At 34.6% G+C, this 55070-nt stretch overlaps 2 protein-coding genes across 12 annotated transcripts in view; both read right to left on the reverse strand.

Moving 5' to 3' along the window:
• septin8b (septin 8b) overlaps positions 1-4386 on the reverse strand; it is a 22950-nt gene extending 18564 nt beyond the window's left edge. For 3 of the 6 annotated variants that reach the window (XR_012389603.1, XR_012389602.1, XM_005169631.4), the window contains exon 1: positions 4336-4386. Coding sequence is in view for 2 of the 6 variants with exons in the window: in XM_005169631.4 (XP_005169688.1) it covers positions 4336-4365 (30 nt within the window). In the remaining 4 variants the exon portion in view is untranslated. 6 annotated transcript variants of the gene reach the window in all.
• A 9857-nt stretch (positions 4387-14243) lies between these two features.
• On the reverse strand, positions 14244-51538 carry sfxn1 (sideroflexin 1). 6 transcript variants are annotated; one of them, XR_012389474.1, is made up of 13 exons: positions 51452-51518; positions 44169-44237; positions 37242-37411; positions 33723-33893; positions 32647-32745; positions 31164-31239; positions 30964-31049; positions 29976-30103; positions 28658-28707; positions 27394-27443; positions 27254-27301; positions 20420-20634; positions 15455-16932 (listed from the first exon to the last, which is right to left on the reverse strand). XR_012389474.1 is itself a non-coding variant. In XM_005169627.6 (12 exons), exons 3-12 carry the CDS (start codon positions 37403-37405, stop codon positions 20538-20540), a joined length of 969 nt encoding a protein of 322 aa, XP_005169684.1. In that variant the 5' UTR covers positions 37406-37411; positions 44169-44237; positions 51452-51518; the 3' UTR covers positions 18874-20537.
• Positions 51539-55070: the final 3532 nt, after the last annotated feature.

The following is a 55070-nucleotide window of genomic DNA, read 5'->3' on the forward strand; positions in this document are numbered from 1 at the left end:
AAATAATGGTCCATTAGTTAATGCTACCAATTATTTTAGCTTGTTTTAGGAAAAAACTCCATTTTGAAATATTGAAATATTTTTACTTAAATGCTTGTTAAATTAAGGGTTATCAGATATTTGGACTAGAAACAAGGCAAAATAAAACTCTTAAGTAAGCATTTTTATGAGTGTAATTGAGTATATTAAATTAACCAACGTTTTTACAAATTTTAGTGGATTGAACATAAAACATAAGTTTTCCCAAAAAAAACTAAATAATTGTGTTGTTTTCTACTCATTTTAAATAGGTAGTTTGAACAAGCAGCAAAAGCCATTGTTGAGTGTGTTGTCCCAAAACGAATAGATTACGTTAATTAAATTGTTTTACAAATTTAAGTGGATTGAACATAAAACAATAAAGTTGTCCCTTAAAAAACATAGGAGTTGTTATTTTAACTCATTTTAAATAAGTAGTTACAACACAAAGCAGCAGTCATTTTTGGAGTGAAATTAACTGATCAAATGTAACATAAATAATTAATAATAAAGATTTATAGTATTACAAAATAATATCATTTCGTATAAATCCTGTCCTTTTTATTCATTAAAGAGTCATGCAAGAATAATTTACTTCCACAAAATATCAAGCAACATTAATAATGACACGAAATGAAGCTGTAAATGAACATACAATAATGATTTTCACATTTTTCCACAGTATTTCCTGGTTTTTTTCCTCTGCCAAATGGGGTAAACAAGATAATCTTATTTTTAAAGTAAAAACAATATTATTTTGCCTACCCCAATGGCAAATTATTTGGTAACACTTTAGAAAAAATGGTCCATGTCTTTACTAACATTAGGTATAAATAATCATATAAGCATTAATCAATCAGAGGTCAACAGTAACTAATGCATTATTAAAAAGCAAAGTTGTGCTTGTTAACATTAGTTGATGCACAGTAAGTTAACATGAACATTATTTAACTTAAATAACAGACAAATTTGAACAAATAACATAATAAATGTATTAGGCTACTAATTGTATGTTCATGTTAGTAAATACATTAACTGAACATTATTTTAAAGTGTTACCAATTATTTAGCTTATTTTAAAGAAAAACTCAATTAAATTCTGTCTTTTTTAACTTTCCAATAATTAAAAGATCATGCTAAAATAATATGCTTCTATGAAATATCACGCAGAATTAATAATGACTTTAATAATGGTCCATTAGTAAATGCTACCAATTATTTTAGCTTGTTTTAAGGAAAAACTCAATTTTAAAATATTGAAATATTGAAATATTTTCAATTAAATGCTTGTTAAATTAAGGGTTTTAGATATTTGGACTAGAAACAAGGCAAAAACTCTTAAGTAAGCATTTTTATTAGTGTAATTGAGCATATTAGTATGCAGCTCTGAGCGTGTATGACAGAGAAAAGCAGCATGCTGAGGTATTCACAGCTCTCGGCTCTCTACAAACACAAGGAAGTGTTTCACAGCCTTTATTTTCAACACACACGCCGGATACAAAGAGCTCTTTATACATAGACTCAAGCTTTCCACTGCCATCACCCCGACAAACATCCTCTCAGTGCTGCATTTATAAATATAGACACCTCAAAAGCGTAATATTAGTATAACGTACTCCTAAACTAACACGACACAACAGACGACTGAAGAGCCAAAGCTGATCTGCTTACTAGAGCTAATCAGCTTGAAATGACTTCGACAGTGGATTTACACACACTAATAGTAATTTATAAAAGTAAAGCATAAGGTTTTGAAACAACCCACGTGTAAAAAACGATACTATAGTACTTTATAGTAAATATTATAAGCCGCTTTTCCACTATCGTGCTGAATCGTTCTTTAAACAGAACTGTTCCATTCCGTGCCAAACCGGGCCAGACAGCACGGATACGGTTTCATTTTCCACTGTCGTGCTGCGACAAAGCTCTTTAAAACATTACACAAAACGCATCAGTAGTTGCCTTGGTAACGCAAAGTAAACGGCTCCCTTTGTTCAATTAAAGTTAAATAAGAGCCGAAACAAGTATTTTTTTTTTCATAAAAGCAAAAGCAACCATGTGACTAAACACTGTTATGCCGCTCTATCAAATAGGGGTGCTAAATATAGGTACATGTGCACCCTTATTTATTTATATGTTGCGCAGCTTTGGCTAAATTTTATTTGGAGGGAAAATTACCAAAATGTAACGTGATGATTGAAAATAATTAGAGGGGAAATAAATATTTAAAATCTCTGAACATAACAGAAAAATAAAGAATGATAAGACAAAAATAATAGTGCATTTGCATATAGTGGCAGAAAAATAATTTTGGACAGGCCTTGTCAAAGGTGAGCGGGCACTTTCACTAATAAAAACACAGCACATAAATTATTTCATTTTTAACAATTAATTAAATTACACTGCGTTTTTATATCAAAAGTTGATAATGATATAAAATATACTACATTATGATGTTAAAATGAAACCAATTAAGCGATGGCTGTTATTTGTTTTACTATTCAAACATAAAATAACGAATGCAGCAAGTGAAATAAAAAACGAATATGAAACAACACATATAGCAGGATATAAAGCATATAAAGCACTATTATATTTAGCAAAATGCTGCTCTATTATCTTTTTATTTTGATAATTTTATTTTTATTATTATAATTATTTTGTGTTCATAATTAACTAACAAGCTGAAGGCGAATTATTGCTTGACGTTTTAGAAAATATTTGCGTAGCTATATTAAAGATCACCAAGAACAAAAACACAGAAACATGTTACATGCCTCATAAATGTCATATGTATAACTGAATCATATAATTGCCTATAGCTGAAATGATGAAAATTGCTCATTTTATTTTTATAAAACATTTGTCAAAACGTATTGATATTTTTTGAGTAAAAGCAATACTGACATTTAAGAATCCATATTTATTTAATTCATTCATTGTTTTGACTTGTTTTTTTAGTGCATATGCTATAATATAAATCATTCAACAGTAACGTTACCTTGGACAGTTACAGTGCCGCTCCGTAAAGCTTTCAAGCAAAGTCTTTTGGACAGCCGACATTACAACACGCCGTCCTTCAGGTGGTCTCGCCGGAATTAACAAGCTGTCCTGGCTTTGAATTAAAAAGTGCAATTATTTCCTCGTTGTTAAAAGAGTCTGTAAGTTCGTGTTCCATGGATTTAGTTATGTTGTTGTGGAATTTGGACATCGACGATGCTGAGAGTGACTTTATTCGCTTTATTCGATGCGCAGCAGGAAAAAAAAGTCAGCAGCGCAAATCGCTGGCATCTCTCTCCCGGATCAGAGCGAGTTTTGTGCTGTGAAATACAGCGCTGCGTGCAATAAACTCACATTCAGGCAGGCGAAGTAGGTCTGTATTCAAGTCAATAAAATAATAACTTTAATGAATAAAATATCTTCGTAAGAATGTGATGAGTTATTCACTTCTCTGCCAGAGACTGCTCTATGGTTTTAAAACCTTTTTCAAACTGTATCGTTTAGACCTGGATCATTATTTTATATTAAATGTACTGTAGTTTATTTAGGATGTCTGATGACTAGCGCGCTTCTGCTGAACCAGCTGTGGTAGCTTAGCAACCGAGTCGCGACGTCAACACACAGAATCTGTCAGCACAGTTCAGCACGGTTGTCTAACCGTGCCGAGAATTCCGGGCCAAGAACGGTTTGTAATCGTGCCGCGCCGTTCCAGGCTCAGTGGAGAAACAACCGTAACCGTACCGAAGTGTTCTTAGAACGGTTTGGCACGATAGTGGAAAAGCAGCTATATATAGTGTTTTTTGGATCATACGATGCTAACGTGTTTGTGGCGGTTTTATAGTTGCTATGACAACACAACAACTAGCTATAGTAAAATAACCAAATTACTCAATCTTGTAGTTTTATATAACTATATATAGTATATTATACTGCAACACAGCACAGTTTACTGTAGTAAAAACTACATATACTACGGTATTTATTACTTTATTAGTCCACTGTAGTATTACAATATGCCCGAGTGTTCATGAATAAAGAGTTAACGTTACAGTTAACGTCACTTACAGTTATAGTAAGTTAGGCTAGCTATGGCTCGGATTGTACTATGATTTAATGTCGTATTTTATTTAGGGTTGTGTTGCTTAAAAAGCGTATTGAATCCTATTTTCTCCACTGCAACTAATTGCATACACATGCTATAAGTAAATTATGTAAATGTTTAAAGCTTTAACTACTAATTAATACGCGTGTTGAGAATATTAATAATGAGCAGTAAATAGAAGAGGATGTATATATATATATATATATATAACTTACTGGATATGTGTTTACTTCTGTGGCAGCCATGCAGATGAATGTGAGAGTACTGACACACTGCTTTCATTTACTGAGCGATCTCTCTCTCTCTCTCTCTCTCTCTCTCTCTCTCTCTCTCTCTCTCTCTCTCTCTCTCTCTCTCTCTCTCTCTCTCTCTCTCTCTCTCCAATTCAATAATTGCTTTATTGACGACAAAAGTTACAAATGTATTGCCAAAGCAGTTATAAAGTTTACATAAAAAAGTAACATACAATATTAAAACAGTACTCACAATAGAAAATACAATAGATTTTTTTATATTTATAAATAATAATTAAATAAAATATCAACAATACATCATATTATTCAATATATCATAATAATTTTCAATATCACATTAATATTTAATATATCATATTATTTATACAAATCAATACAAATAATAATAGATCAGAATAAACTGTACATTTAACAATCAACATTTTAAGATAAAATAACAGTAATAAAAAACAATAATAAGCAGTATATTAACAATGATTCATTTATAATAATCTAGGTGTGTGTGTGCGTGTGTGCGTGTGTGTGTGTGTGTGTGTGTGTGTGTGTGTTTGTGAAAAGTGGGTACATTATAGGTTTCCATTCAGTTTATAGTTCAAACCGTATATTGTATTGCCCTCACCCCCCTAAAGAGACTAAGCCGAAAAGAAAATGAATGAATGCATTTTAATTTGCATTAAAAAAAATAATTTAAATTTAACTAGATTGTCCAACATTGGGTTTGGATTACAAAATGATGATATGATGATATCCCAGCATTTTTATGCTAATAATAATAATAGTTAGCATAATGATTTTTATAATAATAATAATAATAATAATAATAATAATATAGATATAAAATGACCTATTAAACATAATAATTATAAATTAATTGGTGCTGGGCAAAAAATAATTGATAAAATAAAAATAATTTTTAAATACACACATTTTATTTACACAGATTGTATTTACAAATACAACCCCAAACCTGCTGTTTCTAGATATCTAAAAATTCTTAAATCAAGAAGCATTTTCTAGAAAAGTGAAATAAATATTCTTGTTTTTAGAAATAAGGAGTCTAGAGAGTTAAGACTAAGTAATGAGAAAAAAATACTATTTTTTGAAGTATAAATAAATTTATTGGGATTTATTGGAACTGTAAGTAGTATTGAGTCTTACTTGCTGAGTAATTAAGTTAATTTTCTTATACTTTATCTGAAAAAGTTTTTTAATTATTCAACAAGTAAGACTCAATTTAACCTAAAATCCCTATAAATGAAAAAAAAAAAAAACCCTAATAAACAGAGTTCAAAAACTGTATTTAAATGACTTTTCAGGCAAAGTAATGAGAGAAAAAACATTTTTAAGGGATTTTGTTAGGATTTATATTCTTACATTCTTTAGAACAGAATTTAAGTGTTTATTTATTAAATATGTATAAATACACACATGCTTATATTTCCTGCTCGCGAAAAATGATAGCTACTCGCGGGTCCGTGGTTGGTTAGTTTAGTGTTTAGTCTGTAAACGCCAGAACTGCTAAAGAAGTGTTTAGAGTTCCAGACGCAACCAGAAGGTGTCGCTCTTTACCAGCTGTATTTACACCGCACAAATGCAGTTAGCAGCCGAATGAGATATTATTGAAACGAAGACAACAAACAACTACAGGAATCCAATCAAGTGACGCCTGGAAAAGATGATTTAAGGCCTTTCAAAAACGTGACATCCAAATGCATGTGAATCGTGAATACTTTAAAGAGAGATTTAAAAGGAAATGTCCTCGTTTCCCCCCACAGGTGAGGTGCATCATATTAACTGTCAGCGTCTTATATAGTTTGAAGTGCCTTTACTAGTGTATTTTCACAAATTACTTGTATTGTTTTGTTACCTAAAGCTTTGACTTTAATTTGGTCACGCTTGAAGATCAGCACAATCCAATTTAAAGTAAGCAAACTAATATCTGTTCATTTATTCAGCTGTTCTGTGTCAGTTAAATCAGTTGACTGTTGAAATTCAAAACTTTAACCCAACTGGTTGATTTATTAATAAATAATCTAATAAATGTTAATAACCCAACCCAGCACCAAATGTTTAACTCAACCATTGGGTTAAATAAATAACAACGTTTTTTAGAGTTGGGATATTTGTCAAGACACTTCTATACAGCTTAAAGTATCAGCTCTATACAGCTCTCTACTAGCTGGGCTTCCAGCTAACTCTATCAAGCCTCTTCAGCTGCTCCAGAATGCAGCAGCACGAGTGGTCTTCAATGAACCTAAACGAGCACATGTCACTCCGCTGCTAGTCCGTTTGCACTGGCTGCCAGTTGCTGCTCGCATCAAATTCAAAGCTCTGATGTTTGCCTACAAAGTGACTTCTGGCTTTGCTCCTTCTTATCTGCTCTCACTTCTGCAGATCTATGTGCCCTCCAGAAACTTGCGTTCTGTGAATGAACGTCGCCTCGTGGTTCCATCCCAAAGAGCGCTCACGCTCAATCTGCCCAGTTGGTGGAATGAACTCTCTAACTGCATCAGAACGGCAGAGTCACTCGCTATTTTCAAGAAACGACTAAAAACTCAACTATTTAGTCTCCACTTCACTTCCTAATCTGCAATTGCCTCTCTGAATATCCCACTAACTGTACCCAAAAAAAATAAATAAAATAAAATACTAATACTACTAATACTTCCCTTCTTAGACTTTACAGACCTGAAACTTGCCTATAGCACATATTTATTGTTGCTCTTAGTTGTGTAAATTGCTTCCTTGTCCTCACTTGTAAGTCGCTTTGAATAAAAGCGTCTGCTAAATGACTAAATGTAAATGTAAAGTGACATTTAAAGGCCTAAGTAGGTTAACTAGGCAAGTTTTTGTATAACGATGGTTTGTTCTGTAGACTATTAAAAAAAACTAGCTTAAAGGGGATAATTTTGACCATAAAGGTTTTTAAAAATTAAAAACTGCTTTTATTCTAGCTGAAATAAAACAAATAAGACTTTCTCCAGAAGAAAAAATATTATCAGACATACTGTGAAAATTTCCTTGCTCTGTTAAACATCATTTGGGAAATATTTAAAAAAGAAAAACTAATTCAACTGTATATTTAAAATCCCAACTCAACATTGCATATCCAGTGATGTGACTATTGCAAAAACGATATATTGTGTAGCCCTATACCTGGCAGTGTTTTTTTAAAATAAGAATAAAGTAATGAATAAATGTCTGTTTTGGGGTCATAAATGATTTGTAAATATTGTTCAAATCAAATCAGGCCTTTATTTGTCACATGCACTTTCGTATAGTGAAATTAAACCCTCCCGACCGTACACAAACATCAGTATTTTCAGGGGAAGGTAGCATTTAGAAAGGCAAGTAAGATACATCAGGAAAGTTGGGCAAAAAAAAAAAAACACTCCAACCTTGCTCTAGATTAGAGCAAAGTGAGATGGAGAAAAACAGCCCGATTCAGCACAAGAAAGCACATGGACAAGACACAACACTGACAAATGGGATGGGAACAGGGGATATGGATGTCGTTCGATGAGGGCTAGCAGCCGCCTGGTCCTGCAGCCATGGAGGCGCTGGTCGCAGACCACCACCCCCTCCAGTGGGTGAAAGCACACGAATACGTTTGGATGAGGGGATCGGTGGTGATTGTTTATCTGTGGTTGTGAATGTGTGTGTGCATGAGCCTGTAGAGTCCAACAGGTGTCCTTGACAGAGAGCAGGAATTTCAGAGCGTCTCCTTATCTTGCTATCCGGAAGAAGTTGGTTTTTCTCCAGCTAAGGCCGTCTGGCAGGAGAAAAGAAGACACAGGGAGCCGAACTTCCAACTTTGGGTCAATATCTGCCAATTTCACAGATATTTAATGTCCATCACTCGTCCCTAGATCTGGCCAAGTCTTGTTGCATAGCCGCTAATTTCACTCTGATGTATTCCAGTTTGCGGTCTAGCACCATAGTCTGAGCGTTTGTGACTCTACCCATATGCGTTTCAATCAAGCCGGCCAGCCTGGTGAGGTTTTGTGCAGAACTGACCGCTTTCATCAGTCGTCAATACCCCAGGGCCCCGCATAAGCCCATCAGCAGAAACCCTGTTATCAAAGTTCCGAATAGTTAAATATCTTCAATATCCTCCAGAGACAGAGCAGCCAGACACACGACACGTATCCAGCAGCTGCAGACGTCCCCGCAGGACAAGTGGGCTCTCCCGTTGTCTATTGGACGGAATGAGTCAATAGCGCCGCCATCTTGCTACAGGGTAGCGCTCCTTTGAAATGAATGCGGGACCAAGGTACAGTGGAGGTCTGTGGCTATCCAAAGCCAGAGATATACACATATAGACATATATCTATGATCGGGAGTTTTCCTGGATTTTTAATATGTATTTTTTTTCTAATTACGAAAATTATAATTTTACATCACTTTTCTACATTGATGGATCAGTGACCGCACGGCCATTCCTGATAAAAAGCTTGTGTTTGTGTGTACAGAAATGTACTATTCACCCTCCCTGTTAAATTTGATCTAATCATGTACTGAAACACAGCTCCTTTCCTGCTTTCACTGCTCATACTGACGGAGGAAGCGATTCGTTTGTGAATGAATCCCCCGAACGACTCTTTCACTAACATTAGCCGACAATAATACAAGTTTCTGGCAGCGCAGGATCTCGTTGTCATATTTCTTTTGCATTGTTTGCTGATTTTATTTAACAAAACTAGCATAAACCGAGTGTTTAGTGCGAGTTGGAGCTGCTTTGCCGTATGGTGAATGCAGTAAGTGACTGTTATCATCAATAACGTTACCTGATTAGCACAGAAGTTCAGAACATACAAAAACAGAAAAATAAACTTAATCTTACCTATGAAATGTTCCGTCGTTGTGCTTTGTTTTCTTTGTTTGCTCGTTACTACACCCGTAGACAGCACTAAAGTCCCGCATCTTCACTTAATAACTCTGTCTTAGTGCGGTTGAATGACATTTGTCCTGGGAGCACTGTACCAATGTGGCGGCGCTATTGGCGCATGCTCAGGGTCCCTATGCGATATCTAGTGTATATATCTATGGTCGTTGAGAAGATGGTGTCAGTTGCATTCAGAGACCAGTTGATCAAATCCGAAATATTATTCGTTTGGATAGCTGGACACGAAGAGCCTCAGAGATAGAATAAGACGAAGAGGAGCCAGCAAGGAGAGATATCCCTGCTGAAAAATCCAGCTTAAACCAGCCTAGGCTGGTTGGCTGGTGTTAGCTGGTCGACCAGCCTGGTTTTTAGAGGGGTTTTGGCCAATTCCAGGCTGGTTTCCAGCCATTTCCAGCCTGGTCTTAGCTGGTCAGGCTGGAAAGTGACCAGCTAAAACCATCTAAAACCAGTTTGACTATCCTGGTTAAAGCTGGACATAGCTGGTTTTGGCTGGGCTCCCAGCCTGGCTAGGCTGGTCAAGCTGGTTTTAGCTGGTCATCTCCCAGCCTGACCAGCTAAAACCAGGCTGGAAATGGCTGGAAACCAGCCTGGAAGTGGCCAAAACCCCTCTAAAACCAGCATGGTTGTCCAGCTAAAACCAGCCACACATCCTAGGCTGGTTTAAGCTGGATTTTTTAGCAGGGATGGGACGGAGCGGGAGGAAATGCGTCAGAGAGAATACATACTAAACAACAAACTACTATAACTTTAACTACACTATAATTTAAGAAATTTGCATGTAATAAGGTTTTGTCAAACAAGGACAGAACACAAAAAAAAGAAAAGATCCATTGCATTATACTCTTTATTTCATTTAGGTAATCCACACAGTACAGTGTAATCTACACAGTACAACATCCCCATTTACTGTAAAATAAGAAACATTTTTAAAATATTCATCTTGAAAATCTTACACCCGTCATCTCATTTACTGTAAACAAATTATTGTATGAATCAGAGCAACTTTGTTCATGTAAAGATTCACCTCAGTGTTCCCGTTTTGATCCAAGTATGCAAACGCCTTGATTTTTATTGACTACATACTAGTGTGTATATGGCATCTGGAAATAAAACACAGTGTGTGTTCAATGCACAAGGAAATGTTTTCAATTATGGATAAAATGTTGAAAGGACAGCAGTTGTTGAGCGTTTAGGTTAGGATTAATTAATTTTAAGATTCGTAAGTATCACAGACTTCACATGAAACAGGAATGATAAACATCTAAGCACCTATTTGGCCAAGGGTGTCACTAAATGGGATGTTTTTTTTTATATTTATCCCAGGCTCTGCGAATGCAAGAGACAACCCTGATCTGGCCACAAAATAATAATCAATACATCATTAAATCCAAAACCTGCTTGCAAAAGTGCTGAGTTTCTATCATGTTTATAGTCAAGATATCTAAAAATTTAATAAATCAAATCTTAAATCAAGAAGCATTTGATAGACGGGCACATTTATAAGCTTGTTTTTAGAAATGAGTCAAAAAAGTAATGAGAAAAAAAATGTAAGTAACTCAGTTTATAAGGATTTTAAGTAGTATTGAGTCTTATTATTATAAGTAATTAAATCACTTTTACTTATTGAGTAATTAAATCACTTGTAGTAAAGTGTTTTAATTACTCAATTATTAATTATAAATTACTAATTTAAATATTTTTAAATCTCAATAAAATCACAACAAATTGAGTTACTTAAAAAAATAGTTTTCAGACGGTCACTCAATTTATTGGTATTAGTATTGAGATTTCTAGGAATTTTAAGTAGTATTGAGTTTTAGTAATTGAGTATTTAAATAAATTTTCTTATAACTAACAAAAAGTCATTTAATTACTCAATAAGACTCCATACTAATAAATCTCAATAAAATTCCAATAAACTGAGTGTCATCAAAAAGCTATTTAAATTAATTTGTCTGAATTAAATGTTGTTGTTTTAAGTTTCTCAATTTATACAGGTTTCATAAGAATTTTAAGTAGTATTGAGTCTTATTGCGTAACTAAATTACTTTTCTTATTACTTTATCTAACAAGTAATTTAATTCCTAAATATTTGAAACTCAATAATACTTAAATCATTATAAATCCCAATAAAATCCCAATAAATTGAGTTACTTTTAAAAAAATTCTGTATTTAAATTACTTTTCAGACAAAGAAATGAAAAAAAAAATGGGGATTTTATTGGGATTTATAGGATCTTTAAATAATACTGAGAGTACTTATTACTTTGTCTGAGAAAGTAATTTAACAAGTAAGACTCAATACTAATTAATCCTTATAAATCCCAATGAAATCCCAATAAATTGAGCTACTTCAAAAAAAGTATTTAAATTAGTTTGTCTGAATAATTAAATGTGGTTATTTGAAGTTACTCAATTTATACAGGTTTCATCAGAATTTTAAGAAGTATTGAGTCTTAATTATTGAGTAATTAAGTTACTTTTCTCATTACTTTATCTAAAAAAAAACTCAATTACTCAATAAGTAAACCTCAATAATACTTAAATTCCTATTAATCTAAATAAAATCCCAATAAATCGAGTTACTTCAAAAGAAACAAATGTATTTAAATTGAGTAATGAGAAAAAAACTATTGGGGTTTTATTGGGATTTATGGGAATTTAAATAGTATTGAGTCTTATTGAGTAATTAAATTACTTTTCTTATTACTTTGTCTGAAAAAAAGTAATTTAATTACTCAAGACTCAATACTACTTTAAATCACTATATTTAAATTATATATTTAAATTATATTTAAATCCTTAAACTGTATTTCAGTTACTTTCTCTAAATAATTAAATGTTGGTTTTTGAAGTTACTAATTTATAGAGGTTTCATAGGAATTTTAAGTAGTATTGAGTCTTAATTATTTAGTAATTAAGTTACTTTTCTTATTACTTTATCTAAAAAAGTAATTTAATTGCTCAAAGTAACACTCAATCATACTTAAATTTCTATGAATCTCAGTAAAATCCCTATAAATCGAGTTACTTCGAAAAAAAAAGTATTTATTGGGATTTATAGGAATTTAAATAGTATTGAGTATTATTGATTAATAAATTACTTTTCTTATTACTTTGTCTGAAAAAGTAATTTAATTCCTCAAGACTCAATACTACTTAAAATCCCTATAAATCTTAATACATTGAGTTACTTAAACTGTATTTCAGTTACTTTCTCTAAATAATAAAATTTTGGTTTTTGAAGTTACTTAATTTATAGAGGTCTCATAGTAATTTTAAGTAGTATTGAGTAATTAAACTTATTAGAAGGTAATTTTAGTACTCTAAGACTCAATAAATTCCTATAAATCCCAATAAAATCCCTATAAATTGAGTTATTTCGAAAAGTAGTATTTATTCCTTATTACTTTGTCTGAAAAGTATTTTAAATACAGTTTAAATAACTCAATTTATTGAAATTTATAAAGATTTTACTTATTGAGTAATTTTTTCAGACAAAATAATAAGAAAAGTGATTTAATTACTCAAAAATTAAGACTCAATGCTATTTAAAATCCATATAAATCTCAATAAATTGAATTAAACTGTATGCAATTTTTTAGACAAAGTAATTTGAATACAGTTTTTGAAGTAACTCACCCAACACTGATGCAGTTGCTTTAATATTTGTCCTCAAAAGTGACTTGAATGTTCAAATGAAAAGGCCTGTTTGTGTATTTTGGCCACAAAATTTTTCCTTAAAACAAGCAAAATAAACTCATCTCAAAGCAAAAAACAAGATTATTTTGCATGTTTTAATGAAAACTCACTTAATTTTACCTTATTATTTCTGAAAACAAGACAATATCTTTTGCTGGTCTAGAAAATGCTTCTTGGTTTATTAATTGTTAGATATTTAGACTAGAAACGAGACAACATCTTATTTTACAGTGTATTTACTGTCTAACATATGAGCTGATGTGTAATACTGAAAACTTGCAGGGACATTTTGAAGCACATGGGTTATTTTGTCACACTTAAAACCAAAAAGCCAACTAGATCTCAGTTTGATTTCATTACTGCCAACACTACATTCATCAACTGAACAAACGTGAACATCACAACAGCACAGATAACCATCAGTAGGTTACACATTAAACATTTAAACAACACATGGAGAACAAGTCAATTATTGCAAAGTTCACAAATCTAAAAATACAGCTGAATGTACATAGAAAAATCCTCATCTTTAAAACCAGAAGCATGTTTGCTGATTAAACAGATTGCATTGTTTCCTAATAGTGTTCATCAAAGAATTGCATTTTAAACTAATTGTGCTGGTAGGTTAGATTTTTATAATATTATATGAGCTTAAAATGTAATTCTCAATACGCAGTTCAGTGATGGGTGGTTTTGTTTAGCTGAAAAAGGACCAGGGATTACTTTTCAGTAATCTAATCACAGTTGCTAATTATTAAATATGTGCCCTAATGTATATGAATTCAACAGATCTGTATAAGTAATTTCAGAGTAGTCGTTTTTATTAATATTATGCAATATATTTTTCAGAATAATTCAACTGAAGGTTTCATTCATCAGGACAATTGCACATGCTGGATAAACAATAAATCGAGTAGGAAATTAATGACTAAATAATATATCGATCAAACATTACACTTTTGAAAGCAATGACACCATATTTCATCCATACCATTTATTATTTTATTTAATACTTAAAAAAATGTTTTACTTGAATTTAAAAACAAAAATAGTTTCTATAGTCTATGCATTGAGATTTATAGGGATTTTAAGTAGTATTGAGTACTTTTCAGACAAATTAATAAGAAAAGTAATTTAGTTACTTAAGTAAGACTCAATACTATTAAGATTCCTGTAAATCTTAATAAAATCCCAATAAATGTATCTTTTTATCCTCATTACTTTGTCTGAAAAGTAATTTACATAGTTTTTTTTTTTTTTTAAAAACTCAATGTATTGGGATTTTATTGAGATTTATAGGGATTTTAGTAGTATTGAGTCTTACTTAATGAGTAATTAAATCACTTTTCAGACAAAGTAATAAGAAATTTTATTTAAATACTTAATAATTAAAACTCAATACTACATAAACTTCCTATAAATCCCAATAAATTAAGTTTCTTCAAAAAAAGTTGTTGTTTTTCTCATTTCTTTGTCTGAAAAGTAATTTAAATACAGTTTAAGTAACTCAATTTATCGGGATTTTATTAAGATTTATAGGAATTTTATGTAGTATTGAGTCTTGAGTAATTCAATTACTTTTTTAAACAAAGTAATAAGAAAAGTAATTTAATTACTCGGTAAGTAAAACTCAATATTATCTAAAATTCATATAATTCACAATAAAATCCCTATAAATCGATTTTTTTCTCATTTGTCTGAAAATTAATTGAAGTGCATTTTTAAAGTAACTCAATTTATTGAGATTTAATTGAGATTTATAGGGATTTTAAGTAGTATTGAGACAAACTCACTATACTCTTAAAACTCCTATGAATCTTAATAAAATCCCAATAAATTTATCTGTTTTCTTATTACTTTGTCTGAAAAGTAATTTACATAGTTTTTTATTTTTTATTTTTTTTAAGAAACTCAATTTATTTATAAGATTTATAAGGATTTTAAGTAGTACCGAGTTTTATTGAGTAATTAAATTACTTTTTTTTGATAAGTAACAAGAAAAGTAATTTAATAAGAATCAATATAAAATTCCTATGAAACCTTTATAAATTGAGTTACTTAAAAAAGCATATAATTATTTAGACAAAGTAATTTAAATACATTTTTTGAAGTTACTCAATTTATTGGGATTTTATAGAGATTTATAGGGATTTTAAGTAGTATTGAGTCTTATTGATTAATTAATTTTTTTTGGATTAGTAATAAGAAAAGTAATTTAAATACTCAATAATTAAGACTCAATACTATTTAAATCCCAATAAAACCCCTATTTTTTCTCATTTGTCTGAAAAGTAATTTAAGTATATTTTTAAGTTACTCAATTTATTCATATTTAATTAAGATTTATAGGGATTTTAAGTAGTATTGAGTATTATCGAGTAATTTCAATACTTTTTAGACAAACTAATTTGAGTCCTATAAACGTCCTATATTTCGCAATAAAATCTAGAATTTTTTTTCTCATTCCTTTTTCTGAAAAGTAATTTAAATACATTAAGTAACTCAATTTATTGGGATTTTATTAAGATTTATAGGAATTTTATGCACTATTGAGTCTTGAGTAATCAAATTACTTTTTTTAAACAAGTAAGAAAAGTAATTGAAGAAAAGTAATTTAATTTTGTAATTTAATTACACCATAAGTAAAACTCAATACTATTAAAATCCCCATAAATCCCAATAAAACCCCTATTTTTTCTCATTTGTCTGAAAAGTAATTTAAGTATATTTTTAAGTTACTCAATTTATTCATATTTAATTAAGATTTATAGGGATTTTAAGTAGTATTGAGTATTATCGAGTAATTTCAATACTTTTTAGACAAAGTAATTTGAGTAAGACTCAATATCCTTAAAAATCCTTAAAATCCCTATAAATTTATTTTCTCAATTTGTCTGAAAAGAATTTTAAGTACAGTTTTTTGAAATGTCTCGATTCATTGGGATTTTATTTAAATTCATAGGAATTTTAAGATGTATTGAGTCTTAAGTTTTTTAATTTACACGAAAATTAAGACTCAATACTACCTAAAATCTGAATAAATTGAGTAACTTCAAATTACTTTGTCTGAAAAATTAAATCTTGTGTTTTTAATACAGTTTTTGAAGTAACTTGCCCAACACTGATGCAGTTGCTTTAATATTTCTCCTCAAAAGTGACTTGAATGTTCAAATCAAAAGGCCTGTTTGTGTACTTTTGGCCATAATAGGATTTACAGAAAGGCAATGGAAAACACTTTCTCAATGTGTACAAATACATGAAACGAGCACTTTTTATATTCCTTTAGTCATCATTAACCACAATACTAATCATTCTAGTTATTTAAAGACGTGAAACGTGAGGCCTGAGAAACAACAAAAATATGGCACGGTTTTGAAATAAATGGCAATTTGCATTGCAAAATAACAAAGTTACTTTGAGCTGCTAGAGGAGTGGACTTTGGAACAGTCAATGAATTTTAACCTCACATTGTTTTTTTACTTACAAAAAAGTTTGTTCATGCACCATCGGCAGGCAGAAATTATATGTACACACACACACACACACACACACACACACACACACACACACACACACGCACACACACGCACACGCACACACAAACATCCTAAGAGTTTAACTCAAATACTGAGGATAGTAAAATAGATCAAAGTCTTCTGAAAACCCATGCTGGAGTTTATCGCTGTATTAAACCTGCATCTAAAGAAATGCGCAGCAGAGGTTTATATTTGGCAAAGGTTTTAAACAGATTGCACTATTGTCATTTTTTTAAGAGGTCGCTTGACTTTTCTTGGAGATGAAATGAACTTTGGCAGTACCTTATAAACTGCAACTCCCGTGAAATACTAACAACAACACTGATGCGATACAAGCCTGCCGCTTTTGATCCTCACAGAAAATAACATTGAATGGCACATCATGGAATAATCTGGCATCATACAAAATGATTTCTGGAAGAAGAAAAAAATACTTTGTGCACTCTTAAAACAAACAAAAAAAAAAAATGCTGGGTTGTTGTAACCCAATATTGGGTCAAATGTGGACGATACCAGTGACGGGTTTTTAACCAAATTTAAATGACACTTTTTAACCCAACTGTTGGGTTTTTCCATATTAGTGTCAAAAATATTGATACGTAAATATTTAAAACTGTACAAGCTTGTCTTTGATTTGTATCAATAATGTTTGGTTCTCTCACTTGTTGAGTGTGTATATGTGTGTGTTTTGTCCCCTTTTTTGTCCTTTAAATCTCTAAAGTTGATAGGTAATCTCCCTCAAATCGGTCAAATATATATTGGTAATTAGTTAATTTTTTTAAGAATTGATTATGAATTAGTTAATTTAAAAAATCCATGTTAGTTCTGATCCATTTAATAATAATAGTTAATAATACACTCTAAAAAACACAGGGTTAAAAACTACCCAAATTGGGTTGTTTTTAACCCCACTGCTGGGTAAATATGGGACAGAACACAACAGGGGTTAAATTAACCCAATTAATTGGGTTATTATTTTTAACCCCATAAATGGTTTTCTCTACCCAATAATTGGTTATTTTTACTTAAATAATAGCTTAATTTGATCCAAAAATGCCTGGAAAAGATGACCCAGCAATTGTGTTGGTTTGACCCGGCATCACTAAAGTACGGTGAGGGATGTGCAGCTTTGATTAAAGGTATACAAAAGGTGCTAGTAATAAATTTTTAAATTCTGAAAGGTCTGTTATGAGCATAAATCTCATTTTAATCATCTGAAAATGCAAGGAATCTGCGTTTATGTTACACTATTTTCATTGCATTTAAACAAATTACACAATATGTGGTATCCCAGTCAGCCCCTGCTTTGAGTTGATTTGACCCAGCTGGGTTTAAACTACCCAAGACTCTGAAAATAGCCCCCAAAATTACCCAAATGCCTCAACCCAAGATTTGGGTAGAAAAAAATAACCCCATATTTTTTAGAGTGTAATATTAAGATGTGGACTGGTTGGGAATACTCCCATTAAGTTCTGTTGGCATCATTGGACATGAACCTTCAGCATGCACTGGAGCGGTTTGCTGCCGAGTGTGAAGCGGCTGAGATGAGAATCAGCACCTCCGAGGCCATGGTGCTCCACTGGAAATAGGCGTCTTGCCATCTCCAGTTTGGAGGAAAGTCCTTACCCCAGGCGGAGGAGTTCAAGTATCTTGGGGTTTTGTTCTCGAGTGAGGGAAGGATGGAGCGTGAGACTGACAGGCGGATTGGTGCAGCGGCAGCATTACTGGTCTGTTGTGGTAAAGGAGCTTAGCCAAAAGGCAAAGCTCTCCATTTACCGGTCAATCTCCGTTCCTACTCTCACCTATGGTCATGAGCTTTGGGTCATGACCTAAAGGACAAGATCTTGGATACAAACGGCCGAAATGAGGGTGGTAGGGTGAGGAGCTCTGTCACACCGGAGGAGCTCGGAGTAGAGCCGCTGCTCCTCCACATTGAGAGAAGTCAGCTGAGGTGGATTGGGCATCTGTTTCAGATGCTTCCTGGACACCTACCTAGGGAGTCGTTCCAGGCAGGTCCCACCGGGAGGAGGCCTCGGGGAGGACCCAGAACATGCTGGCCTGGGAACGCCTAGAGACCAATACCGGTTACTCATTGAAGCTAAGCAGAAGCTACCTGGATGGGAGACCACATGGGAAAACTAGGTTGCTGTTGGGAGTGGTGTTAGTGAGGCCAGCAGGGGGCGCTTAACCTGAGAGTCCTAATGCCCCAGTACAGTGAAGGAGACACTATACTGTCAGCGAGCGCCGTCTTTTGGATAAGACGTTAAACCGAGGTCCTGACTTTCTGTTATCATTAAAAATCCCACGGCACTTCTTTCTCCAGAAGAAAAAATAATATCAGACATGCTGTGAAAATTTCCTTGCTCTGTTAAATGTTATTTGGGAAATATTAAAATAAATCAAAACCAAATCAAAGGGGTTCTAATAATTCTGCCTTCTGTGTGTGTGTGTGTGTGTGTGTGTATGTATGTGTATATATATATATATATATATATATATATATATATATGTGTGTGTGTGTGTGTGTGTGTGTGTGTGTGTGTGAGTGTGTGTATGTATGTAAATGTGTGTGTGTCTGTGTATTTATGTATGTATATATAAATTTGTGTGTGTGTGTATTTATTTATGTATGCATATATTAATATGTGTGTGTGTGTATTTATGTATGTACATATAAATATTTGTGTGTGTGTGTGTGTGTATTTATGTATGTATATATAAATATGTGTGTGTGTGTGTGTGTGTATTTATGTATGTATATATAAATGTCTGTGTGTGTGTGTGTGTGTGGGTGTGTGTATTTATGTTTGTATATACGCGTGTGTGTGTGTGTGTGTGTGTGTATGTATGTATGTATATATAAATATGTGTGTGTGTGTGTGTGTGGGTGTGTGTATTTATGTTTGTATATACGCGTGTGTGTGTGTGTGTGTGTATTTATGTATGTATATATAAATATGTGTGTGTGTGTGTGTGGGTGTGTGTATTTATGTTTGTATATACGCATGTGTGTGTGTGTGTGTGTGTGTGTGTGTGTGTGTGTGTGTGTGTGTGTGTGTGTGTGTGTGTGTATGTATATTCATGTTTGTTTATACGCGCGTGTGTGTGTGTGTGTATTTATGTATGCATATATAAGTGTGTGGGTATATTTATGTATGTATATATAAATGTGTGTGTGTGTGTGTGTGTGTGTGTGTCTGTCTGTCTGTCTGTCTGTCTGTCTGTCTGTCTGTCTGTCTGTCTGTCTGTCTGTCTGTCTGTCTGTCTGTCTGTCTCCATCCATACCTAATACCCGATTGGCAGAAAGTGTTTTTTTAAATATTTTTAGAAATTGTTAAAATATTGGTGCCTGTAATGCAGAAGTCCAAAGACTGTTGTGTACTTCATGATTTTATATAAAATTCACTTTAATGTGTGATATGTCTAAAAAGTGGTCATAAACGAATATCAAAATGAGTAGCAGCTTGGAGCCGGAAACAGTATTTCATGTCATGACTTAACAAGCGGATAACCTTGTGCTTCATCCTGCTCCATTTCCAACTAATTAAAATCAATAGTTATTTGTGAGTTTACACAGATATGAAGATGTTTTATTGATTATGATGAAATCCATTTGTGTTTCCAAATGCGTTTGAAAGAGTGGGTTATACTACTTGAAATGAATCAAATCAAAACTGTAAGCTCTTAATGTTTTGGGATTACTTTTCCCCTCACGGTATCAGAGATGGTTAATATTTCTAAAAGGTATCAAGAGTTACAGCAACCCAGCATTTTCTAGAGCGTGTACATATAAACAGCAGAGAGCACCGTCATACACGTCAGACAAAAGACACAGATCGGCAACAACAATAATCAGCTTAAAAACAATTAAAACGGAAATAAAATTAAAAAAATCTCTTACAAAATGACTGAGTCGGGATGTCCTGGAGAGGAACGGGTGAACTTTGGCACACAAAGAGATGTTTTTAGATGGTACGTGAAACTTTTACAGCAGTAAGCAGGTTCACCGGGGTTTGTTTCTACAGTCCTTTGTTGAAATAAACCGTCTCTACTCCAGGATGACTGGCTCGAATCTTCTCTTGCAACTCCGGCTCCAGGCGGCTCACTGCCATAGAGCTGGAGGAATGATGCAAAATAATGAATTAGGATTTATTCAGTTGAATTTTAGTAAATGGGATAGCCGCTTGAGATGATGAACAATCTCATTTTCGATGGGGTCCCTTAGAGCAGTGGTTCTCAAAGTGGGGGTCGCAGGACAATGAACGGGGGTCACCTGGGGCCTCATGTATCAACGCTGCGTATGCACAAAAACTTTGCGTACGCCAGGTTTCACGCTCAGAATCGCTCACGTTTGGATTTACTAACAATGAACTGAACGTGGGAATGTGCGCAGCTTCACGGCAGCTTTCTGGCTGGCGTACGCACATTTTTTGTGCGTGTCTGTTTTATTTCCATTGGCGACTCCTAGAGGCAGTTGTGTTAAATTCCTCTCTACAAAGTGTCTGAGCCTTGCAATGGCAGCTGTATGAGACGGGTTCAGCAGGTATATAAGGTTTCCATACCATACAGTTGACCAGCCAAACATTAAAGCTCAATTTGCAGCAGTCGCCTGTTTTCCCAATGTAATCTGAGCAATCTACTGCACGCACATAGCTATAAAGACACTATCTGAAGATGAATTTGCATGCGTGAATCAGAAACATTTCTATTCAATAAATGTGCAAATAAAATATGATGCTTATTGATATGAACTTATTGATGATTCCTACTTGTCTTTCTCGTGATAAATAGTTGGCAAAATCTGATATGTTGCGGGGGAAAAAACAAGAAAGAAATCATCAGACACTGGATTCGAGCCGAGTTCATGCTCGAATGTATCAATTCATGATCACATGCGTCTTACAAGCTGCGCCACTGAGACTAGTAAGGGTACCGCAACATTTTACAGATATAAACCACACTATTTCTATCTTTGATGCACTCAGTGCGATGTTCAGACCCAACTGTGTTAACCGCATCAGCTAAACTCTCCCACTCTATTTTTTTCTTTTGTTGTTAATTCCGGAGAACAAACTTGCAAATAACACCGCTTTTCTCCGGTCTACCTCTGAAAGCAGCACCTCCAATTCACATTCTGTTCAAAGTTTCTCTTTTTGCTTGCTTTTTCCATTGCTTTTTCGTTGGGTTTTTCCATTAGCATAGTCATTAGCATATTCATAAAGGGGAGGAGGCAGGGAGGGGTTTTGTGCTCGTGCATGTTGCGCTCAGTTTCACGTTCATTCAGATGTACAAAAGAATATGCATGAGATTCGGCGTACGCAGTGTTTCATACATCTGAATTTTTTTCTGCGTACGCACATTTACAGCTTTGTGCGTACAAAATGTTTTAGTAAGATTTCCACGCAAGTCTTCGTACATGAGGCCCCTAGTGATTTCCAACAATCTATTTATTTTTACTAAACCATAAGAATTACCATATTTTATCCATAACCTACTAAAAAAAAATTTTTTATAGTTTATAGTTACTATGTACAACTGTATATATTTACTATTGTAGCTTATAGTTGCTAGTTGTATTGGATTGCCACCCCTGGGGTCATTACATTACATTAAAGACACAGCAATAACGTCAGATGCAGCAGATTGATTTTATAACACCAGGTTAAACTTTCTGGCCTATTTACAGCACTGACATACATTACAAAAAATTCAACGCAGGGTTCAACGCTAAGGATTTTTTATACGGGTCCGATCGGGCCATTGCTTAAGATTTTTACTTGCCCTGTCAAAATTTTCACTAGCCCCACCAAAAAAACAAAAAAGTTAATAGCTATTTCTTAGCCACATATTTTAAATAGTGGCAAAATTATGCCTGTGAATCTAGAATTTAAACATTTTAAATATGTTAATAAATGTATAATGAGCAAAATTCAAGATTTTATGCAAATGAAAGAGCAGTATGAAAAATGTGCTGGTGTTTTAATGCAATTCTAAATAACTTTTTATAAAAATGGCTTGCCAAACTGACAACTGTTTTTTTTTGTTCTTTTTTTCAGTTTCTTAATTTTGTACCCATGTAATGGTCTGCTTCTAAGCCTTTAGAAACGTTTTCTTTTAGCCTCATTGTTTAAATTTGCCACCATGTTGCCATCTTTTCACTGTACTGGTTGTTACCAGGTTACAAAAAAAACATTCTCATCGTTACTGGCCGATAGGGGCCAGTAACAATCCTGTCTACTGTCCCGAGTGTCTTTCACGCTGGCCCCGGGCCACCGGGGAGTCCTTATTGTTGAGCCCTGCAACGAAGAATAGACTTGGGTCTATTGGTGTGTGTGTGTGTGCCATTGCATGCAACGTTTCTGTATTTATAACCACCTTAGAGGATATTGGGGGTTGCGAATCACTGGCATTGTTATTTTAGGGGTTGCGGGCTGAAAAGTTTAGGAACCCCTGCCTTAGAGTACAACATAAAAACAGACAACTAGGTCTGTCATGATATCTATTGTTTTTTTGTATGATGTATTACACCAAAATATATTGTGATAAACTATATTATTGTTATTTTAAGACTATTTTATGCCACTCATAAAGCCAGAATGACAATATAATATCATCACAATGCAAGTGCACTCCTCCAAAGAACACGTCAGATTTTATTCTTAAGAATATTTAATTTAATTATAGTCGTTTTAACAATTTAATAAAGAGGCATTGAAATCAGAATGTGAAAAAGCATATCCTAAATAAATAATAATAAATGTTAACATAAAATGCAAGGGAAAGAGTAACAGAGGCTGCGATATCTGCTACCAGATCTATTGTCAGCTGTCAGACACCCACATGAGATTATACTATAGTAATTCATAGTAAAATACTATACTGTTTCTTTAACTGACACTGACACCTCCAGTAGAGCAGGAGTTTCCAAACTTTTCAGCCTGCGACCCCAAAATAACAATGCCAGTGACTCGCGACCCCCAATATCTTCTGAGGTGGTTATAAATACAATAAGCTGGCATGCAATGGCGCACACGCATCAATAGACCCAAGTCTATTCTTCGTTGATTTTTTTGTAATGTATGTCAGTGCTGTAAATAAGCCAGAAAGTTTAACCTGGTGTTATAAAATCAATCTGCTGCATCTGACGCTATTGCTGTGTGTCTAATATAAATGTAATGACCACAGGGGTCGCAATCCAATAGAACTATAAGCTACTATAGTAACTATATACAGCAATATATAGTAACTATAAATGACAATTTTTTTTTCTTTTCAGTAGGTTATGGATAAAATATGGTAATTTTTGGTTTAATAAAAATAGATTTTTGGAAATCGCCAAGCGAAACCCCCCCCCCACCCTCCACCACTTCATTGTCCCGCGACCCCTCTGTGGGTCCCGACCCCTTCTTTGAGAGCCACTGCAATAGAGATAGAGAGGTTGCACAATCAGCTGAAATGTTGCTGAAGTTGTTGTTTTTTTGTATGGGTGATATATATTGCATCACCAAAAGTGATTGAGGTCATGTTCATGTGCTGTGCGATAAGTCGGATATGCTGATTATTGATTATTCCTACAGACAACTAAACCAACCAAACAAAGTACAAACAATTTGATATGAGTAATTAATGATCATTTAAATTGGAGCCAAAATTGGTTACACTTTACAATAAGGTTTCATTAGTTAGTGTATTTACTAACATGAAATAATTATGAGCAATACTTGTACTTATAGGTCAGCATTTAATAATGCATTATTAACATCCAAATGCATGCTTGTTAACATTAGCTAATGCACCGTGAGTTAACATGAACTAACAATGAATGACTGTAACAAATACTGTAATAGATGTATCGTTCGTTGTTTGTTCATGTTAGTAAATGCATTATTAACCAATGCAACCCTGTTGTAAAGGATTACCCCAAAATTAATACAATTTTACAAGTTGTTTTCAAAAAAAGAAAATAAATTATGATGAATTATCAATCAATCAATGATGAATCCTTTACAAAGCAAAATTAATCATTTCAAATTATTAAAAAAACAAAAAGATTTCAAGGCCACACATAGACGGTAAGGCTTCGAAAGTGTGCTCAGTGTTTCCACCACTGCAGAAATAGTATAATTAGGAAATTGTGACTTTTTATATTCAATTCATCTTTATTTCTATGGCACTTTTGCAATGTAGATTGTGTCAAAACAGCTTAACATAGATGAAGTTCTAGCAAACTGAATCTGCCTCAGTCCAGTTTTCACAGATGAAGTTCAATTCTGATTTTAGCATGAATTGAGAGCTATTCTATTATCTACACTGTAAAAAGCAATTAGTTGAACAAGTGAGTAAACTCATTGCCTTCAAATTATTAAGTAAATGAACTACATGTATAATTATAAACATTAAATTAGCTGAACTTAACAGCTCTAAGTTAAATACTTACATTTTTAAGTAAAATCAACTTGTAATTTTTAGAGCTGTTTTTAGTAATCGCTTTTTACAAAAAAAATTATTGGTAAGGCTTTATTTTGATGGACCCTTTTTACAAGCCTGTTTTGACTTGCTTAACGGTCATCATAATGTTAAATCCTTGAAAGCTTTTAATGTTTTTTATTTATTTATTTATTTATTTTTTCATCACATTCGCTTCAAATTACAAAAAAATGAATTGCCACTTATGCAAGGTGTTTCTAATGCAGGGGGTGAGTAAATTTGAGGTTATTCTGTCTTCTGGCTGCCGTTAGATTGTAAAAATATTGTAAAAAAATATTTGTTGTATTCTCCTATTCACTGCACTCTAATTTTACCCATCTATGAAAACTTCCACTACTAAGAAACTTGGAAATGTGAAAATGGCCTATTGCACATTTTGTTGACTAAAAGTTGCATTGCATCTACTGTGCATGCCAATTACTTGTCATTTGAGTATTAGTAGACTGTCTGCCTAATATCTGCTGATGCTGCTCCTTCAACAGACATTTAACTGATTATAAGAAACTTTGCAAGTACATGCCAACTTACACTAACCCCAACCCAACAGTCTACTTTATAATCTAATCACAATTACTGTAACTTAAATTCAACAAAATGTGATAAAGTTGGCATCAAAATAAAGTGATGCCAAAATATTTCTTGCTCCCTTCATTTTTTTGTTTTTTAAATGTACTTTCTAGTCATCTCAACTTCATTCATTCATTTTCCTACAGCTTGGTTCCTTATTTATCAGGGGTCGCCACCGTGGAATGAACCACCAACTCATCCAGCATATGTTTTACACAGCAAATGTTCTTCCAGCTGAAACCCGTTATTGGGAAACACCCATACACACTCATTCACACACATACAGCGCATGTGTTTGGACTGAGGGGAAACTGGAGCACCTGGAGGAAACCCACACCAACACGGGGAGAACATGCAAACTCTAAAGAGAAATGCCAACTGGTGCAGCCGGGACCCGAACCAGCGATCTTCTTGCTGTGGGGTGACAGTGCTAACCACTGAGCCACCGTGCCACCCTCTAGTCATCTCAACTCCATTAATCAAACGGACTAAAAATATTAAGTTAAACTTTGTATAACTTAAAATTCAGTTGAAACCTGATTAACTTAATATAAGTTAAAGCAATATAAACATATTTGTTGTCTTGCCCTTCCTCCACACATTTCTGTGTGGAGTTTGCAAGTTCTCCCCGTGTTGGTTTCCTCCGAGTGCTCCAGTTCCCTCCCTCAGTAAAAACACATGCGGCACTGGAGAATTGAATAAACTAAATTGGCTGTATTGTATGAGTGTGAATGAAGATGTATGGGTGTTTCCTAGTACTGGGTTGCAGCTGGAAGGGCATCCTCTGCGTAAAACATATGCTGAGTAAGTTGGCGGTTAATTCCACTGTGGCAGCCCCTGATGAATAAAAAGACTAAGCCGAGGGAAAATGAATAAATAAATCCATTATTATTACCGTTTTTCATAAACTGTAGTATGATCTATGACGGGTGTCAAACTCAATTCCTGGAGGGCTGAAGCCCTGCACAGTTTAGTTCCAACCCTGCTCCAACACACTTACCTGTAGGTTTCAAACAAGCCTGAAGGACTCAATTAGTTTGATCAGGTGTGTTTAATTAGGGTTGGAACTAAACTGTGCAGAGCTGCGGCCCTTTTGAAACTAGGTTTGACACCTGTGATCTGACAAAACTATAATTGTCAGTAAACTGAATCCATTATTATTGTAAATAATCCAAAATGCTTAATATATTTGCATTATTTTGCATGTTTGTGGTAATAATTGTTGTTTTTTTAACCTATCATAAACAATCAGGCGTATGATTTATGAAATTAAATAGAAACCTTCCTAAAAGTGAACCTACACCAGTATTAATTGTAATATATTTATAACTGATTATGGCTCATATGAGAAATTAAAACGGTTAAATTAAGTCAGTATTAATAAGTTAAATATGTTTACTTGCAGCTGTGCACGTTCCCTCTTCAAGTTTGTTTTTTATAGATCACAATTATTGCATAGGAAGTGGCGTGCACACTTATCTGCCCTTGTTTAGTGCATACGGCACGTTTATAAAATGAGACGCCTGTTAATTTTTGTACATGCAGTCCTCATTATTTGCATTACTTGAGTTAATTTGGTTGTAAAATTCAGCTAGATATGCACCACAAAAGCCACGAGTTCAGCCGCAGTGTGTACATGGCCTATGCACTAATTTTCAGGCTATTTGGAGAAAGATCTCACCTCTTTTGTGGGAATAACGCACAGCACAGCGGGGTTGCGAACACCAGGCTAAAAAGAAAAAAGGCATGGGTCATAAGTTCTTGAATGCCTGTCTGAAAATAAGCATTTATTAAATGTTAAGTCTATTTTTGGCAACTCACCAAAACCCAACCAAGCCAACTTGAATGGGTGCACTCATCCATGGAAACCTCTGAAAAAAAAATAAGAGGGGGGAAAAAAATCAACCTGGCAACAAAGCCCATGATTCTATGGGGCCATTGTAAGAGCTGATGCACTCAAGCAGACACTGTAGTCGTGTATGTGTGAGAGGGAGTGTGTGAATGTGTATATGTGTGAGTGAGTGTGTGTGTGTGTGTGTGTGTGTGAGTGTTTGTGCATTCTGCTAAGGCTGCAGTGTTCGCTAAAGAGGCCATATGATGCTTTGAGTTTAAGCTGTACATGCTTGAGATTTACAAATGTTCAACTCAAAGTCTCCCAAAAAGGAATTTATTTCTTTATTTTATCCGATCCAGAACTGCTTTAAACACATTCATTTAATCCATATATTAATTCTGCATACCCCCATCTCACAACTGGAAATCATCATAATGCTACTCAGATGCTGAAGTAAAGCCAGGAAAGTTGGTTTTGATCTGCTTGATGATCCAAATTTTCAGAATTTGGCTCAAGCAGATACAGTGAAACGCACACAACATTATTAAATTTGCATTTACGTTTCTGGCACACACTTAGGATGTTCGGCCAATCACAATTAGAGCCACAACCGTTTCACCCTGCAGCCCAAGACTAGTTATTCACTTAGGCTAAGCAGGGCTGAGCCTGGTCAGTACCTGGATGGGAGACCACATGGGAAAACTAGGTTGCTGTTGGAAGTGGTGTTAGTGATTGCAGCAGGGGGCGCTCAACCTGTGATCTGTGTGAGTCCTAATGCCCCAATATAGTGAAGGGGACACTATACTGTCAGCGAGCGCCGTCTTTCAGATGAGACGTTAAACCGAGCTCCTGTGGTCATTAAAAATCCTATGGCACTTCTGGTAAATTCAATTCAATTCAGCTTTATTTCTATAGCGCTTTTACAATGTAGATTTTGTCAAAGCAGATTCACATAGAAGATCATAGTAAATTGAAACAAAGTAGAGGTGTAACCCTGGTGTCCTGGCCAAATTCTCTCTATAAGCCCTTAACCATCATGGCCTCATCTCCATCCACTGAATTGGCTCTATCACTGTCTCTACACTCCACCTGTAGCTGGTGTGTGGTGAGCGCACTGGCACCGTTGTCCTGTGGCAGTCGTCACATCATCCAAGTGGATGCTGCACACTGGTGGTATCAGCATTTTAAAATAGCACCATACGGCCTCTTTAATACTTTCAGTCATGTAAACAAATCATGTTTAAAATGTACCTTCAGGAAAGCTTTCTTTTCCAAAGAGTTCATTAAAAATGGAGGAATGGCTAAAGGATGAAGAAAGATGAACAAAACATTAATTAAAAGAATTTTTGCATTACCAGACATGCACTTCAATAACATCAACATATCATGTGCAAAAGACCCTAGGTACAGTAAAGGCTGAATATATATATATATATATATTTTTTTTTTTTTTATTTGATTTACTAACAGATGGCTTTAGTTGACTGAAGTAGCCCCATTTTAAATTGGATTTTGTATCATAGATATTATATATGATCTCAGATTTCATAAGCATTACTGCAAAATATATTTGACTATCATCAGCTTAGCTCACCCAAAAAGGGTAAAATTGGGATGGTTCACCCAAAAAAGGAAAATTCTTATTTTATCACCCCTGACTTGTGCCAAACTGGTTTGAGTTTCTGCTTTTGAACACAAAAGGAGATATTTTAAACAATGTTGGAAAATCGGTAGACTTCCATGGAATTTTTATTCTCCTACTATTGATATGAATGGCTACAGGTTTCCGACATTCTTCAAAATATCTTCTTTTGTGTAAAACATAAACAGAAATTAAACCATGTAAGATTTGGTAAATATTATGAATAAACTGAGCTGAATTTTATTTAACATGATTTAAAAAACTGTACAATAATACAAAGTATCCCATACATCTTGATGTAAAACTATGGAGTTCATTCATTCATTTTCTTTTCAGCTTAGTCCCTTTATTAATTAGAGGTCGCCAATGGAATGAACCACCAACTCATCCATGCGTTTTACGCAGCGGATGCCCTTCCAGCTGCAACCCATAACTGGGAAACACCCATACGCTCTCATTCACACACATGCACTACAGACAATTTAGCATATCCAATTCACCTATAGTGCATGTCTTTGGACTTCTGGGGGAAACCGGAGCACCCGGAGGAAACCAACATGGGGAGAACATGCAAACTCTACACAGAAATGGCAACTGAGACCGCTAAGGCTCGAACCAGCGACCTTCTTGCTACGAGGCGATAGAGCTACCCACTGCGCCACGGGGCTGCCCCAAAACTATAGAGTATAAAAACATAATACATTCCTCGGCTTATTTCCACTGTGATCCTCACTGTTAATACAAAGGATGGCTTCAAAATACAGAAGAGCTGATGTATAAAACTAAAAACTTACAATACAAACGTATACAAGCCATAAACAAACACAGTACAAACTAATTAGCATTATAAAACTACAATATTTTTACCATTTTTCATTTTTGGGTGAACTATCCCTCAACTGAGAGTGAGTTTTAGACAAAACGAACCCATTCCCGGAGAAGCCATGAGGATTCGGGACACCACCACTTGTGTGATGGCCTGTTGAGCTGCCTTTGAAGATTCTCCTAATCGATTGTCATTCTCATCCGTTACTGGAATACCATGTTTGAGTTCCCTGATTAAAACACACACACACACACACACACACACACACACACACACACACACACACACACACACAAAGAGCATAACCATGTCATGTCTATTACATAAACAGTGATGCACAACATAGTCATGCGTTAAATGTTAGACCCATGCTATAAAAGTCAAGTCACGTTTAGCTTTGTTGTCATTCCGCTACATGTGCGGAGATAATATCGTAACGTCGAAATATCATGACTCTCAGGATCACAGTGCTACATATCATTCACTCATTCATTTTCTTTCAGCTTGGTCCCTTTATCCATCAAAGGTTAGCCTGGTGGAATGAACCACCAACTTTTCCAACATATGTTTTACACAGCGGATGCCCTTCCAGCTGCAGCCTAGTACTGGGAAACACTCATACACACTCATACACTACAGTCGATTCAGTTTATTCAATTCACCTATAGCGCACGTGTTTGGACTGTGGGGGAAATTGAAGCACCTAGAGGAAACCTACACAGTTGCCTAACAGCAGCAAGATGGTCCCTGTTTTGAGTCCCAGCTGGACCAGTTGCCGTTTCTGTGTGGAGTTTGCATGTTCACCCAGTGTTGTTTTCTCTGCGTGCTCCGGTTTCCCCCACAGTCCAAACACATGAGGTACAGGTGAATTGGGTAAGCTAAAATTGTCCGTAGTGTATGAGTGGGCTCTGGGGGGTGTCATGGCCCTGTAAGACCCTGCAGACACCCTGGTTAATAATTTTGACTTCACCCTGCATGCATGCTTTGATAAAATAATTTTGTGATCACAACACCAAACAACCACATCTGGACAACCAAAGTAAGATCAGGTCAGAGCTCTCCCCGTGTTTGTTGTAGAGAATTATTTACCGTTGTCTCATGAGTGGAATATTAATACAGTTAGCAGCAGCGACAGCAGCGAACGGGACGAAGCGTCCTATGAGTGGAGACACATGCTGAAAGACAAAACACTCAGTCATTTTCATGATGATTATTACAGTCAGAATGAACACGGAGCAATGAACACTGTGTTTATATATTTATAAAGGTATTCGTAAGTTATAACAAACCTTTGCTAGTGCATTCAGTCCTAAAGCGGTAGCCACTGCGCCAGTGGTGGCTGATACATACGCTGTCCCAAGCTGGCTGCAAAGACATTTATTAGGACGTTATAGAGATATAGCATGTTGAACACAAGCCATGTTTCCATCCTAGTCATTTTAAGAGCATTTTGGGATATTACATTTTAAAAAACTGCAGTTAAATTGATGCAACATGATATATTAGACAACACTTTATTCTAAGGAGTTCTGTGCAGTTACGATAGTAACTACATTTAACTGTGCACTATTATTTTTCTTATTAATAGGCTTTACTGATTACCACAGGGGCATAGTGACTCAAACAACAATACCAAAAAACTAATACAGATGTCGCCTTCAGAATACAGCTCTATTTCTGTCAACGCTGAAAGCTCAATGGGAAAATCTGAATAAATTTACTAGTCATTTCCAATTACATGATGTAAAACATTGTGTTAAAATTGTATAATTACAAAAATAATAATTTATTAATATTTAATTTATTTAGTTAAAGCATCTTTTTATATATAAACAGCAAGTAAAATCCTGTATTTAATATGTTATGCATTCATATATTTTTAAAACATCGATATAAATATTGCATAATTTAAATATTTAAGTTAACGTGACAATATATAATATAATAATAATATAAAACTTAATATGTTCATTTAAGTGGCGACACGGTGGCTCAGTGGTAAGCACTGTCGCCTCACAGCAAGAAGGTCGGTGGTTCGAGTCCTGACTGGGTCAGTTGGCATTTCTGTATAGAGTTTGAATGTTCTCCCTGTGTTGTCATGGGTTTTCTCCGGGTGCTCTGGTTTCCCTCAGTCCAAACCCATGCGCTATAGGGGAATTGAATAAACTAAATTGAATATTATACATAAATATAACAACAAAAAAATGAAATAAAATAAATATAGGGCTGTACAATATATTTAAAATGTATAATCATTGCGATGTAATAATATATGCAATATCCATATCGCAGAGAAATGCAATAAACAAAATTAATTTTATGGGCCAATTTTGTATTGTATTGTGTGCTGCATGCATAGGTTGTTTATCCAAATTTGAATAATCCGATATGGCCTTTACAATCTTCATCCCCACCTCTCCAGTACATGCTGTTAGCTGAAAATAAACACTAATGCTGAGAGACAAGAGGAAGATAACAACAGCCAATAACAATCAGACTTTTTGTAATTTGTGGTGTTTTAAAGTCTAATTGTTTTCTTTACATATATTTAATTAGCTCAAAAAGAATCTATTGGCTGTTTATTTTAGTATATTGTTAATTTTAGTACATTTATTTAGTTATAATGTATGAAATATCGAAATGCTCAACACTCACAGTATCGTGCAGCCTTATTTAAAATCATTGTTTAATTTTCTTCATGTCTTCGGATGGAAACACAGCTACAGATAAATGCAGAAATGGAAGTGTTGTTTGTGCATTGCAGTGCCTCACTTGACTGTGATTGGTGCGTCTCCGCTCCTGTTGGTGTAGTTGACTATTGCATTGAAGGACTGATTGATCCACTGCCAAAACAGAACCGCTGGAGTCGTTCTGAAAGTACAGAAAAAAACAAATATTCATTAATCGCAGGAGTTTGGTTTTTATTATCAAGAAAACATTCACAGAATCCTACAGCTACACAATCGGTGAGATTTATTTTATTATAACATGTTTAAATGAAGACTATTCGCCTCGCAAAGCCTGCAGTTGTTTGGTGCAGTGAAATAATTCAATAATATAATTAAATGCAAAAATGCTTCTCTTTATAAATTTTGTTACAAAATGCAAATCCATCACAAATCAACTTATCTATATATATTATTTTATATATTTATTCAATATCAAAAATTCTGTCTTTTTGTCCATCTATTTAATATTCATTAATTTAAATTTTTTTCCCCCTTCGGCTTGGTCTCTTATTTATCAGGGGTCGCCACAGCAGAATGAACTGCCAACTATTCTGGCATATACGCTTTACACAGCGGATGCCCTTCCAGCTGCAACCCAGTACTGGGAAACACACATACACTCTCACACTCATACAGCCAATTTTGTTTGCCCAATTCACCTATAGCACATGTGTTTGGACTGTGGAGGAAACCGGAGCACCCGGAGGAAACTCACGCCAACACGGGGAGAACATGCAAACTCCACACAGAAATGCCAACTGACCCAGCCAGGACTCGAACTAGCGACCTTCCTGCAGTGAGGTCACCACAGTGCTAACCATTAAGCCACCTTGTTATATATATATATATATATATATATATATATATATATATATATATATATATATATATATATATGTATATATATATATATGTAACCATATTGTTTTGCTTCTATCACATATAAATTGTAAATATAAATAATACACACACATATATCATGTCAACACAAACTCTTTTATTTTAGATGCAATTTAATCACAATCTTTGCTCCGCACTAAAATAATAACATGGTCAGAATCTTATTGAGCCTAAACTTTTGACTGCATTACATCAATAATAAATCACGCAAGCATTTACCTGTAGAAGGTCATCATGCATCCAGTGATGGTCATGTTCATGGGCACCTGAGCTGACATGCGACCAATCAGCAGCATTTTCTCTCCTGTGTCTGGATGGAAGGCGGAGTCAAAAACATATTTCGCCCTCCATAATTCATCCTCTGTGAGATCTGCTGCTACCACGCCTTTCCTTTGAGCATTGAAAAAAGATCAAATATGACAATTGTGCATTTGTTATATAACAATATACAGTTGAAGTTATTAGCCGCCCTGTATATTTATTCCCAAATTTCAGTATAACGGAAAGAAGATTAACACATTTCTAATTATAATAGTTTTAATAACTCATTTCTAATCACTGATTTCTTTTATCTGTGGCATGATGACAGTTAGGGATGCACGATATATCATCGGCTGATAAATGTTATTTGTAATGTTATCGTTATCTGTCCGATATCAAAATGAGGCTGATATCTTTAAGCCGATAGGTTACGTAGTTGTACAGAACTGCATGCCTCATGCATGCATTGTTCAAACTTGTTCAGACTTGTCAGTGCACTATGATGGAGCTCTTCATGTGGTATTGCTGTGTGTTAATAACTCAGTAAGTAACCACTTTCTTTATCATAGTAGATATGTTTTAATAAGTGCAATTGTGTATTTTGGTTTAAATCGCCTCTGGAAAAATATTATATGTGTAAATAAAATAGCAGCGATGCGAAAACACTCGTGCGAAACAACTCGTTGGGTTTTTTGTAATCTAACATGATTATTTGTTATCAACGCTTGTGTAGTTGACGCAAGATAGTATTCAGTTTGATCAGCAGATTTATAATGTTTATAACGAGCGCACGTGATGGCTATTAGGTCAGGTCAGTGTATCTTTTGGTCATTGGATTTTCGTTTTAGATGCAGATATTGAAAATTGAGCCGTTTTTTAAATTTTTGTTTTAAATTTATGAACCGAAAATTGAAATTCAATGCGTTTTTTGATTTTTGTTTTTGAACAAAACGAAACGAAAATCAAAAACAGTGAAAAACGGAAAAGCAAAATTCCAAAAATTATTTGATTTTCATCTTTTAGTTCGAATAACAAAAAACAAAATCACCAGAACACAAACACAATAAAGACTTGTTTTTTAATATTCTGAAACCAGATAGGTCAACTCATTTATGGTGACGCAATGCTGACCTGCTAGCCTACTATAGGCTATTATTTTTTTTCCACTTAATAATGTTATTAAAGGTATTTTCTGTTGATAAAAGGATTTTGTTAAGACATATTTTTCTCATTGAAGCCGTTAATATAAAAACAACATAATTGAACAATTTTCTGAAAATAAACTTTATTGTTAAAATCACTTCCACTTCAGGAGTGACAGACAGTATAAATAAATATATATATATATATATATATATATATATATATATATATATATATATATATATATATATATATATACACAGTTGAAGTCAGAATTATTCGCCCCCGTTTATTTTTTCCCCCAATTTCTGTTTAACGGAGAGCAGATTTTTTTCTTCACATTTCTAATCATAATAGTATTAGTAACTCATTTCTAATAACTGATTTATTTTATCTTTGCCTTGATGACAGTAAATAATATTTGACTAGATATTTTTCAAGACACTTCTATAGTGTCATTTAAAGGCTTAACTAGGTTAATTAGGTTAACTAGGCAGGTTAGAGTAATTAGGCAAGTTATTGTATAACATTGGTTTGTTTTGAAGACTATCGAAAATTATTAGCCCGTAAGTAAAGCTAATATTTCCTATATATATATCCTTAAAATGGTTTTTAAAAAATGAAAAACTGCTTTTATTCTAACCAAAATAAAACAAATAAGACTTTCTCCAGAAGAAAAAAATATCAGACGTACTGTGATTTTCTTTTTTTATAATTTCAATTTCTGTATTAAAAATCTGCTGCTATATTTGCACATGGCTTTATGAAATTATGGATAGACCCACAGTAGCAGGATGACGCGTGCAACTCGTATGCAAGCTTAGTGATAGTTTTTAAAAGACTATCAGATAAAATTAATTGTTAACCTTTATTTTAAAATACTATGAGTTATTTAAATGTGCGTAGCAAACAACTGTATTAATGCCCCACTCACTTAAAATGATTCATTCGTGGTCAAACTTTGGGAAGCATTATGGTTTTAACAATATTAAAACTTTCTTTTCAGAAAAGTGTTCAGTAAAGCAACCTAAAGCTTGCATGTAATGTCAAAATAAAGGTTGTTTCGTTTAAAAACACGCTAACAAAAAATAAATCTATAGCCTATAACCGGCCCTTATATGAGAAATATGTTGTCTTAATGAGAAAAATACCTGTATGTATTAACAAAATCCTGTTATCACAAGAAAATACCTTTTATTACATTATTAAGTGAGGAAAAAAACAATAGCCTACAGAAGGCTAGCAGGTCAGCATTGCGTCATCATAAATAAGTTGACCTATCTGGTTTCAGAATATTAAACAACAAGCCTTTATTTGCTTTTGTTTTCTGGTGATTTAATTTTTTTGTTATTCGAAATAAGAAATAAAAATTAAATCATTTTTGAATTTTGCTTTTCCGTTTTTCACAATGAGAAAAAAAACGAGCAATTTTTTGCCTTTCGTTTTAAAATTTAAAAACGGAAATAAAAAAAAACGCATTGAATTTCAATTTTTGTTTTTTAATTTTAAAATAAAAATATAAAAAAAACAGCTCATTTTTCATTTTTCAATATCTGTTTTTTAAAATGAAAATCCAATGACCAAAAGATACACTGACGCTATTATCACGCACACACATAGTGACTAGTGAGCCGTCAAAGCCTTCAACGTAGCAGGGGAGACGAGCTCCAGTCACTGAATCCAGCATAGGGGTTCTCAACCCTCCACCACATTCTGTCCACATGCACTGTGTTTATCATAAAGTCATCTGTGCTCGATGCTCAGGTGTATCAAAATCTGACTTTCGAGGACAAATCTGACTCTTTTATGCAGTTAAGAAGTTGTTCACTGTATTAAAATTGTATAATTTTAACATATTTTTATTTATCAGCATAAATATATCGATTATCAGCCTCCAAATCTTAAGAGTTATCGGTTAACGATATCGCCCAAAAAATACTCCTCTGTGCATCCCTAATGTCAGTGCATAATATTTGACTAGATATTTTTCAAGATGCTAGTATTCAGCTTAAAGTGACAAAGGAATAAGGTTAAGTTCGGGTAATTAGGCAGGTCATTGTATAACAGTGGTTTGTTCTGTAGACAATCCAAAACAAATATTGCTAATAATATTGACCTTAAATATTTTTTAAATAATTAAATACTGGTTTTATTCTAGCTGAAATAAAACAAATAAGACTTTCTCCAGAAGAAAAAAATATTATAGGAAATACTGTGAAAAATCACTGAATCTGTTAAACATCCTTTGGGAAATATCTGAAATCATTCACAGAAGCGTGAATAATTCTGTCTTTCAGCTGTAGCTGGCATTGCAGACAAATGAATGAGAATTACTTGTAATCCTGAATAATCTGATGTGCTTTTTCTAGTTGTTTGTTGGACAGCAGGATGTTTCTGGGGTCTGTGACGGTGAAGAAATGCTTGGCTCGACCCACGAATGTTCCCTGATCCCAGCGCGGCTCTTTAATGTTTATGGAGGTGGAGATCGTCGCTGCCATGGCACACTGTGGAGAGATTACACTGGTAAAACTGACCTATGAAAGGGGAGCTATTATGCAAAAATCACTTTTATAAGGGGGTTTAAACACAGTTGTGTGGCAACAGCGTGTGAATAGAGCCAGCTTCTAGTGGTAAAAATGTATTCATTCAATTTCTATAATCACACTAGATAAAAACAGTGTGCAGAAACGCTTTGTTACGGCCCAGACTCAAAACTGGCTCGAATAACAACAACATTCAAGGTTTGAGCCGAACATATGGAAGACACAGACGTTTGAATGGGTAAATTGACGTCAATACGTTTAATATTCCATAAATCATAAGTTTTCAAAAGACAGAACATTAACAAAAATCAAGCAGACAGGTAGGGCAGCTCAGGTAAACAGGGGCCTCATGTATCAACGCTGCGTACGCACAAAAACTTTGCGTACGCCAGGTTTCACGCTCAGAATCGCTCACGTTTGGATTTACTAACAATGAACTGAACGTGGGAATGTGCGCAGCTCCACGGCAGCTTTCTGGCTGGCGTACGCACATTTTTTGTGCGTGTCTGTTTTATTTCCATTGGCGACTCCTAGAGGCAGTTGTGTTAAATTCCTCTCTACAAAGTGTCTGAGCCTTGCAATGGCAGCTGTATGAGACGGGTTCAGCAGGTATATAAGGTTTCCATACCATACAGTTGACCAGCTAAACATTAAAGCACAGTTTGCAGCAGTCGCCTGTTTTCCCAATGTAATCTGAGCAATCTACTGCACACACATTGCTATAAACACACTATCTGAAGATGAATTTACATGCGTGAATCAGAAACATTTCCATTCAATAAATGTGCAAATAAAATATGATGCTTATTGATATGAACTTATTGATGATTCCTACTTGTCTTTCTCGTGATAAATAGTTGGCAAAATCTGATATGTAGCGGGGCAAAAAACAAGAAAGAGTTCATCAGACGCTGGATTCGAGCCGAGATCATGCTCGAACGTATCAATTCATGATCACAAGCGTCTAACGAGTAGCGCCACTGAGACTGTTAAGGGTCCTGCAACATTTTACAGATATAAACCACACTATTTCTATTTTTTAATGCACTCAGTGCGATGTTCAGACCCAACTGTGTTAACCGCATCAGCTAAACTCTCCCACTCTATTTTTTTTTTTTGCTGTTAATTCCGGAGAACAAACTTGCAAATAACACCGCTTTTCTCCGGTCTGCCTCTGAAAGCAGCACCTCCAATTCACATTCTGTTCAAAGTTTCTCTTTTTGCTTGCTTTTGCCATTGCTTTTTCGTTGGGTTTTGCCATAAGCATAGTCATTAGCATATTCATACGGGGGAGGAGGCAGGGAGGGGTTTTGTGCTCGTGCATGTTGCGCTCAGTTTCACGTTCATTCAGATGTACAAAAGAATATGCATGAGATTCAGCGTACGCAGTGTTTCATACATCTGAATTTTTTTCTGCGTACGCACATTTACAGCTTTGTGCGTGCGCAATGTTTTAGTAAGATTTCCACGCAAGTCTTCGTACATGAGGCCCCAGGTCTCTGACTAAACTGTTTTAAATGGACAGATCTTACCTAAACTCTCGTGAACAGGAATAAAAAAATAGGTGAGTCTTCCGGGCCACTGCTTACCTTCGCTAAACTAAATAAATAACAAAACGTGACTATGAAAAAATAAACCCCTACCTGCTACAAAACAAAGTATCAAAATAAACAAACAAGTTAACACATTACGAACTAAGAATCAAAAGATTAACATGAACAAAACACTAAATGGAGCGGCATCTGGATGATGATCGCCTGGCTTGCGGAGCACCGCCAGCCAGACCGCCTAAGCCAGGGGTCAGCAACCTGCGGCTCTTTAGCGCTGCCCTTGTGGCTCACTGGAGCTTTTTCAAAAATGTTTGAAAATGCAAAAAGATGGGGGAGGTTAATATATTTTTTTGTTTTAATATGATTTCTATAGGAGGACAAACATTTTTAACGTTTTCAAATGCTGTCAAAGTGTGTAGAATTAATATTTAATTTCAACATTTCTGTCAACGAAGATTTGCGTCATAGCCTGCGACACACGTTTCTATCAGCAGGGTGGGATGCCAGGCAAGTGGCTGTTGTAAACAAACCAGGAGATTATAAAGCACGGAAAACCGTTCAAAGATGGTATGACATGTTAGAACACCTATTTGCAAACTTTAAAAACAAAACCAAGATAATACAAAAAAATAAAGATATACCTTTCTCCACTAAGACAGTGAAGGAAAGGGCTATTAAAAGGGTAGGTAACATCACCGATCAGCAAACCAAGGACTTTAATTCAGTGCCAGCATACTCAATTGCCTGTGATGTGACCGATATTCAACGCGCTTTTATGCAGGTATGTGAACTCTGAAGGGCCGCAAGAAGAAATGATCAAATTAATAACACTAAAAGACAAGAGGCTGTGCTGAAGTGTTTTAATGACAACAAAATAAACACCAACCACCTGATTTCAGTGGCTATTAATCATGAAGGCTCATTATGTATTTGTAGCCAATTTAGTCATTTTGTAAGTAGGCTAATATAGCTAATATAGATACATACAGCATGTGTTTCCTTCATTATAAGGCTTATATAAGGCTTTATATTTTTTGTGGCTCCAGACATATTTGTTTTTTGTTATTTTTGGTCCATTATGGCTCTTTCAACATTTTGGGTTGCCGACCCCTGGCCTAAGCGCAAGCCACCACCGAGCTGAGGGAGGGCGAGAGACTGCAAGATAGAGAGAGAGAGAGAGAGAGAGACGCCATTGCTGTCAGCCTTATATAGTGGGAATCCCCAATGACGTCACAGGCATCATCCAATCCTGGATAAGCCGGGTGAAACACTCCTCCTAGAACTCGATCGCAAGCACAAAGCGGCAATAAATAAATAGATTAAATAACACAGACCCACGTAGCACGCTTTGATGGACATTCTCCCTTTGTACGTGTCATCAGCAGTGGAAAGCCATTAATGACCATCTCCCGCTTATTAGCATGAACAGCCCTGAGTGAGAAACAGCCGTCCTGCTGAAGATAATGTCCGCGACTAAGAGGATTATAAATGTGGAGTTTTAGATGAAGCACTAATGAACACTGGACTGATGTATTCGGACACACTTCTGCACACATTTTCAGTTTTTCACACAGATTTTGAATCTGCCACTATGCTGACACGCAGGCATTTGTAGCTCCGCCCTCTAAAGAGAACATAACAATCTCATTTGAATTTAAAGCGACAGTCACCAAAACGCCACAATTAGGATCAAAGCCTAAAAGGGTCAGTTTCAGAGAGTTATAAACATTTTTGTTAGATATTTTGAGCTGAAACTTCTCACATACACACTCTAGGGCAGGGCTATTCAATTGGCGGCCTGCAGGCCACATGCGGCCCAGAATCAACCTCCGAGTGGCCCAGCCCATGGTTCCGCCCATAGATAATAAATAAATATATAATATTCATAAATTGTTATTTAATATAATTTTATATATATTATATTAATATAAATATAAAGTATTTATTATGTCTATGGTCCCACCAAAAACGCACATTTCTACATAATTACGTAGCCTGCAACACACAAACAATGCAGAGGGTGCCGGTAGTAGGTTACTTACTATCATTAGCTCCGTCCCAAATCGCATACTTATGCACTATTCTACGCCATTTTGTAGTATTAATAGTGTAAGTAGTGTGTTCACACTGAAAACTCTAAAAATAATGAGTGCACTTTAATTACCCGGATGATGCACTCATTCAGCCGCTAAAATGAAGTGTGGAATGATGGACACTTCACGCACTCAACGACCACAGGTTTGCTTACGTAGCGGAAGGGGCGGAGCTATCGGGCGCACATGTTGGATAACTTGATTTACTTTGGATTGTGAAAGCAAAATTTTACTATGAGAGTGATTATGGCGCCTCCCGATGGTGAATGCGGTTATACTCACGGCAGGTATTATTTGATAATTCGGTCGTTTATTTCACTGATTTGGCAACAGTCAAACGTCGTCAGGGAAACGGTTTGAATTTCCGCTCAGTAAAAAAACATTAGTGTGCCATTTGCGACGACACTACATACATATACTATCCTGTTGAGTAAGTGCAAAAGTACATAGTGCATGAGTGTATAGTATGCCATTTGGGACGCAGCTATTGTCTCTCTCAACACTGAAACATAAAATTGCCAATGAAAAGCGTAAGTTTCATCCTGCTTGGACTAACAAATACTTGTTTATTTCACAGTTGTGATAACAGATTTCATTGCGATGTTGAAAAATAACTTCGCTGGTCGACTTGATCTGCCCACAGAGTTGGCCGTTTTTGTCAGAGACGCCTTCACTGTTGCAATAGAAGGGGACTTATCCACCAGAGCTAAGAAACTGGTTCCTTTCAATGACGAGGGGAAATTCACCTGAAGTCACTGCTCTCGTTCAAAACAAAAAAATATCACTTCTCCCACTAAATCAGTGGGAGAAGTGTCAATACTTTACATCTTGCAAAAAGGGGCATGATAGGTCCTATTTAACATATAAAAGCAAATGTTATAGAAAACATAAGTCATTTTTAATTGTAAGAACAATAGCTGTCTGTAAGTCTTAGCGAGGGTGCATTTATACCGAGTACAACAGTGAAATATTTTTACAATTTAAAATAACTCTGTGTTATTGTATACGTAACAGGGCGACATGGTGTCTCAGTGGTTAGCACTGTCGCCTCACAGCAAGATGGTTGCCGATTCGAGTCCCGGCTGGGTCAGTTGGCATTTCTGTGTGGAGTTTGCATGTTCTCCCCGTGTTGGCGTGTGAATGAGTGTGTATGGATGTTTCCCAGTACTGGGTTGCAGCTGGAAGGGCATCCGCTGTGTAAAACATATGCTGGATAAGTTAGCGGTTCATTCCGCTGTTGTGACCCCTGATGAATAAAAGGACTTAGACAAAGGAAAATGATTGAATGAAAGTGCATCATTACAATATTAATCTCTCTTTTTTATGATAATTAAAATCATCATCATTACTTCACAAAAGGTTGTAGTCGAAAATGTAATCTTACTGCCAGTGTTGACATATATAAAACAAATGGATCCAAACTTAATATTTTCAGTTTGACCATTGTTTCAAGAGTTCACACTTAGCCCATGACTTACGAAAGCTCCTTTGGCATGCTGTCCCGGGAGAGAGCCCTGAGCTCAAGGCATTCCTAGAGTCCAGGGCTCCCTCCCTTTGTGGGGCGAAGGGAGATTGAGCTCAGGGCGATCTCAAAACTCCCCCGCAGCTAGCCAAGGTGAACTTCCTGAGAGCGAGATGACTAATAAAAGAGACTTAGGTTTAATAGGTCTATGATGCAGAGAATTTTTTTTTTTTTTTTTTTTTTGAGAGAGAACTGCAGGCTAGCGCCGCGCAGAGATACCAGAAGCTCAGTAGGGAGCCGGAGCTATTGGTATTGCTGCTGGGCCGCCGAGCTACCTATTTTGGATAAAGGTAGAAGAAGGGGGAGGAGGGGGGATTCTTCAAGACAAAGATAGTTGTAAGTGGAAAAGGAGGAGATATATATGGGAACTAGGGATCCTTGATTGAAGGATCGTGATTAGCTAATATGAGCCAGCTGGTTTAATCATGAGTACGTACTCCTCTCGAAATTAGTTTAATAAATTAAACTTCACTTATTTGTTTCTCACATTTTTTCCCCTCCCTTCATTTTATTTGACTACATTTTAATTTCTATCTAAATTATTTTATTTCTTTATTTTACATTTGCTTAGCCTATTGTGACTCGTTGTGTGAGCATATATGTACAATAGATGAGTGAACATATAATGGAACTTTTTTTTTTTTTTGTCATGGAATTTTTATTCTTGCAAATAGCATTTTACATTTTATAACAATCCACAAAACAAAACAATCCCCAATTAAAACAATCAACATTTACAAATGAATAAATGAATAAATAAAATAAACAAAATAATAATAAATAAAATAAAATACAAATACAGAAAAAAAATTATATAAAAAAAAATTACAATTACAAACCATATACATACATACACATGTACCTTCACTCAATCCACATCTAAGGTTTTTAAGTGATTAAAGAATGCAATAAATTGTTGCCATTTTTTCAAAAAAATGCTCTCCCCTACCTCTGATATTGTATTTAATTTTCTCAAGTTTTAAAAAGAAGACCAAATCTTTGAGCCATAATGAAATAGAGGGGGGTTGTGGGGAGGTCCAAGACAAAAGTATTCTGCGCCTAGCGAGAAGAGAGGCAAAAGCCACAATGTCAGCGTGTCTCCGGTTTAAAAGTTGACACTGAGAGGGAACACCAAAGATCGCGATTAAAGGGCAAACAGCTAACTTGACCCCCAGGATATCTGAAACAATTTTGAAGAAAGTAATCCAGTAATTTTGCAACTTGGGACAAAATACAAACATATGACCAAGGTTACAAGGTGATAGTTTACACTTATCGCACATATCAGAAACATTGGGATACATTTTAGAAAGTTTGGCCTTTGAGAGATGAGCTCTGTGTATCGTTTTAAATTGTATAAAACTAAGTCTAGCGCATGAAGTGGAGGTGCGCACATTGTCCAATACTGCACTCCAGTAGTCAACTTCAAACTCTAAGTCAAGTTCCTCTTCCCAGGCCCTGATAGCTTTAATATTATGAGAATTGTCCTTTGACAAAATAATTGCATATATTTTAGAAATAATCCCACTAGTATGAACATTCAGTTTAAATACCTCTTCCCATGGAGACTTCGTAGGCAGGGAGGGAAACTCAGAGAACAGAGAGGAAGCACAATGTCTAATCTGAAAATAACGAAATAAGTGGGAGGGGAGCAGGTTAAATATTGATGAGAATTCCGAAAAATTTACAAACACATTGTTAATTATAATGGAACTTTTATCTATTTGTATTGCATGTATGTATATATTATGACACGATGCAAAACAGATTAAAAATAGGCATATTGTTTAGAAATGGTGCTGTGGGGTGGGGGGGCTCTGTTGGAGCAAAGATAATTTGTCTCTGTTTTTCAAATACTTTTGAAATGGATGTTTTATTGACCAAAATGTAAATAAAAAGATTTGAAAAAAAATCATCATCATAAAAATCATTAATTTATTAATATTTAATAAAGTCATGATTATTGTTTTTTACCCATTCTAATGCAATAGTAACTCCCACATCATACAACACTAATCCTCCCTGCGAAATAAAAATATCAATTCTTACTCTGAAAACTGGACTGACACCGTTTCAGTTCACTACAATCTTGTATCTGCTTTGACACAATCCACATTGTAAAAGCGCTACACAAATAAAGATGAATTGAATTGGATTACAGATCAAATAAAAATCCTAATGTTTAAATAGCAATGTGAATCCAAACATGATCTTCACTTCTCTTTGAACAGTACATTTTTTAATGCGCTATATAGAGAAAACGGTGTCCTAAAAGACCAGATTTTCTCCCAGAAACTGAGCTGGATAATGCTGGCACATGACATTCCTCTCCTGATTAAGGCTCTGCTGATTCAGCATGTAGTTGGTAAAGACACTGAGCAAAGCAGTGAACCAAAGAAAGACCTGAACATCAGTCACGCCGCTGCTTCAATAATAAACCAGCGCCTCTAGTCTCTATATACGGCCGCATATGTGAAACCGTTTTTATTTTTTAAAGGACACCACATATGCTTAATACACAAATAAACTTCATTGAAGATGAACACACAGACATCACCTAAATGCAGGGGCAGATTCATTATTATTTAGTGATTTGGGGGCCCTATTTCATAGCTATTTCAGCCATGGGGCCCAAAATAGCTATTTCAGCCATGGGGCCCAAAATGCACAGGCGGACACATTTACGCATATTTTTACACCCTCATCATACAAAATAGGATGAAAAATGATGTTATATATAATTTATAGGTATAATTTATTCTACTTGGTATTTATTTGGGAGCCCTCAGATTTTCTGGTGCCCTGGTGCCTTACCTTGTTTATTGGTGAAATCCGCCCCTGTCTACTATATAACTGCAGGTTAACTACAATTGTATATAATAACACCTGTTAAAAGCTAATAGGTACTAGTTAATTAGTTAAAGTTATTAGGAATTAATGTCGGCGCCAGTAGCCTAGTGGTACTGCGCGCTGACATATAGCACTAACGTGCCCACGGCGACCTGAGTTCGATTCCCGGCTCGAGGTCCTTTGCTGATCCTTCCTCTCTCTCTGCTCCCAATGCTTTCCTGTCTGAATTCTCTACTGTCCTGTCATAATAAAGGTGAAAAACCCCTAAAAAAATAATTATAAAGTTATTAGGAATTAATAAAGTGGTTATGGTAGGGCTGGGCGATTTTTCCGATTTTTTTCGATTAATTCGAATTTACGTTTTGACGACGATTTTATTTTATATTAAATCGAGAATCGCGATTTTTTTAAAAATATATACATTTAATAGATTATAATGGCACCAATGCGCTTTGATTCACTCTCTGTATGAAGCAGGAAGCACACAAGCGCCTCTCGGCGACGCGCTCAGGTTTCTATACACACACCGGCACCGCCCAGCCACGATTCAGGACGCAGTTCATTTTTCAGTCGCACCACAGAGAGCCATCTGATTCGTTTAATGTTAAATATCATGTGAATGTGCGCGTTTGGTGTGTGATAGTTTAAACTGTCACGGGTGCGCCGTGTCATGGCGCTTCTGGTGTGCGACCTGCTTGACTGCCTGTTAAAGCGTGAAGTCATGTAGGATTTTACTTGTTGCATTAGTCTGAGTCACGTCTGTGTGGATTGTCAAGACATATTCCCTCATTAAGTCGATAAACTCGATCTCAACATGTATGAAGTACTTAAAACTCTGCCATGTGAAAAACCGTGCCGATCTTTTGGTTTGAACACGAGCAGAGGTGAGGGACTGTAGCAGTGAAAATGAAAGTACCCGCCCCCATGACGACATTTAGCGGACCTAGTTGAAAACCAGACAGATCAGGCAGCATAATACAGAGAGTGGAGCAAAGCGCATCAAATGATCGATATTTAAAAGAGGGAAATAGAAAAAAAGATTAAATAAATTAATTTATATTAGAAACATCTGGTGCTTGTATTTGCTCCTGCTATACGTCCACAACTTCACACATTGGGTTAAATTAGGCTTTACAGTTTCCATGTTCAGTCCTTTAATTCCACTGTATCTTTTAAAGAATAAGGCAGCAGCTTTACAGCCTCATTCAATCAGAAGACAAAGCAAAGCCGAGCTGACAGCCAATCTTTCCTAGGGTCAGCAAAATTTGCAAAAAATACCCCTGTATTCCTGCAACTGCAATATTTACACACATATTTCTTATTCAAATCTTCAGCAACGCTATTTAACTCGTGAATTTGTTTTACATTTATTTACACCCTGACTGATTTTTGTTTGACATGGCCATTAAAAATACAATGTTCCTTAACCAGATGGTTTTTCAAGTTACTTTTAAAGAGAGTGTTACTTCAGTCATGTTGTTGTAATGTTTTGAGAAGACTAGTAACACAATAAAAAAATTTTTTTTAAAAAAATCGAAAACCTAGATTTTATTTTTTTGCCAAATCGCCCAGCCCTAGGTTATGGTATTTAATAAGCTTAACCTCAGCTATCTGAAATTCAAGTACTTTCAAGAAGCGTGGGAGCCCTGTCTGTCTGAGTAAATGCTCACTTTCATTGCATCAGTTTTTTTTGAAAAAGCCAGGAAGTCATGTGTTTCCCTCAGTGGATAAAACTGTGTGTGTCCCTTTAAAATCTCATCATGGTTGATGTGTTTTACACGAGATCACTTCGGTCTGAGCGAGTCTGATGCTGTGGACTGTGCTGCTGCTCCTTTATAATGTGAATCAGTGATGAAGGATTGTCCAGCTCATTTCTGCTTTTTTTATAAATAGTTTTGTTAAAAAAATAATAATAATTAAGACGCTTTAAAAACCAATACCTCACCATGTGATCTCTGACATTCCAGTGGGATTTAATACATACTCTGGTCTATGAACTTAGTATATATACAGATGTAGTCAGAATTATTAGCCCCCTTGTTTATTTTTCCCCCAATTTCTGTTTAAAGGAGAGAAGATTTCTAAACAGAACACATTTCTAATCATAATAGTTTTAATAACTCATCTCTAATAACTGATTTATTTTATCTTTGTCATGATGACAGTAAATAATATTTGACTTGATATTCTTCAAGACACTTCTATACAGCTTAAAGTGACATTTAAAGGCTTAACTAGGTTAATTAGGTTAACTAGGCAGGTTAGGGTAATTAGGCAAGTTATTGTATAACAGTGGTTTGTTCTGTAGACTATCAAAAAAATATGTAGCTTAAAGGGGCTAATAATATTGACCTTAAAATGGTGTTTAAAAAAAATTTAAAAACTGCTTTTATTCTAGCCAAAATAAAACAAATAAAACTTTCTCCAGAAGAAAAAATATTATCAGACATACTGTAAAAAATTTCACTGCGCTGTTAAACATCAATACTTGCTAATAATTCTGAATTCAACAACTGTGTGTGTGTGTGTGTGTGTGTGTGTGTGTGTGTGTGCGTATAAAATTAAGATTTTTAGATCTTTCCCATGTATTTAAAATGTTCTGTATTTTATTCTTATAAATCATTCAGTTCAATAACAGTTGTGACCATAGATACATTCGTATTGAAATTCATTTGCCGTCAACATGATCAGTTTATCTTTTATGCCAAAAATTATAAGAATATTAAGTAAATATTATGCATGTTTTACGAAGACATTTTCCTACAGTGATATTTCACATTTTAGGCACTTAATTGGCATGACAAATAACTGTACATTCGTATTGCCAAAGCAGTGCAGCGTCGCAAAAAGGGCAGTAGCGCAAACAAATATGAACATAAAATATAATACAGAAATAAAGAAAATAATATAAAGATAGATTAATCAAAATAAAAAGATTTTAAAAAATAGATTATTGGTAATATGTAAATTAGGATAAAGGTGATGACAATACTATTTACAGTAAGTTCGCAAATTAAAGAGTTCCTGTTGTTGTGTGTTGGAGACAATGGAGTGGGTCATTGTGGATTTCTCAGACGGTGCACAAGCTGAGCTGCTAACACACAGCAGCACACACACTCCCCCAGTAAGATGGGCATATATATATATATAATTTATTTTATTTTCAATAATTGACTTATGACTGGTTTTGATTTCCAGGGTCACAATTTAGTTTCTTAATGATGTTATAATTTTACTAATAAAACAATTAATGCAATATGTAAATAATTTCATTGATTCATAACATTTATGTCATCTTTACATAAATTATTTTTCATTCTGCATATCATAAATGTATTTTTTTTTCTCACTTTTTCGATTGGTAACGAGATGATTCTCAGTTCAGCGTGTCAAATGTTGATTCGAAATGATTTGGACTCACTGAACCGAGAATGGTCTCATTACTGAGAATCATCTCATTCGAATCAAATTGAATTATTTCGAAAGATCACTTGACTCACCGAACTGAGAATCATCTCATTACCGAAAATGAGAATCGTCTCCAACCGAGAATAGTCTCATCATTTGAATCAAATATTGATTCAAAATAATTCAGATTTAATTGTTTTGAATGAACAATTGACTCACTGAACTGGGAATCATCTCATTACTAAAAACCATCTCAACATCAACTGAGATTTGTTTATTAGTCTCATAATTTGGATCAAATTTTGATTCATAATGATTCTGATAGAATCATTTTTAATGAACAATTGACTCACCGAACCGAGAATGGTCTCATAACTAAAATACTCTCATTGTTTGAATCAAATGTCTAATTTTAATTATTTGGATTTAATAGTTTTGAATAACCATTTGATTCACTGAACCAAGAATCGTCTCATTACTGAAAATCGTCTAATTGAATCATTTTGAATCAACACGAACCAACTCACTAAACCGAAAATTCTCATTACCGATAATCGTCTCAACATCAACTGAGAATCATCTCATCATTCGAATCAAATGTTGATTCAAAATTATTCTAATTGACTCATTTTGAATCAACATAAACTCACTGAACTGAGAATCGTCTTATTAGCGAAAATAGTCTCACCATCAACTTAGAATCGCCTAATCATTCGAATCAAATGTTGATTCGAATGAACATTTGACTCACTGATCCGAAAATTGTCTCACTACCAAAAATCATCTCAACATAAACCAAGAATTGTCTCATCATTCAAATCAAATGTTAATTCAAAATGATTTGGATTGAAAAATTTTGAATCAACAAGAACCGACTCACTGAACCAAGTATAGTCTCATTACCGAAAATCTTCTCAATGTCAACAAAATCTAATCTAATCGTTCGAATTAAATGTTGATTCGAAATGATTCGGACTGAATAATTTCGAATTAACATTTGACTCACTGAATCAAGAATCATCTCAGTACAGAAACAGTCTCAACATCAACCATGAATCGTTTCATCACTCAAATCAAATGTTGATTTCGAAGTAATTCATATTGATTCATTTCGAATAAGAATCATCTCATTACAGAAAATGGTCCCAACATCAACCAAGAATCATCGCATCATCATTAAATCATTTCGAATAAACATATGACTCAATGAACCAAGAATCATCTCATTACCAACTGATTCATGCATTTACTCAATTGATTAATTCATTGATAAACTGAACTGAGAATCGTTTCATTACCTTAAACAGTCTTAACATCAATCGAGAATCGTCTCATCATTCAAATAAAATGTTGATTCGAAAATATTCTAATTGACTCATTTCGAATCAACATGAACCGACTCACTGAACTGAGAATCGTCTCATTCATGAAAATATTCTCAACATCAACTGAGAATCACCTCATCATTTAAATTAAATGTTGATTCGAAATTATTCAGATTTAATTTTTTTAATTAAACATTTGATTCACTGAACCGAAAATCGTATCCACATAAACCGAATCGTCGTCATCATTGGAATCAAATTAAAAATAATTTAGAATTGAATTGTTTTGACTCACATTTAACTCACTAATCTGAAAATTCGCTCATTACTGAAAATCATCTCAACATCAACCAAGAATCGTCATTGTCATTGGAATCAAATTTGAAATAATTCGGATTCAATCGTTTTGAAAAAAAATGTGACTCACTGAACCGAGAATCATCTCATAATTCGGATTGAATCGTTTCGAATGAATATTTGACTCACTGAACCGAGAATCGTTTCATTACTAATCGATTCATGCAGTGAAAGCGATTCATGAAAGATTCGGTTTAAAAAATGTATTCACGAATGAGACACAGCAAGGAAGACTACACACAAATGATGCTTTGCAAGCTTGAAAACATCAGAGTACCGCGTTGTACACTGCAGTGATAAGATATTAATCGATAATCGGGCCTCTTGATCCGGAATGAACTTTGAACCGGCTCTCCGCGTTTATGACACTTTCCCCAAACACTTGCACAATAGTGAGCTTTCATCAGTCTGAGCCAGTATTCATGCATCTTTTAAAGGTCATATTTAAAAACATCAATTCTCTTTAAACACCAAAACCATACAGGCGAAATAAAATTGTTTATGTTTGTCTGTCGTAATAAAATCAACAGTTATAATTTCATAATTGTACCCCAATGGCACAGAATGGTTCAAAACCAGTCGATACCGGTTAGGTGGCTTCCATTGAGGCATCCAATATGTCATGAACCTAAATATGAATGATATCATTTATAAGTATCATTATAAAAATATATATTAGAGGTATATTCCATATTGTAGATCTGAATAAATATTAATTTTATCAGTAAAAGCATCAGTGCAACTCCAGCTGTGCATCTCTCTATCAACCTCTGGATGCCACATCACAAATCCAGCTTTACATTCTGATGCGGGCAGAGGGGGAAATAAGATAAAAAATAATGTCTTGATGATGACATTTGTGAAGATAGAGGCTAAAGATCAGTGCGGTTACTTACAGTGCAACAGTGCAAATCTCGGCGTCAGGGAATCACAGCAGCGGAGATCAGATCAGACTCGCGCACTGACGCTAATTTGGTATTTACGAATGAGTGTGAAGCTCGCTGCAGCAAACGCCGACCAATCAGAGACGCCGCTCAGATTTCAAAATAAAGGTATTTTAGTTTAACTCGGTTTAACTCATAGACGTTATAATATTCATTCATTTATTTATTTTCCTTCGGCTTAGTCCCTTTATTTATCAGGGGTCACCACAGCGGAATGAACCACCTACTTATTCAGCATGTTTTACACAGCAGATGCCCTTTCTGCTGTAACCCAGTAATGGGAAACATTCACACACACACACACACAATCATACACTACAGCCAATTTACTTTATTCAATTCTCCTATAGCGCATATGTTTGGACTGTGGGGGAAACCCAAGCCAGCACGGGGAGAACATGCAAACTCTACACACAAATGCCAACAATGGCCCAGCCGGTACTAGAACCAGCAACCTACTTGCTGTGTGGCTCAGTGCTAACCACTGAGATATCTTGTCACCCCATGTTATAATAAAATTATTGTAAACTGGACTCAAGTATAGTCTTTACCTCAATTTTTTAATTGTAAATAAGGCAAAAGAAATATTGTTTAAATTAATTCGTAGAGTTTACCCAACAATAATATTTCTACAAAATGTTAAAACTATTATCGAGTTAAAAATGCATTTTTTAATGCTTTAATGAAACATTCATATTTATTCTGGTCTTGCCAATATACTCAACATTCTTTAATTAAATCTGAAGCTTTTATTGCTCATAATATGTGTTTTCCTTATCTTTTAAACATGTGCTTTTGGATTATTATGGTATGGTATTATGGTATTATGGCTCTTTTAAAGATGCTGGTTTTATTATAAACGTATTATTTTCATTTTATTATATTTATTGTAATAAAATACATATAATAATAATAATAATAATAATAATGAATATAAAATTATTATTGTAATGTATGAATATAATTGTTATTGAATGTTATACACTTTTCTCAGACGTTCTCAGCGTTACAAGGCAATAAACAATAAAACACTAAAAAAAAACCAGTGAACCATTACAACAATAAAATAAAGAAAAGAAAAGCAATTCATACAGTTAATATATGCTCCTCTTTTTAGCATAAAATATTTGTATATGATCATTTTCTGTAACAAAAATGCATTTAACTTTTGCTAACTAAATTTAAATTTAAACTAAACAAAATTTAACTAAATTTGAATATATATATATATATACACACACACACACACACACACACACACACACAGTTGAAGTCAGGATTATTAGCCCCCCTTTGAATTTTATTTCTTTTTTTTTATATTTCCCAAATTATGTTAAACAGAGCAAGGAAATTTTCACAGTGTGCCTAATAATATTGTTTCTTCTGGAGAAATTGTTTCTTCTTATTTGCTTTATTTGGGCTAGAATAAAAGCAGTATTTAATTTTTTATACACCATTTTAGGGACAAAATTATCAGCCACTTTAGGCAAAAAAATTTCAGATAGTGTACAGAACAAACCATCATTATACAATGACTTGCCTAATTACCCTAACCTGCCCCTAATTAACCTAGTTAAGCCTTTAAATGTCACTTTCAGCTGTATAGAAGTGTCTTAAAAAATATCAAGTCAAATATTATGTGCTGTCATCATGACAAAGAGAAAATAAATTAGTTAATAGAAATGAATTATTAAACTATTATGTTTGGAAATGTGTTGTATAAATCTGCTCTCTGTTAAACAGAGAACTGGGAAATAAAATAAACAGGGGGGGCTAATAATTCAGGGGGGCTTATAATTCTGACTTCAACTGTATATACAGTTAAAGTCAGAATTATTCGCCCTCCTTTGAATTTTATTTCTTTTATTATTTATTTATTTATTATTAATTATTTATTTCTTTTAATAAATATTTCCCAAATTATGTCTAACAGAGCAAGGAAATTTTCACAGTATGTCTGATAATATTTTTTCTTCTGGAGAAAGTCTTATTTTTTTTATTTAATCTAGAATAAAAGCAGTTTTTAATTCTTTAAACACCCTTTTAAGGTCAAAATTATTAGCCCCTTTAAGCTATATTGTTTTCTATTGTCTACAGAACAAACCATCATTATACAATAACTTGCCTAATTACCCTAATCTGCCTTGTTAACCTAATTAACCTAGTTTAAGCCTTATTAAGCTGTATAGAAGTGCCTTGAAAAATATTTAGTCAAATATAATGTGCTGTCATCATAGCAAACATAAAAGAAATAATAATAATAATTCTGACTTCAACATGATACAGATTTATTTATTTACAGCCCAACGTAATGCTAAGGTGCCATTTTTATAATTAAAATTAAATTAATTAAAATATTCTGTAAAAAAATCTTATCACATTAATTCCTAAATACTGTATTTTTGTATTTTATAATGAAAGTGCGGTGATATGGTGGTTCAGTGGTTAGCACTGTCGCCTCACAGCGGGAAGGTTGCTGGTTCGAGTCTCGGCAGGGCCAGTTGGCATTTCTGTGTGGAGTTTGCATGTTCTCCCCATGTTGGTGTGAGTTTCCTCCGGGTGCTCCGGTTTCCCCCACAGTCCGAACATGCGCTTTAGGTGAATTGAATAAACTAAATTGTTTCCAAGTACTGGGTTACAGCTGGAAGGGCATTCACTGTGTAAAACATATGCTGGATAAGTTGGCAGTTCATTCCGCTGTGGCGACCCCATATTAATAAAGGGACTAAGCAGAAGGAAAATTAATGAATGATAAAAACGAATTAAAGGCTAAAGACCAGCATAAGGCATTTAGTAAAGGCATTAATAAAAAAAGAAAAAGCCAATAACCCAATGTTAGATGCTTGCTTACAACAAGTTGCATAAAAAGAAATAGTCAGTCAACGAAAAGACTTTTATTATAAAATCAAAGGAACGCTAATGTCTTTATAGTACTGAATGTACTTCAGAGATGTTCCCAAATCAACTTTTTTATGACATTACGATTTTTTAAGCAGGATAAACAACATATTAAAAAACAGCTTTACACGTTTGGCTGGAATTTATGTGTACTACAATCGGTCATTTACATACATTAGCGTCTAATTGGTGTATCATACAGTCAGATGGTTATGAAAACTGAATCGCTGCACACAGAGGCGACTAACGGTAATTATATAATCACTCCAAAAGACCTTTTCGAAATGTCAGAAGCTTCTTGTAGCAAAATAACTATTTAGCTAGAGAAACAGTCACCCTTTTAAAGAATAAAGGTTTAATTAGCAAGATATTTAGTTAAGAGGTCTAACAAAATGGCTCCCTCTAGCGGACATTTTAAACAAGCCATTCCTGTTATGCAAATGTTATATTCAATATATTAAAATTACTAGTAATGTAAAAAGCATTTTAAAATGTTATTAATAAGGAATTTAAAAGATTTTCAATAAGAATTTCAGTTTGCCAGCTATTTTAGCTTGTAAATAAGCTAATAGTAATGAGCTATAGGAGAATTTAATAAACTAAATCGTCTGTAGTGTATAAGTGTGTGTGGGTGTTTCCCAGTCCTGGATGGCAGCCGCGTCTAGGGCGGCAG

Source organism: Danio rerio, chromosome 14 (assembly GCF_049306965.1).
Source record: "Danio rerio strain Tuebingen ecotype United States chromosome 14, GRCz12tu, whole genome shotgun sequence".
Taxonomy (NCBI): Eukaryota; Metazoa; Chordata; class Actinopteri; order Cypriniformes; family Danionidae; genus Danio; species Danio rerio.

What these genes read in the sequence shown, in the direction of transcription:
- sfxn1 (XM_005169627.6), bottom strand. Translation starts at nt 37,405, where the DNA reads ATGGCAGCGACGATCTCCACCTCCATAAACATTAAAGAGCCGCGCTGG. An exon ending in TGCATGATGACCTTCTACAG is followed by an intron (nt 32,746 to 33,722) that starts GTAAATGCTTGC and finishes CTGTACTTTCAG; the next exon opens with AACGACTCCAGCGGTTCTGT. An exon ending in AAAAGAAAGCTTTCCTGAAG is followed by an intron (nt 27,444 to 28,657) that starts GTACATTTTAAA and finishes TTTTTTTTTCAG; the next exon opens with AGGTTTCCATGGATGAGTGC.